The 69904-nt window shown below is 46.2% G+C and overlaps 6 protein-coding genes and 2 long non-coding RNA genes across 10 annotated transcripts in view; 4 read left to right on the top strand and 4 right to left on the bottom strand.

Annotated features, from left to right (window-relative positions):
• kctd2 (potassium channel tetramerization domain containing 2) overlaps positions 1-1977 on the top strand; it is an 8427-nt gene extending 6450 nt beyond the window's left edge. The window contains exon 6 of the mRNA XM_064323548.1: positions 440-1977. Coding sequence (XP_064179618.1) covers positions 440-469 — 30 coding nt within the window. The 3' untranslated portion in view covers positions 470-1977. The remainder of the gene's footprint in view (positions 1-439) is intronic.
• Positions 1978-10281: 8304 nt separating this feature from the next.
• slc16a5a (solute carrier family 16 member 5a) lies at positions 10282-22138 on the top strand. The gene is made up of 5 exons (XM_064323541.1): positions 10282-10621; positions 12868-13313; positions 16295-16438; positions 17361-18206; positions 19015-22138. Coding segments are annotated over exons 1-5 (1698 nt in total). The 5' UTR covers positions 10282-10619; the 3' UTR covers positions 19275-22138.
• Positions 22139-24915: 2777 nt separating this feature from the next.
• On the top strand, positions 24916-37013 carry tap2t (transporter associated with antigen processing, subunit type t, teleost specific). Of its 2 annotated transcripts, none has more exons than XM_064323540.1 (12): positions 24916-25190; positions 26013-26584; positions 27062-27176; positions 27404-27534; positions 28695-28900; positions 29350-29547; positions 31470-31598; positions 32151-32339; positions 33099-33272; positions 33704-33863; positions 34264-34400; positions 35818-37013. In XM_064323540.1, the coding sequence occupies exons 2-12, from the start codon at positions 26065-26067 to the stop codon at positions 36043-36045; spliced, it is 2187 nt and encodes a 728-aa protein (XP_064179610.1). In that variant the 5' UTR covers positions 24916-25190; positions 26013-26064; the 3' UTR covers positions 36046-37013. The 2 variants fall into 2 exon arrangements, with proteins under 2 accessions (XP_064179610.1, XP_064179609.1); XM_064323539.1 differs by having other exon boundaries at positions 24916-25212.
• A 3214-nt stretch (positions 37014-40227) lies between these two features.
• On the bottom strand, positions 40228-42310 carry LOC135248699 (uncharacterized). Its single transcript, XR_010328478.1, has 2 exons — positions 42180-42310; positions 40228-40668 (listed from the first exon to the last, which is right to left on the bottom strand). It is a non-coding gene; the product is annotated as an uncharacterized LOC135248699 (long non-coding RNA).
• A 176-nt stretch (positions 42311-42486) lies between these two features.
• Positions 42487-49842, bottom strand: chad (chondroadherin). Its single transcript, XM_064323547.1, has 2 exons — positions 48764-49842; positions 42487-42665 (listed from the first exon to the last, which is right to left on the bottom strand). Exons 1-2 carry the CDS (start codon positions 49544-49546, stop codon positions 42498-42500), a joined length of 951 nt encoding a protein of 316 aa, XP_064179617.1. The 5' UTR covers positions 49547-49842; the 3' UTR covers positions 42487-42497.
• A 7157-nt stretch (positions 49843-56999) lies between these two features.
• Positions 57000-59824, bottom strand: armc7 (armadillo repeat containing 7). Its single transcript, XM_064323551.1, has 3 exons — positions 59473-59824; positions 58460-58603; positions 57000-57856 (listed from the first exon to the last, which is right to left on the bottom strand). The coding sequence occupies exons 1-3, from the start codon at positions 59561-59563 to the stop codon at positions 57489-57491; spliced, it is 603 nt and encodes a 200-aa protein (XP_064179621.1). The 5' UTR covers positions 59564-59824; the 3' UTR covers positions 57000-57488.
• A 226-nt stretch (positions 59825-60050) lies between these two features.
• LOC135248698 (uncharacterized) lies at positions 60051-61884 on the top strand. The gene is made up of 2 exons (XR_010328477.1): positions 60051-60287; positions 61312-61884. It is a non-coding gene; the product is annotated as an uncharacterized LOC135248698 (long non-coding RNA).
• A 1981-nt stretch (positions 61885-63865) lies between these two features.
• The window catches only part of LOC135248691 (nuclear distribution protein nudE-like 1-B), a 28134-nt gene continuing 22095 nt past the window's right edge, over positions 63866-69904 (bottom strand). Inside the window, exons 9-10 of one of the 2 annotated variants that reach the window (XM_064323546.1) lie at positions 69810-69844; positions 63866-65684 (exon numbers count right to left, since the gene is read on the bottom strand). In XM_064323546.1, the coding sequence (XP_064179616.1) occupies positions 65677-65684; positions 69810-69844 (43 nt within the window). In that variant the 3' untranslated portion in view covers positions 63866-65676. The remainder of the gene's footprint in view (positions 65685-69809; positions 69845-69904) is intronic. The other variant, XM_064323545.1, reaches the window with a different exon arrangement.

The raw sequence follows: 69904 nt of genomic DNA, 5'->3' as shown, positions 1-69904 counted from the left end.
AAAGAGGTGCTTAAAAACCCTCCATTGTAGATACAGTTAGTCATCTATCTAGTTGTACCTGTACAGTGAGAAATATGACCTGCCATGTTTGTGTATCTTGAGCGGGATTGTAGAAACACGAGACTTCGTTACAAAGGGAGGGATTGTGCAGAGAGAAAGTCTATAATTAGAGCTCTTCAAAACATGTTCACATTACAAAAGAGTGCTGGCAGTTTTTTCTTTTTGTAGTGCTGCTTTTGATTTGTGCATTTATAAAAGTTTCAGCACTTTCATAACTTTGGGACATTGTGAAATTTGTGGCTGGGGCTAATCCACAAGTGTATTTCAGGGATTTGAAAATTGTGTCTGGTTTGGATGGCGTTGAAGATTGCGAAACGTGTGAAGCCAGGCTAAACCCGACTCTCTCACTCTGTGAAACTTTTTTGTTGGCCCCCCACAGATCCTTCAGGAGCGAGGATCGCGGATGTGAGGACGGCCCCCGAGGCCTGGACTTCCTGCCGCACATTCCTCCGCCCGTCTGCTTCCCCCGGAACCTTCTCTGCTCCTCCACCGTTCCGCTTCTCCCTGACACGCGGCCCCAAGCTGCATGGCTGGCCCCCCCCCTTACCCTCCCAGAGCCTCTCAGCGGGGGGGGGGGATCCCCCTCAGCCCAAACTCCCATCGATGTACCCCCGAGGCACCTCTGCCGTCGGCTCACTCTGTAACTGTTATGAGTAATGTCTCACTATACTACAGGTTGATACTCTTACCATGCTACTATTAATGTTGGCTTTGACGATGATGATGAGGATTACGATGACAGTGCAGGGGTGAACTGGAGACATATTAAAAAGAGGGGAGCAGCTAAACTTTATCCATCACCCCCCCCCCCCCAACTGTGACTTAGCAGTTGCATCATTATTTGTGGTCATGTTATATCCAGCGCTGCTGGCCTGTCGGTCCCTGGGGAATCAACACTGTCCATGCCTGGAGACAGACTGTGCCCCTCCACCGGACCCTCCACCCTCAGCGGAGACCCGCACATGTACTGCTTGGGACCAGAGCAGAACTAAAATTAAAGACCCCCCCCCACCCTCACCTCCGCCCCCGCCCCACACACACGACCCTCCCTCTCCCTGCACTACTCCTTCCACAGCTGCTGACCGGAGCGTCTCCTCCGCTCGGCGTCCCCGCGTACCCTTGTGCGTGCGCGAGGGGGCCCCCCCCCGAGACCTGCCTGCCGCCCGGTTGGCCCCGCCCCGCTTTCAGGAGGGACGCGAGGATTAAAGCACCACCTGGGTTCACGCGCCCCGGTGCCAGAGGAAAGGCAACGAGCTGGTCTGTCCTGTCCGGATTATCCTCACCCCCGCCCCCCCCCCAAGAAACTTAATGCATCTCTGCAACCAAACACCTATTTTAAGCTTTTCACTAGATGACATTTCTGTGTTTGGATTTTAAGGAGTGGGGATCAGGGGGTCAGGATGGACCAAACCCCTCCCCCCCCCTCCCCTCGCCTGCCTCAAGTCTCAGAAACCCGCCCTGCCTGATGGATGGCCCTCGCAGATCGTTCAGTGTTAATAGCTGCCTGACCCCTCGGCTTATAAGGTCCTCACAAAGCAGACATTTTTTGAAGGAGGTCCTGGTTTGTCTGCATTACAGACACAAAAAAACCCACCATCAGAAATGGAGTGTGTTCATTACAACCTTCACAGCATTCACCTGTACTGAAGTGTTAAGACTATGGGGGGGTGGGGGGGGGGGGGTGGTTGGGCATAGTGGGTAAAAACTGAGGTTGTGTTAAACCCTCTTTTGTTATCTGTAACCATGGTTGCCATAACTTGCCATAACCTGATGGAAAAGCTGAAGGTCAAATACTGCTAATAATTTCCCCTCTGGTAGAACACTGCAAGGTTCCTTCACCTAGAAAGTTCCTGCCCCTAGATCACAGCGTGAATCGGGCCAGCGTTCGACGAGGCATCCTTCCGCTAAAGAATTAAATGTATAAGAAGAAAAAAATATCTGAAAAAATGCTTATGAACGGTTTTGGTGTTGCACGGCTTCTGTGTACTTAAAAAAACAAAACAAAACAAAAAATTTGCCCCCTTCCTTTTAATATTTTTGTTTTTTGTATTTTCAAAAAAAAAGATATCGTGGTTGTCGGTGACATTTGAAAGAGACGGAGTTTGCATACGCTTCCTCTTCAGTGGCTGCCGAAAGAAGCGGTCTCTCCGCTATGCTGACCACTCAGCGTTCTCTTTAGCCCTGGTGTCGGATTTCAGACGCGGTCAGCTGTTCCCGTCAGTCACGTCTGCTAGCACCGAACCCCCGGTCTCCAGCGCGAACGCCTCTGACTGGAAGCAGAGATGGCTAAATTGGGATTTATTTGTTATCAACAGAACGACGCCATTTGTGATCGGTGTGACGTGTTCCGTTCGTACTTCTGCAATCATTCTGGAAATTTCCGAGAAACTGTCCAGCAGCTCTGCTGGTTTATTGTTTCGGTGCTTCTCTCTGCTTTTCCGTGAGTAAGGTGACGTCACGGCCGTGTTACCCAATTTTATCACCGCTGACCGAAACGAGGAAGCCGACCAATCCCGTGGTCTCTCAGTAGAAGCAAAAATGCGTGGCAGGTGGCTCTTTAGTAATTGTTCACATAGCATCAGTTCTAGGAAGTGAGGTAGTGGGGCGGGGGGGAGGGGGGAGGGGGGGCTCTCCGCTCTTGGTCTGCTGACGGAGCACGTTCCGATTTTGGCGTACCACCCGAGTAACTAATTAATTTTATGGGATCGAGTGGCGTGTTGGTCCGGGCCTTGTGTTGGCCGTATGTTCCATGCGAGGCGCTGAGAGACTGGCGGTGCCCGGTCCGAGACGGGCGAGGTTGTGGCGGAGCCTTGCCGGTTTCATGTCCCGCGAGCTGCATGCGCCCCAAAACTCAGTGGGGTCTCTCTCTATACCCCCCCCCCTCCCCCCACCTAGAGAATTAGGGTATGTATGGCAGCCAAATCATATTTTTTCCCCCTTTACTTTTTTTCTCACTAACAATGTGTATGTGGTGAAATTATATTTTATCAAAAAGCATGATTATAAATGGCACCTTTTTTTAAGAACGTAAAAAAAATGTATATATGGTGGGATGGTTATTATGGTTCTCCTTTAAAAAGGCCATGAAAGAGAGAGAGAGAGAGAGAACTGGTCTGGGTACATTTTTCCAGAGATTAGGTAATTGTGGAATTTGCCTGAAGGCCACCTTTAGAGTCTCCTGTGCTGTATGTAGCGCTTGGATAAACTGTGCGGTCGTCGTGCCCCTGGACTGTGTTGTCACGCAGAGCTCTGGCTTTGTTGTTGTGAAGTTATGCTTGCGCCGTTGGCTATCGGCCTTTGTCCTGTCCTCCCCGGTGTCCAGTGCTGTGCCTCCACCCGTGTTGTGCGCACAGTTTTGCTCCTTCGCCTGTGTGTTGCGGTTCGTTTTTAACCCCTTTGCCTGTGCCGTGTGCACGCTTTTCCTGAAATGACCTGTGCTCCATTTAAATTTTTACACCACGCGATTGAGAACAGGAGTGAGCTCTGGGCAGAATTTAATCTGTTCAGAAAATAAGGGAAAAGGGGAAGTGACTTGAATTGGAGCTGTCCCATTTCCCAAAAAAAAAAGGGGAACTTGCACCCTGTCCCTCCCTCCCTAGGCATCTGTTCGTCAGGGTGCCTGCATGTTGGTGGAAAATTCTGGCTCTGGAGATGAGCCATTGGCAGTGGATGCATTCCGTATCGAGCAACTTTAACGTCATGCTCGAGTTCCATTTGTATTGATGTTTGACCTCTGACCTTAGTGGTGCACTCTGCTCCTTGTACCATGCCCTTTCTTCCTGATTTCTCTTCCCTGGGGGGGATATCAGCAAGCCACTGTCCTCACACGTCTACAGCTGTGCCTGTCCCCTCTGGATTGCCCTGAATTTCCTAGCTGTGGGAGAAATTCGCTTATTTTTGGCGGTTTTTTTTTTTAAACCTTGCAACCCAAATAGCTGTTCCACTTGCGAAAAAGCCGTAGACCTGGAGCTGGAGTGCTGATCTAAGATCAACAGTTTTGTTTTTTAAGCTCATAACAGATACGGAGAAGGGAAAGCTGATTGCTGGATCAGTGCTGCTATTCTGAGATGTTTCGACCTGAGCGTTGTGACGGATTTTATGCATTGATCCGGCGGTTTTTCTTGTAGCTGATCTCAGCGCCATCTGCTTCTAAACTGCTGCTGACCTCAGCGCATTTTCTCAGGTAGCTTCACTACATGTTCCGCCTTTAAAACGAGCGTGGTTTCTCGCCAACTTTGAGAATTTGTTCATAGGCTTATCGTGCGGAATTAAGCCGTGATCTTGTGCTCGTTTTCGTCGCATTTTGGAGGACTGAGTTATAAAAAAAAATAAAAATAAAAAAACATTCATTAGCGCGAACTATAATTTGGTGTCATTAATGAGACGATGCTGCCTGCTCTTTTGCTACCTAACTATTACCAGTGTTTGTGGCACTTGCTGTCTATGGTATTTCACAGTATAAATCTACTTCTGATCAGCTTATCATTTTATCGTATCTGAGTACGGGCAGCATTGTGGGTCAGTTTCCGTGGAAACCTCCACAGCTCGCCCCAGGCACAGCCGATCCGAGAGGGTGGAAACAAGTGCTCCTGTGATCACTCCTTATCCACAACAACAAAAGCAGCCCCAGCCATGCGCGCGTCCCAGTTTTCTAATAATGCATGTTGGAAGAATCTCAAGTCTCGTTGTTCGATCTTCTGCCATTGATTTCCCTGTAATAGACATCGCAACATTGCATTTTGTTTTATCACTGCATTAGCCGAAGTGTCCTCTGTGTTTGGTGCCGAATGACTTCGATTTGCGTTAAGTTTGTAGTAGGCTAAGGAAAGTGTTGTATTCATGTCAGTGGTCGGTTAATGTTCACCCAACCATTTCCAAAATTCGAACCACCCACTATCTTATTAATGAGATGTTTTACATTTAGCTTTTGAGAGACTTAAAGGTTCTCAGCTATAAGAATATATATATATATATATATATATATATATATATATTCTGTAAGTACAGAGATTTGTATATTCCTAAAATATTCTGTCAAAAGTTATGGTATTTTACCTTTCTGCAAAAGAAGACAAAAAAGGACAGAACAAGTGATCTGTTGGGCAGGAATATGAGTGCATCCTGTGGAATTTGAGGAGTGTAAAATTCCCACATTCTGCATAGCCAAGATATTTGGCACCTTTACTTTTATTTTTTGTAAGCCCAGCTAGCGAAGTTGATGGGGACCGGGGATTCAGTAGAGACCATCTCCCCCCCCCCCCCCCCCCCCCCCCTTCCCCGCAGCACACAGAATACAGACCTGTACCAGTGTCCAGGTTTTTGTTTAATCCGAATCCCTAATTGCTTAACGGTAACAGTTAATCAGGTTTGATTACACTAGGTGACAGTGCGTTCAGCCGTTTGTTCGGTGATTGACAGGCCAAGATGACTGTACTCGGTGGGACATCAGGGCTTTCTGTGATTGGTAAATGGTAAATGGATGGTAAATGATGATTGGCTAAAAGGAGCTGGGGAGGCCTTCGAATCTCTGCTGTGGATGTCGCGAGGCATTGGACACAATGAACAGTTGGGAATCAATCGCACACACCTGCACTCCGACTAACATCTATTATGTTTAAGAAAGCATTGATTCAGTGCTGTGCTGAGGTGGAAGGTGAGGAAACCGTTTGATTTAAATTTAAATGGCGTGTGTGATATTCCTGGTTGTTGATTGTAACCTAACCTGCGTGTGTGTGCACCTTGTTAACACTGGGTGCGCATCCTCTGTTTCTTCACTATTATTTCACGCCCACACATACACTCTCACTCACTCACTCACTCACTCACCTGGAAACCCCTCTTTATTCTGCTGTGCTATGAAGTCAAGTAAACATTTGCATGCTTTTGTTCACGTACACATTTAAATGTGGACGACTGTAAAACGGAACTGTTTATAACGGTTGTTTGGAGTGTGATATGTATTTATTTATTGACAGTATTGATGTCAGAAGGTGAATTTAGTCTGTGGAGACTATGTTCTGGAATGTTCTCTGTGGAACTGAACTGTCTAAGGTCTGAATGTCCTTTTTTATTTACTTTTTTTGGAAGTTTGTCTACTGATGCATTTTCTTTTGTAAGATGTTTAATGTAATGTAAGGATTTAAACAAACAAAAAAAATAACGTCAATTTTTTATTATAAAATGTGTTTCTGTGTTTAAAAATGTGTGATTCATTTTTGTGTATTTATCAGAATATCAGACAGGCCTGTAATACTGTGGATAAATTTAAAAGAAAAAACAAACAAAAGAAATGTAGATTGATGGTGCAGCTTGCAAGAAAGAAATAATCAGTCTGAAAGATTTCTGTAAAAAGTGCTATAACCATTCGTAACAAACATGACAATGAACATGAACGTTTTTGCAAACTGAACTCTTCTCTCCTTGATTTGTCTTTTTTAAAATATTTATTTTAGCTTTAATCAGATGGGTCAACTGAGAACTGTTTTCGTTTGGACTGGTTACTTGGGAAAGCAGTTATTGGGCTGGGAATGGCTCGGCGGCCCATAGAGAGCCAGCTGTGGTGGGATCTGAACAGGACTCGAGGGGTTAATGCCGCTACTCTTTGGAAAAGGGCCGTGGGCCCTTGAAAGATCACATGACCTTGGTTAAGTTCTCATTCATAGGACAGCACCGTCTACTGCACAGTGTCCCCATCGCTGTGACATAAGCTTGTGTTCGGCCGACTGATGGGACCTGTTACAGCAGGGCCGCCCATCCCTGTTCCCGGAGCTGTACCATCCTGTAGGTTTCCATTTCAGCCCTAATTTGGCACAACTGACTCTACTAATTAGCAGCTCTGAGAGATCTCTAGCTAACGAACGAGGTGTAATTTGTTAGGGCTGGAGCGAAAGCTTACAGGAGGGTAGATCTCCAGGAACACAGTTGGGCAACCGTGCATTACAGCTTTTGAACAGCGAGCCCCCAGGCTGGACACTCGGACAGTCGGACGTCCTGGAAGAAATTAAAAGGGGAAGCAGTGTAGCTTGACGGTTACGGGGCTGGGGTTGTACTTCTGAGCTTGTCGGTTTGGTTCCCAGCTGTGGGATCTCCTGCTGTGTGCGCTGGAATAGAGCACTGGGGAATGCCTAATGCTGTATGTAGGATGCAAAAGTGCTTCCTCAAGGTTGCAATGAGCAAAGCCAGTCAATCACAATGTTTCAGGTTGTTGGCCTTCATTAAAAAAAAAAAACATGTCCAGTGGCATTTTTCTTTACTTGTCTTTGGCCTTGAAATGCTTCAGTGTCGATTCAATAAACCATTCAGAATGGGCCACAGGCCAAAATAATTTTCTTTCAATATTTTTATACTGTAGGGTGGTTTACAAAAGTGCATATTTGTCATTATTGAATATACTGTACAAGAAATTGCATTCAGTTTAACCTGCCGTTTCTCTGAATCTAAACCACTACACGCCTGGCGGTTTTAAGGTCCTAACATAACCATAGAACTTGGGGTGTTAGCTGCCCGTAGTCACTCGCCTGTACACTAGTGCTGTTGCAGGATACACGTTGTATCCTTGTAGGCTACACAAGCCAGAGGCACATCCGCATCTACCAATGAAGTTATCGATCCATATAGAGCCACACTAGCGGTGGAAAGAAGCCATGGTCCCTCATTTGCAGTCTCCTCCAATGTGTAACTGTCAGCACAGTGGAATGGTTAAAACATTATTTTGGAGTGAGGTAATCAAGTTAAACCAAGGTAGCGTTAACTGAATCCCGTTCCGGGAGCACCAGGTGAGACTACACGCCTTCCTGCGCCACTCAGATACCTCCGCTGTTTGGTGTGTCTGTGCGGATTGTTACACTACCAAGTATTTGTATTGCAAGGGTTTATAAATAAAACATATAAAGGAAAGAATGCATCAAAAGTTTAGAAAAGGAGGGGGGCCTTGCTTTGGGAGGTTATTGGGAGGTGTCCCGGGCTGATAATAGGATGTGGGAGTAGCTACGAGACTGAGCTTCAGCTCCCCAGGTGCGGTGTTGCCATGGCATCCTTTGGGTTCACCTCATCTGCTAAAGTAAATATACAGTAGTGCAAAAGGGAAGGCCGTAAAACTGAGCTATGTAGGTCAAACCAGAGGAGGGACATCGGCTAAGCTGAGCAAACGTCGATGTAGTCACACTGAGAACAAATCTGCAGGCAAGCAGACTTTTACAGCAGGGGACTCGAACTTGTTTTTGGAGGAAACCATACTTGTTAACAGTTACCGTGGAGTTACAGATTTCATGTTTTTTTGCCGTATCGTTTGTTTATTCAGTTCCCATAAGCCTGTAACAAAGGCTGTTTAGTGCTGATACCTGTGTGTCCAAAAATGTTAGATGTGCGTTTTTTTCTCTCCACAGGACATGTCTGAATATAATGCGGACCCTAGTGGACAGCTATTACAGCGTAAGCAACTTCTGCAAAAGCTGGTGTTTCGCTTGGCAGGGAAATCATGAACACCTTCGATTTGCACCACGAAGGACATGACCCCAAATTCGTTACAAATGTTTATATATGTTCTTTTTTTGCTTTGTTAAGCCGGACACCCACCGCACGCGTATCGACCGCGAGCGCACTACGCGCACGCGCGTAACTGAAGCGTAGTTGAAGTACTGTTATTACAACGGCAGCGGGCGACGTCGTCTCCACCAGATGCGAACGCGTCGCGAACCGGCTGCGAAGCTCGCGCGACACAAGCGAACTGAAGCGTAGTTTTTCGCTTCTGTTCTATTTTTTCGGCTTGTCGCGCGTCACGATGGCCTGTTTATACACAGAAATATGCTCTAAAATGCTAGGTATACATGCTCTGATTTATATTTCATCCTTATATTACTTGGGGTGTGTCCCTAGTTCCCTCTTGCAGTAGTGGAGAACAAGATAAAACCAGATAAACACCAGATATTTCATAAGCAGATAAAAAATACACGCCTTTTCGTTTTTCTATTGTCCTGGGAGAAAAAAAAATTAAAACTGGAACCTGGAAAAAAGGCAAACTTAGGTTCGCTATCTTATTTTGCGGAGGGGGTGGGGTAAATTTGAAAATACACCACAGAAAGACGTAGCCTATTGAATGATGTAGAAGTGAATGCACCGAGCAGCGGTTTGTTAGCTCGAGTGTTGGAAGGTAGTTTTTAACCAACCATTGCTCAGCCTATTTGACTTTTCCGATGTCTTCGTTCGCCGTGCTTTCAAAAAGGGCCTGTTAATAAAAATCAGATAATCCACAGTGCTTTAAAAAATCAGATTTAGTGGTCTTGCCGATGAAAATGCACCTCTTTTATAAATGAAGCAAGCCTTTATTGCACTTGTACTTCAAAGCTTCCGGTGTTCATGACGTTGTGGTGTTCATATCCCTTCAAGTTTAAACTGTTACGCTATCTTTTTGACGATTAACTGATTTTACTAAATCTGATCATATAAATGTTTTGACGTGAATAACAAGACGACACGGGAATCCCCAATGGTTGATAATGGATTATTTATTATTATTATTATTATTATTATTATTATTATTACATAATCTTCATAAAGTTGGCACGCTTGTTAACCAAGCAAATAAGTTAATACAGTTTGAGATTGATTATTATGCAGGCTACGTTGCGATTTAAGCTTATGGTAATTCTTGAAAGCGTTTACTTTCTCACGTATTTACAGGAGTTAACGAAATATTACCAAATTAACAAACTGAAAAAGGTATCTCACCAAGTATTCACTTACCCATAATCAACAGTCGTGAACAAACGTGAAATACACGATGTAATCCCACTGCAGACTGCGAGAACTACTAGGAATATAGAGCTTTAAGCAAGCCTTTGCGCGACACAAACGGAACCAGTGTAGACACGCTACGCGCCGCGCCCTCCTGCTTCACCGTGCTGAAGCAGGAGCGGTGGCGCGTGCGGTGGGTGCCCGGTGTTAGCCGGTCACGCTAACAAGCCCATTTCCTCTGGTTAATAGTTTAAGAAGCATATAAACTCGGATTTTGAACATACACACATACAAACTCGCACAGAGCTTTAAAGAGTTCGCAGGATATTACGAGCAAATTATCCTATTGATTGTTTCACAATTTCCAATCAGCTCAGGTAAAAAATAAATAAATAAATAAATAAATAAATAAATAAATAAATAAAATCCTCGATTACGCAAATACACCGCTTACAGCGTGCATAGCGTTCCTACTAGTGAATGTGTTGCAGATCTTAAGTTCGGTCACCCGCCCCCACCGTGCTGGCCCCCTCCTCGTTTGGACAGCCCTTTCACGTTTCTTCGTCCTGCGTTCACCTTTTCGTCACAATACATCTTTATTCTTCAGTAGGAGTACATCAGAAAAAAACTGCTTCACTGAACCTAGCGTTTTATAACCTACTTCTTTTACGACGAACTTGCAACTTGCGTCTGTCTAATTTGGAGATATCCTACCTCGTAGCTTCCTTCGAAGTGCTTTCTGTTTCCTCCCATAGGCTACGAACACGATACTGTTGCTGCGTATACTTGGATGAAATATGGACGAATTCAAGAGCTGAGCCTAACGAATGTAAGTAATTCAGTCTCTCTGCTTTGTTGTAAAAACGGCAATTTTATATTCTACGTGTATGTGATAGATGTATGTAGTCTTTGTATTATAACGTTGTATTAAAGGTTCTGGAGAACACGTATTTTGGGCTTTGGAGGCTCTATACATTTGATAATTTACAGGCTACTGATGTAGTCTAAGCTTGGTGTTTATGAGCGGCACAGCTGATGGACTTCAACTCGACATTATTATTGGAGTAAATAGCCAGTCTCATTTCAGACTTCAAACAAGAGCTTAGTAATGATGAACCTGTCCTTTTCATAATCGGAACATTTTGTTCGAATGTGTCACGACGGTAGCCTAGATCGTTTTTGCTGATATGTGTAATTTTAGGTTAGGCTAATTTACACAAGATACCATTTAGATTAATATGGTTCGTTGGCATTGACATTTGGGTGTCTGGCAATCTCGAACAACGAACTTCAAATTAACTCAAAGAGGTCCACGTGAGTTGGTTGTAAACTGTAGTTGTAGCCTAAATTAGTAAGAATCATTTTTCTGTTTCACCCGGAAATTGTTTACTACTTCTTTCATCATGCTGTTAAAAACATGACTAGCGACGATTGACCGGCTGTTTATTATTGTATAATTAAATGCGATAAATAAATATCAATACGATTTGAATATAGGATATAACGACAGTATTTTTATTTTTGATGAAAATGACGCCGGAAGCAGGGATAATTGTTACTCCTTGATTATTTCCTTTGCTCGTGTACATTAGCACGCGCACATAAACAACTTGCTAAACATGTTGCACAAAGCTTTGTGAATGAAACATCCATTCTTCTCCACGTTACACTTTCCAGAATGGTGAGAAAACGGTTAACAGTCGGAAATGTCAGGCCCTTTGTTGGCCCTATTGCACTTCAGACCAAAGCTTTGCATAGGCTCCCTCTCAATACTGGAAAGTCTCAAATTATTTCTTTACAGTATCATGAAATAGTGCATTAATGCAAGCAAGTGCATTTATTCTCATATTGTGAATTTTTTGTTAATATTTCTGTATTCGTAGTTATAGACATGCTTGTTGGAAAACATGGGAGCCACATTTTACCCTTCTGAGGTGTCTCACATTGTAGTGGGCCAGTTACAGATAGCATTGATTGTTTACCACCACACTCAGTTAAATTAACCTTTTAATCACACCCTTTGTGCTACATCCTCTACCCCCTTGCCCAGTCAAATTGTCTCACTTTGATATGCAGTACCATTGTGTGATATCCTCTACCCCCTACTTCAGTCCAGCTCCCCCGCACCTTGTTTCTTCCCCCCCAATTTCTGATTACCTCCCCCCCCCCCCTTTCCCTGTGATGTGTTTAAGATAACCATTTGGCCCTTTGTTTCCTTGAAGGAACAGGGTATAAGTATTCACTGTCTCCGTCATTTGTTGGTTCTGTGTTTATCTGTACTTGGGTAACAGACCCACTAGTTCCTTTGCTACATTAAACAACCTATTTTGAAACGAAGACGTGCCTGCATTTATTTTTCTACTTACAAAAGTACGGCGGAACAAATCGAACTCTTAAAAATTCCACAATGCTGTCTATGCAGTTTAATGTGGTGAAAAGTGTTCCTGATTATGTTTGAGAGTAAACTACTGCCAACTACAAACTACTGTTACGTACTGGTAGCCAAACTGGTAGCTGCTTTTTTAGTGGCCAAAAAAGTCGCGCGTTCTCTCGCGAAGGCCAGCTGGTCGAGAGGGCGCTAATTCTCTACATCTGGGCGGTTTGTTTGATATTTACGAAAGGTGCATCGTTACCGAGACGCTCAAGCCGGCAGCTGTTCGCGTTCACATGATGACTTTGATGAAAGGGGACATAATGTTTTGATGACACGGCATTAAAAGAAACCAAGTATTACGTTGTTGAATGCATAGAAAAATGAGTTGGCCCTGGTCACTACTACTGTACAATTTTAAAAATACTAAACAACATGATTTACCATTTAGGAGGCACATGTTGGGCCAAGGATTCATTTAGTTAGTTCTTATTTCCTCATTCTTTTGCCGTTAGGATACACAGCTTATTAGCAGGTAGCAAAACAAGTTTATTTGTTCCCCACACAGACATATTCTTAAACCATACCAACAGAGAAAATACTAGCTACATGAGATACTCATTTTACTAAAAAACAAAACAAAAAAAAATTATGTCATTAATCATATCTGTGCTGATAATTTCTATTTTCATCTTTACCACAAGGGGTGGCCAGGGAGAGGCACCGCATCTGAGGATGAGGCAGAGTGAGGGCCACACTGCCACCGACAGGCCGGGAGGTAAAAGCGCGGGCGTGATCATGGAGACGGGGGCCAGGTCCTCCCCTCAGTCAGCCGGCACGGGCACAGGGCCCCAGACGGTAGAACCCTCCGACAGCGACTCGGAGGAACGGGACGAAGGGGAGCGGCAGAGCGCGTTGCCCGTGGCCGCGAATAGCACCGTAGGGGGAGCTTCAATGGGCCAGCAGGAGGCGCCAGACGGTGGGTGGGGCTGGGTGGTGCTGGTGGCCAGCATCCTGGTCCTGGCCCTCACCCTGGCCTTCCCGTCCTGCATCGGCATCTTCTACACCGACCTGCAGGCGGCTTTCCAAGCCAGCAACAGCGAGACTTCCTGGGTACCCTCCATTATGACGGCGGCGCTGCACGCAGGAGGTACGGCTTTCATGGCAGCGGCGGTGGTGGGGGGTGTTTTGTTTTTTTCGTTTTTATTCAAGCATTTGAAAAGTCAGTGTTCTAGAACTCTACTTGCCGGTAGCGATTGTTACATCAGTGTTAGAGTGTTCAGTTAAGAAGGGTTAAAGTTGACTTTTTTCAGTGTGCTTCATTCATGAATGCCCTTTATGACACAGTACAATTCAGAGTGCTGTGGTGGTGTGTTGTTTTAAGGCGTTTTTCTATTGCGTGGATGGGCCAAGATCTGATATGAAATTGGGACCATTGCCGACTGGCCGGCAGCTCTGCAGGGTGGTGTATAATTGGCTGGAGTGTTGCCAATGGAGGAATTCTGCATTCCCATGCTATCAGATACTTCGGAAATACAACTTTCCAAAATGAATGTCAATGGAAGTTGTGTAATAAAGTTGTATTATGAAGCTGGAAAGTCTGGGCTAACACGAGTTTCCCAGTTCTGAAGTAATGTCAACGTTTAACCATTTCAATATGGCAGACGCTCCAAGTTTAGTGCTAGTCAGTGGTAAGAAAAATATAGAGACATAATGCACCTTTGTCACATGTTTGTAGTTAGCCTCCTCATTCTCGTGGAGAAACTGGTAACATTTTACCAAGTGCTTTTTAAAAGCAAAAAGCAGCCAGATCCACATCATGTCTGTCAAGACATCCGTTTGACCTCCGGGTTCGGTTCTCCGACAAAATGGCACCTGAATGCAGTGCTGTTTAGCGGCCGACATCCAAGCTTTCGAATCGAGGCCTTAAAAGCAGTGTGTTAAGGCAGCATAAGCTGGCTGGGGGGGGGGGCCCTGTCACATCACTCGCCAGTGACTCCTGCTGGTCAGTTTGGCACCCGCAGGTCTGCTCAACTCCTGCGGAATTTGTATGGGCCAGAGTGACCGGCTGTGCTCCATTATAAAAGAGTTAAAATAACTCTTACCATAATTGATTTTGCACTGAACACATTGTGCCAAGTACCGGTGTGTTTTACTGTAACAAGGCCATCTTTCAGTGACCACACACAGCCTGGCTGTAGGGTTGGTTTGGCAGTATTAAGCCTGGCAACAGGGCAAGGTTAGTACAGGACTGGAGCCCAGGTTATAAATCCTCAATCCCTCCGACCAATGATTAACTCCGCTCTCAGTGTGAGGTCTGTCATTCCTGCGGATTGGTACCTTAAAGGGTCCTAACTTGGTGGGTGGGAGATTCCTTTTGTTAAAGGGAGGGGAGGGTGGGGTTGGGTTGGGGAGATGGGGAGGCATGTCTCCTTGGACACGACCGTTATTTTTTTTTCAGTTGAGTTGAATCTGTAACTGCCATTTTGTGCTGCCACATGCTTCAGCACCTTTGGTTTGCTAAAGCATGAGAGAAAGTTGGCGCAGCCTGTCTCCAGTTGAAGGAGCCCGTCGTCCTCAGAACTCTGTGAACACAGAGTTTGCATAGTCACCGTGACGGCACACATGAGCTAGCTGTGCGAGGCTTTATTTGCTTTTTCAAGTTCAAGATCAGGTTTCCTTTACAGCCACGCAGCTAGGCTGGTGGGATTGATTTCCATGCAGTTGTTAGAAATCTCAAGGCAATTCACTTCCGCATACGTACAGATTACTTGGGTTGCAATTTTTTCTGTGGATAGATGTAGACTGTATGTGGATGTTATCTATGTTATGGCCATACACCAATACAAAGTACGCTCGTACAAACAGTGTGGATAGATGTAAACTGTGTGTGAATGTTGTTGTTTATAATACGGCTGTACAGTGTGGATAGATGTGAACTGTATGTGAATGCTGTTGTTTATGATACGGCTGTGCAGTGTGGATAGATGTGAACTGTGTGTGAATGTTGTTGTTTATGATACGGCTGTACAGTGTAGATAGATGTGAACGGAGTGTGAATATTGTTTGCTATGGCCATACACCCATACAAAGTACACTCGTACAAACTCATACAAAGTCACAGATAGACTTATACAAATAATCACACATCAATCATACACGCATTGCATTTTCATATTACAGGTGTCCAAAAAATGTATTTTCAAGGCTGAACTGCTTCTACAGGTCTTGGATCGTTAAGTTATTTTCTGTGAAGTATTTTCAGTTTCATCACCTTCAGCAGAACTTTTTCTGTGCTAGCATTTTGCCTGCGCTCATATACATACCACTTAATTCCTTAGCATTTAGCTAGTTTTGGAGATTAAGTGTTAGGACGTATTAGTGCACGGCATGTAGAACACAACTGCACAGATTAGTGGAGCGTACTGGTGTACCAAGGTGATAGGGATCTCTGGGTTGTGTGGCTCTGTGGAATGCACCCTGCGTACTTCTTGCTACTGCCTGTTAAGTCATGTTTCAGACAGGCACGCCTGGCTCCCAGAACTCAGGACAGAAATGTCCCAAACGCATTTTAGAATTACAAATGCAGGCAAAGTTGCACCACTTTGGCAAAAGTGCGTGAAGACAAAGATTGTCAGTGCCTCCTAGATATTCCTTGGCATGGTAATTTTGTAATATTTTCAAGGTAAATGTCCTGCATAGTACACCTAAAAAACTGTAAAATGAAAGGCCTCCCTCTGGCTGCACACCATGCAAGCTGAGATATAGTCTGCAACGTGAAAAGAAGAAGCTGGCAACCACGTGTTTCAGAGAACCACGGATGCCACCACTGTCCCGACCTGACAGCGGGGTTTGTGCATGACAGCGTGTTTTCAATTGAACAATTCAAATTATGGCGAGAACTGTGCTCAAGCACTATATTGGGTGCCAAATTTATATTTAAACAAATTATTTTTTCGAAGACTGTGGTGTGTAGTGGCTAAGAAGTAGTGGCTGATGTCACATGTTTTGGAGGAGAGGTGATTGAATTTATATCATGCTTTGTGAATACACATGGTTGAATTTGGGAGAAAAGACATTTGTGTGTGTGTTTTTTGACATTTTGTCACTATGTTCTTAATCACACCACAGGTCCGCTGTGCAGCGTGCTGGTCGAGCGGTATGGTTGCCGTGCAACAGTCATGCTGGGCGGGGTCCTGAGTGGGTTGGGTATGGCAGCCAGCTCCTTCACCAACAGCATCATGGAGCTTTACATCACTGCCGGGGTCATCACAGGTCAGTGGTCACTCACATGCAGTTCTGCCCTGTCAAACTGCACGGGCTTCCATTGGCTCTCTCTGATATGATGTCATTCAACATTCAAATGTGTCGGTCAGCGGGAGCTGAAGACCATTCTGCCATTTTATATTTATGATAAATGTACTGTGAACAGCGTGATCACAGACATTTGCAGAGCTTCAGAGCTTGGGTGCACGAGACTAAAATCATCAGGTATACTATCTTTAAAGAACTAAACACAGTATCCTTTATGACAGGGGTGTCAAGCTCCAGGCCTGCAGTGTCTGTGGATATTTGTGGTTTCCTTTCTGTCAGAAGCCAATTAAGGCCTCGAGAACAAAGAACGTAGAGTCTTTAGCCAGCCAATGACAGTCACTCGCGCTGACACTCACCAGACACCGACATGCACTGCAGCCCTCCAGGACTAGATTCTGACTCTCCTGCTTTATGGTAAAACAAGCTCTACAGACCATTGCTAATGTAATGATCTGGAATACTGGTAAGCAGTCTAACACTGTAATCAGGAAGCTCAGCTAGCAACACGGAGGTTGTTGGTTAGATTTCCAGGTGCCACAGCTGTAGTACCCTTGAGAAATCATTTATCCTTCCGTGTACACTTGGGTATTTGCTGAGTCGATTAAGGTGAAGTAACTTGTTATTCTACACGGCTGCAGTATATCTAGCTTTTATTATCTGCTAGTTCTTGTTTTTCCTGATAAGTGAAAGTAGGACTTAGAGGCCCTGACGCACCACTTAATTGTGTACAGCAGACAACGTTTCAATCCCTTATGATCTTCACCCTTCTCCAAGCTTTACTTCAGTTTGCTTCAGACTTGTCTGCTGTGTGCCTCGACTGATGAGGACATTTCCGTGTATTTATAAAATAATTTAGTGATTTTTATAATTTCATTGTTTTCAGGGCTGGGGTTCTGCTTTAGCTTCCAGGCGGCGGTGACCATCCTGGGCCAGTACTTCGTGCGGCGGCGCGCGTTCGCCAACGCCATGTCCTCCACGGGCACCGCCATCGGCCTGTCCACCCTGCCCTTCCTGGCCGAGTTCCTGCGCAGCCAGCTGGGCTGGAGGGGCAGCTTCCTGGTGCTGGGGGGCGTGCTGCTCAACTGCTGCGTGTGCGGGGCGGTCATGAGGCCCGTCAGCCCCAAGTACGGGGGCCCCGCGGCGGGCCGAGCGCCGGAGCGCCGCCCCCCGCCCTCCGCCCAGACCAAGGGGGCGGGGCCGGGGGAGCGGGCGCGGGCGTGGCTGAGAGCCACGGCGGCCTTGCTGTCGCGGAACATGGCCTTCGACCTGTTCTGCAGCAACCCGCGCTTCGCCGCCTTCTCCCTGGGCGTGACCTGGATGATGCTGGGCTTCGTGGTGCCGCTCATCTTCCTGGTGCCCTACGCCACGACGCACGGCATGGAGCAGGGCAGCGCCACGCTGCTGCTGGCCATCCTGGGCTTCGTCAACATCGTGGTGCGCCCGCCCGCCGGCCTGCTCTTCGGCCTGCCCTGGTTCCGCGGGCGCCACGTCTACGTCTTCTCAGCGGCGCTGCTGGTCAACGGGCTGAGCAACTCGCTGTGCTGCCTGGGGGCCAGCTTCCAGGTGCTGCTGGGATACGTGCTGACCTACGGCCTGTCCATGAGCGTGGTGGGCTCCCTGCTCTTCACCGTGCTCATGGACGTGGTGGAGATGAGGCGCTTCCCCGCCGCCCTCGGCCTTCTCGCCATCATGGAGAGCGTCACGCTGCTGGTGGGCCCGCCCCTCGCCGGTATGTTAAAAAAAAACCAGTAATTACTCCTCTCGTTCCTTGGGAACGGAAGTTGGTGTCTCTCTTAAAACGGTCAGAAATCTTGCAGCAATTTTAGTGGTGTTTAAAGGGTTAAAGTGTTGTAGATAATTAAACTGGGAATGATTGACAGCTAACGATTAAACGGTTGCTGTACAACATTTCACAGTACTTGAGCCAAAGGCTCAACATGTTGTTTTTGGGTTATATGCTTACTTTACACCCTGTTGCCTCTGACCAGCCAATAGAACTTCTAGTTGTGTATCCATGGTGACGCTCCAGTCATGTGCATTGACTCAAAACAGTCTGCCCCCCCCTCCCACGTATCTGTGTGTACACGTGTGTGTAATTGTCTGCTGGTGTGTGTATATGTGGGCATGTGTTTGTGTGTATGTGGGCTTGGGTTGCGTGTGTGTGTGTATGTGGGCTTGGGTTTGCGTGTGTGTGTGTATGTGAGCTTATGTGTGTGTGTGTGTGTGTGATATTGCGAGCAGTGGAGCTGTGAGAGGTAACCCTAACCCTAACCCTAACCCTCCCCGCCTTTTGATGTGGACGGACCATGATGACTCAAATGTCACAACTTTCGGTGGTTTCCCAATGTGGCATCGCAGCTGCGCTCGCTGAAACTGTGCCAGCTCAGTTTCACAGTGTCGGGTGTCAGCCTGTTCACGCCCTAAATTTCCCCCAGCTTGCACTTCTGTGGGTTTCCTACCAAGAGCCGGGAGCACAAACCAGGCCGAGTCCCCAGACTTTCCTAACGGGTTATCCCACTTTCGCCTCTCTGTTGCAGGCATGGTGGTGGACCGCACGGGGGACTACACTTACATGTTCTATACCTGCAGTGCCATCGTGGCCTCGTCTGCGCTCTTCATCATGCTGGCTTTTTACTGGCTGGACAGACGGGACAGGGAGCTGTCACGCCCCTCAAATGCTGAAGTGGGTCCACAGAAGCCAGGGGTCACCCTCACACCAAACTGCCAATATAACAGCGTGCCGACAGGGGGGGGCCCGGCCCCCACCACAAAGACTGCTGACGTCAGCAGTGTGTGAACACGCACTTGTCGGTGCACACACAGAAGCACACACACACACACTTGCACACAGATGCGCACAGATATACACGCATGCACACATACACACACTCACACAGACACGCAGACACGCAACGCTCACGCATGCTCACACACGCGCACAAAAACGCACATGTTTTTAGTGCACAAATGTGCACTTCTGTGCAGACGGGTAGTTCATTAGGAAATCATGCACTTTCACCTCCTCAGGCCACTGAAGATCCGAGTGTCACTCACTGCCTTCAGGACTAATTCTCACACTATCTGAAAATTGCACACCACCTGGAACCCTGCCCATCGCACTCCTGGCCAATCGCTGTGGGAAGTGGGCGTGGACTTCAGAGGTGGGACGCGGAAACACCCACCCCCCTCACTCCGACTGTCGGAAAGGAGCTTTCAGATGCTACCCGACATTCCGAACGGCAGTTCGCTTGAAGACCGCAGAAGCCTTGACCTCACGCGCAGGAACGTGGAAGTTGGTGCTCTGCTGTTACTCAAGCTGCGGTTGCACTGGTTCACAAGCAGATAAAAACATCCACGCTTGCACGCAGCATAGATTCTACAGCAGTGTAGAATGATATGTACTGAATTACTGTGTGTATTACCAAAGTAAGAACAGAGGGAAAGCCTGTTAAACAAGTGGCTAAGTTCAGCTTTGTTGTCATGGTGTTTACGATCACCCAAGCCAACCCGACTACCATCAGTTAAGGGGGAAAGAAAGGCATTTCAGGAGTAATTGTACTGCTTCCTCAAATGTGACTGATGTGACTTCCTCAAAAGAGAGCATTTTTAAGTGATTATTCCACAGCCAAGTAGCCTGTGTTATGTTAACAGGGGCCTATACATACATATATATATTTAATATATATATATATATATATATATATATATATATATATATATATATATCGTATTCATATATAGGCCAAAAGTATTAGGCCACCTGTGGTTAAAAATAATAACTTCAGGTAAAGAAGATTTCAGTGAATATATGTACATTTACTGAATAACGAATTAAAGTAAAAACTTTTTTTCAGTTTCTATGAACAATAACACAAATAGATTAGATTTTTAATATAATCCTAGACACAACTTTCCTTGAAATAGCCTTATTTGGCCTTAATTACAATGAAACTACTTACTGGAAATGTATCATTTTGCAAAGTGGGCAGTGGAGGGGTAATTAAATTGGCTCCACACATCTAAGCCTAACTCCTTCTTTGCCATATTTCTGTTTTACTTGCATTAAGTATTGTGCTACTTGTGGTTGTACATTTTTTTTAAGGTCGATAATATTTCAGTCAGTTTAACTAGCCCTCCCACCCCTCCACTTCTCACTTTGTAAAATAATTGGATAGACTTCAATAATTAATTTAATTGTAATTAAACCCGAAGGAGGCTATTTTGATGAAAGTCAAGTCTAAGATAGTTTAAGTCATCTTTTAGTGTTACTGTAGGTAGAAATTGGAAAAAAAGTTTGCACTTTGGTTTGTTATTCAATAAATACTCATATATTAACTGAATTTGTCTCTACCTAAATAAAAAAAATGTTTTTAAACCACATACTGAACAGCACTTCTGGCCTGTACTGTGTGTGTGTGTATGGGTGTGTGTACAGTATATTATATATATATATATATATATATATTTGTGAGAGTGGAGTCCCCACATTTTCAGTTAACGCGTGACTTACAGGTCTAACTGTTACTCTGGTGTTTCCTTTTGCTGGGATGGTTCACATATAACAGAGCAACGTGTATCTTGGTTTTAGCCTGTATTTTAATCAGTAGAGATTTACATTTGGAGTCAGAGGCATCATGAAGACCAGAGGACTAACTATGGCTGAAAAACAACTAATCTGTAAGCTGAGAGACCAGAGGAACTCATTACAAATGATAGCAGAAACTGGGTATATCAAGTATAGCGCTTTTGGAAAGTTTTGAAAAATGAAGCCGTCACTGGTGGTCTCAGAAGTAAACACCGTACAGGTCGGTCAAGGAAGACAACTGCTGTTGATGACAGATGAATCCTAAGAGCTGTGAAGGAAAAACCCTAAAACACCAGTCAGTGACATCACCAGTCTGTGGGGGGTGCTGTTGGATTCTGTTGTTATGAAATGTTCTATTGCCATTCCATTTAAAATCTGTACCGCTGGTTCTGCGATAGGGGATGAATAACGTAATTACAAAAGTAACGTTATTTACCTTAGATAAACATTGGATCGTGTGGCCCGCCCTCGTGGTCGTGTGCCCCCCCCCCCCCCCCCTAGTGGTTGTGGCCCTAAACAACCGCATAGACCGTTTATGCCACGGGCCGGCCCTGGAAATATGGAGCAGGTAGTGTTATGACTTGAGCATGTATGGCTGCTTCTGGAATGGGCTCACTCGTCTTCATTAATGATGGATGGTAACAGGATGGCAGCAGTAGGGTGAATTCTAAAGCGTACAGTCAGATTTTTGTCGTCCGGCTTATGTACAAATAAATTCCTCCAACCTCATTGGCTGGCGCTTCATCCTGCAGCAAGACAATGACCCCTAACATATGTATTTCACTTGCTGAAGTGTGAGGGTGAAGCTGAAAATCCACCAAAACACGGAGCAACTGAAAGCGGTGAAGGTCCATAAAAGCATTTCCTTGGAGGATAACGAACTTTATGTGATGTCATTGGGTTGTAGACGTGATGCAGCTATTGAATTTACGGGCCATTTGCCCAAATGCTTTGATTTACGTTCATCTGTTAGTTTTGCATAGCTGAAAATGGTGGGGACTCAACACAAAAACAGCTGGGTCTGTAAAATGGTAATACACGTGTACATACCATGGAATAAAAGCTGATTGTCTGTACTTTTGCTTCATAATCTATCTTCTGATTTTCAAATCCAAATGCCTTAAGTATATATCAAAAATAACTAATTTAATTGCACCGTTGCCATACTATGGGAGGGCACTGTATACATGAATGAAAATGTACATTATATTACCATTTTGTAATTCCACAACAATTATTTCCATCAGTTACTAATGGTTTTAGAACTGCATGATAATATTCTTCTGTAAATTTGACCACATATCTGTTCAAGCGTTCTTTGAATTGATGATTGATGAATTACCAAAAGACAGGCTCCAACTTTAGGCTTGCATGTTTTCTCCATCACATGTACATTTGAACCAGTTTGGGCTACTGGACCTAAAGCTAATTTGTTAGACCATTATCGTGACCTATCAAAATGATTGGATTCAAATGTTTTTGATTTACACATAATTAACCCTTTAGAATCTAACCAATTTGCATGCTTTAGTTTTGCCATGGTCACATTTTGAAAAGACATTTCTGTCATATTTTAGCTAGCTAAGCAGCAGCATTGCCCAACCTTTTTCAAAACCATCGTGCACTTAGCAAATAATACGATCTCACGTAACGCCAATTTTTCAGAAGCAAAAGAAAATATACTGAAATACATAAAAGAAAATAGTGCTGTTATAGTGAATGTTGGTTATTGCCGTTATAGGCAAACATGCTTTGTATGGTAAGCTTGTGGCTTCATTATTTAAGTGAGCAATTTGCCCCTTGACACAGCCAAAAATGCTAAAACGGGGGCACAAGTCTTTCAAGGCTGAATCCGGCCCATAGAGTGCAGTGTCAAAGTTATCCCTTGAGCCACAGGCCTGTCAGTCCAGCTCACTTTCCCTTCCAAGCTTAGCTATCTGCGGCTAACTGCCATTTCCAGCATTGATACGGTTGACTGTTCCACCAGAGATTGAAAATGGAAACTAACCCAGAGGTGGAATACCAGGTTCAGAAAAGTAAAAGACCTTCTCAGTATTTTGTTCCATTATTTTGCTGATTAGCACAATTCTTTGGATGGAAGAAACGTGCATGGCAGGACTTTTACTTTCTGATCCCTGGACTTTCCACCTTTGCTGTAAACATCTCTGGGAATCTGCAACTCTGGTGCAGGCTGTGTAGGCCAACCAGACAATCGGCTTCTAGAATGTTCTTACCATACGTCAGTATTCTTAAACATAGGAGGTTCTGGTTTGCTTAGCCAGATTATCTATATCAGTGGTCTCCAACCCTGGTTCTACAGGGTCTGCTGGTTTTCAAAGTGACTCTGCACTTCATTAATCAATTAGAGCAGTTGATTACACAGTTAACTCAACTCACCTGGTGTCTTGGGTCTCAATTGGGTGCTGATTTTAAGGTGAAAAAAAAAAACAGTAGACACTGTAGCTCTCCAGGACCAGGGTTGGAGACCACTGGTCTGTATCCAGTGCTGGATTACTGTGCAGGACATCTGTTTTGCCACAGTAATTGCATTTGGTCATCCTTCTCAAGGAATTTTCTAAAAGATGAATCACGTTTCGGGTGCAACACAAGGTGTGAAGGATGCGGAGCTGAACATCTGGTTGGGGTATGGAATCTGTGGCATGTCCCTTCAGTGCCTTCCCAACAAACCTAAAATATGACTCATCGTGTTACTATAATTTAAGCGGAAACATTTGTGGAAGCTTAATTAGTTGTGTTAATATGCGAATGTATGTGTGTGAAGTATGTAAAGGTTTTAATCATGGAGATGGTTGGTGTCTTGCCACATTGTATGTATGAATTGATTTTGTTTTATTTCTTTGTAAAGGTAGAAATGTCAGATTTTGTAATATGTTTAGTGGCGCATTTTGTTACACTAAGGGAACACGTATGGACAATTGTAATTAGAATTGTATATTTATTCAAAATTCTGTTTAAATTTTTATTAAAGTGAAGTGATTTGGGCATCAGTTCTATGTTTGCACTTTCTCTTCAATTCCTGAAAAAAGCGCAGTTATTGGATAATGTGTATATTGAAGCCAATGACAAACCTTGCACTTACAACCCAGTACAGTAGTTCCACAGTCCATTGATCCATTGTAATAACAGCTACCCACGCTGTGCTATTCAGTTAACATACATAATATTTACATCCTGCATAGAATATCAATAAAACGGTTACATTTACGCTTTAGAAATGTGCTGAAAGTGGGGATGAACGCCTCCTCTATGTCCGAGCTGCTCTCAAGATTTCTTCTCTCAGGGAAGTGTTTTTTTCTTCCTACTGGGAAGTTTAAAAAAAAATCTTTTTAAATATCTCATTTGCTTGAGTTTTTGGTGGCTCAGGCTCAGTCTTGCCTGACTCGCAACTAACATTTTTCAATATATTAAAATAAGCGTATAGTTTTAAAAAACAACATTAACAAGAATGTAAAGTTCATGAATAAACTTTAGTGTGTGGTTGTTTCAACAGGTGTTTAGCCGTTACCAGATTAAGAAGTTAGAGAGCTGTGGCATCGTGAAAATTTACCAGTGTAACGTAATGACCATTACAACCTAATTGGGTTTTGGTATTCACGTAGTGCTACCATGTCACCAAATTGAGCCTTTTTTACCGAATGTTCCGCACCAAACGAGGCAGGAGTGAAAGCACCCTAAAACAAAAACTAGTCTGCATACGAAACCACACTTACCGGTTCACGCGGACGGAAATGGATAAAGCCTATAACAAAGGAGGCAGTCGAAAGGTAGAATTGCGTTAAAAATCATACCGCTTATTTACAATTAACCAAGCAGACTACGACAACGCATTTCAACCAGGAATGGGATGGGCCCTCATATATTGGGAGAAAAACAGGCGTTTTAACCAATCGGTAGCTTCACACGAGCGCTACATCATCTCACGCAGAGCCGTCGGCCAGACCCCGCTTATTTCGCACCGGCAAATAGAAAAAGAGAACCGTCACGGCATGAACAAGCCTCACCGAAAGTGAAAGAAAAAGCAAAAGGGGACATTGCTGTTTCAAGTCAATGCACGGCAAGGATGAAATATTCTTGAATGTTCCAACTGTGAACCTGCGAATATTGTCGGTATGTTGAATATATAGCCAAGGTATGTTTTCCTATTTTCGAATGTTATTTGCTGATACTGAAACTGTGCGCTATGTGTCTGCATTGCATTAAACTCGTATGTTAGGCTATGGGCAAAACTTCACATTAGGCCTGTGTGTCTACGATATATAATAATTTTGGAATTTTTGATAGAGCTCTTTGGAACCGATACCGCAAGAGTAGTGAAGCTAATTCTGCTTCGAAAATCTCAGCCGCGAGCCAGTGCAAATTAACCGATGTTATGTTAAATTGATATTCGATATTCAGACATACGGTTCCTATTACTGTATGAAGGCACACAGTTTTACAGAGTTTGCAGTCATGACAGGAGAGTCGTATCTCTCTGTGAAGACAATTTGTGGCCACCTGGTCTGTCATAGGGAGGAGGACAGACGAAGGAACGAATGCAGAAATCCTAGCGTGTTTAAAGCCATTCTACCCAGCTATGGGACAATGGCATTGCCAACGCTGCAGACTTTACATTACATTACATTACATTATTACATTACAGGCATTTAACAAGACGCTCTTATCCAGAGCGACTTACACAACTTTTACATATCATTTTACATTGTATCCATTTATACAGCTGGATATATACTGAAGCAATTTCGGTTAAGTACCTTGCTCAAGGGTACAACGGCAGTGTCCAACCCGGGAATCGAACCTGCGACCTTTCGGTTACAAGCCCAGTTCCTCTGACTCTGACTAACATCACTGACATACTGATTTGTAGTACCCCCCCCCCCCCAAAAAAAAAAAGTTTACTCTCTTTTTCCTGATCTCTTTTTGCGATTCCAGGGCGGGACCCATTTGAGCGTGGCTGACTTTCACCTTTCAAGGGTTGGTCAAGATGGCGAGTGCTGGCATGAGAGCGTATGGGACGGTCCTGTCCTGTGACCTCATCCTCTGGGGTGTGCTGTGGGGAGGTCTGGTCCTGTTGGGGTGGCCCAGCGGGGAAGGGGTGGCCCTGGGGTGGCTGTGGGCGCTGGGGGCTGGCAGGTGGCTTCTGCTCCACGCAGTTTCCGTGGCGACGGTGAGTGGGCGGAGCCGGCCGGTGCTGAGGCGTTGGGTGGCGACGCTGTGTCTCCTGGGCCCGGCGTTTGAGAGCGGGAAGGCGGCCCTGCAGCGGCGGGGCAGCCCCGGCTGGAGCGTCCCGCTCCCCGATCCGGGCGTGGTGGCCCTGGCCGTGGTCGCCGCCTCCTCCGCCTGCCTGTTCTGGGAGCTCACCTTCCCCGAGGCGGAGAGCGGGACGGGAGGAGGGGAGAAGCGGCAGAAAGCCTGGGCTCTGTTCGTCAGGGTGGTCCGTTACTCCCAGCCTGATGCCCTGCACCTGGGAGCGGCCTTCCTCTTCCTCACTCTGGCTGTCTTAAGTGAGTATGGGGCTCCTGTGTAATCTGACAGTATGAAGAATTATCTGATGATAATAACAACCACACTCACCATGTTATAATAATTGTGCTGCATGGCTATGTGACAGAGCAGTGAATAAAATAATAATTATTATCATTATATACTGTCGACAGACAACTCACTTGGGATCTGGAGTCGATATAGGCTAATATTTAAAGCACCCCCATTAAAAAACAAGTTAGTAAAAGACATCAAAATAAATAAAAAGAAGATTAAAACAGGAATTGAGCAAATAAATAAAATGCCCTCAGAAAAAAAATCTGTTTTCGGTTTAAAACTGGAGCTGGAGGTGGAATCTGGACAAATTAATCAGAGCTTAATACCAGCAGCTCCTGTGCTGTAGAGCCCTGTAACAGTGTAATGAACCAAACTACACACACACTGCAATGCCCATGCTGTACTAACAGTTAGTCTTGTGTGTGTGTGTGTGTTTGCAGGTGAGATGTGCATCCCGTACTACACTGGCAGAGTGGTGGACTTGCTGGGATCGCGGTATCAGCACAGTAGCTTCCTGTCTGCCATCGGATTCATGGCGCTGTTCTCCTTCAGCAGGTAACTCTCACCTGTCCCTCTTGGGGGGTGGGGGGGGGTGATGGGGGCTGTGCTTGGATGTGCGGATGCAACCGCACCGTCATTCAAGTCATTGCAACAGGAACACTTTTGTTTGTATTTAATTAGATCCTGTTTGGATATCATGTGTGTGTGTGTGTGCCTGTGTGTGCATGTGCGTATGTGTGTACGTGTGTGTGTGTGTGTGTGTGTGTGTACGTGCGTGTCAGCTCTCTGTGCGCAGGTCTGCGAGGGGGCATGTTCATGTGCAGCTTGTCCAGACTCAACAGGAGGATGAGACACATGCTGTTCCACAGCCTGGTGCAGCAGGAGATCGGCTTCTTTGAGGAGACTAAGTCAGGTGGGGAGAGACACTGCTCTTACTGTTTTCATCTTTGGTGATACGGTTTAATGTATCACTAAATGATCACTCTGGATGACTATATATACAGTACAGGCCAAAAGAATTGGGGCCACTTGTGTTTAAAATTTTTTTTTTAAACAGTAGGTAGGAAAGAATTCTGTTAATATATGCACATTTATTGAATAACAAACCATAAACATTTTTTTTTCAATTTCTACCTGCAATAACACAAAAAGTTTTACTTCTGAGTTTTACTTAAAAATGATCTTAGACATGACTTTCCTCAAAATAGCCTTCTTTGACTTTAATTACAATTAAGCATACTGTTGGAAGTCTATTCAATCATTTTGCAAATAGGGGATAGGAGGGAGATGGAAGTGTAGTTAAATTGACTGAAATCTTATCTACCTTTCAAGCTACAGGTAGTCTAATACCATTGGCTTGTAGTATAAGTAAAATATGAGCTGCTAGAAATAAGGCGAAGAAGGTGTTGGGATTAGATGTGTGGGGCCAAGTAAACATATTGTAGCAAGGTTATTTCCTGTGAGAAATTGCATAGAAGCTTAATATTTTCAGGCACAGGTTTCAGTACGCACTCAGAAGGGTCCAGCAATGGGCAGCAATGTTAACAGGAGAAGACCAGGAAGATCAAGAGGCAGTATACAAATATCTCATCTTTTTAATTTTACTATTGTAAAATTGCACCACAACTACAGAGCTCAATGCAGCTAGAGAGAAACCAGTTCCCCTGACTACAGTGAAATGGCAACTACGATCTGCAGGTCTAAAAGGATGTGCATCTGCCTTTTCCCAATCTTTGTAGTCCAGCGTTGATAGTGCTTGGCCCACTCAAGTCTTTTCTTGTTAACAGCACATGGCAAGGTTTCTTTTGCAGAAACACATCCTGTTTGCAGTTGTTATTTCTGATTTGGTTTTGCACTGTACCATCATGCCAATGAAGTACCTCTAAATGTACCATTGAAATTGACAGACAGAAAGAGTCAGAGAAAGAGAGGGAGAGAACACGAGAAGGTCACTGTACTTCATGCTTCCTGGCACGCGCAGAACAAAGGACTAACCTGCCCTCCTCCTCCTCCTCCTCCTCCTCCTCCTCCTCCTCCTCCTCTTCCTCTTCCTCCTCCTCACCCTGAGAGCAGGCAGCCTAACGTCACGCCTGTCCTCCGACACCGACAGGATGGGCCGATCCGTGGCCATGAACATGAACGTGCTCGTGCGGAGCACGGTGAAGGTGCTCGGCCTCCTGGGATTGATGCTGGGCCTGTCGTGGCACCTGACCGTCCTCACCTGCGTGGAGATGCCCCTCCTGGCCCTGCTGCAGAACTTCTACAACGCTCGTGCTCAGGTGAGCTCCTGTTATACGCGGAGCCCCCACAGGGCTGTGCAGGCCTGTACCACATTCACAGGCCTATACCACATTCACAGGCCTATACCACATTCAGTATCACAAATCAAATAGAGACGGTCCCTTTCCGCAAAACATGTTTCCAGCCTTCTGTCACGAAATCAGGGATTCTCAAATCTGGCCCCCGAGGTCAGTAGTGCTGCTGGGTTTCTTTTCTACCTGATAGTTAATTGATTGATTAAGCACACTGATTGGCCAGAGGTTTAACTCACCTGGTGTCCCAGGTTTAAATCAGTCCCGATTAGAGGGGAGGAATGAAGACTAGATACTTACACTATATTTACAATGCATTGCAGTTTATTAAATGTCCATGAGGGTCGCCCTTGTTTGTGGTGAGCCGCTGTGCCTCTGAAGTGCCTCCCCCTTGTGTGTGTGGCGCCGCCCTGCAGGCGCTGGGGCAGCAGCTGCAGGACTGCGAGGCGGAGGCGCGGGCGGTGGCGGCGTCGGCCCTGGGGGCGGTGCGCACGGTGCGGAGCTTCGGCGCGGAGCAGGCCGAGGCGCGGCGGTACCAGGAGGCGGTGGGGAGGACGCGCGCCGTGCAGACGCGCAAGGACACACTGAAGGCCGTCTTACTCTTACTGCGCAGGGTAGGGGCGCGAGGCGTACACACCGGCACTGCGTCCTACACGCACTGCGTCCTACAGGCACACGTCAGCCGCATGCGTCCTACACGCACCCAGTATGAACGCACCGCACTGCGTCCTACAGGCACACCAGTACGGTACGCACCGGCACTGCGTCCTACAGGCACACCAGTACGGTACGCACCGGCACTGCGTCCTACACGCACACCAGTATGGTACGCACCGGCACTGCGTCCTACACGCACACCAGTACGGTACGCACTGGCACTGCGTCCTACGCGCACTGCGTCCTACACGCACACCAGTACGGTACGCACCGGCACTGCGTCCTACACGCACACCAGTAACGTACGCACCGGCACTGCGTCCTACACGCACTGCGTCCTACACGCACACCAGTATGGAATGTACCAGCACTGCGTCCTACACGCACACCAGTACGGTACGCACCGGCACTGCGTCCTACACGCACAGGAGTTATGCTGTGCACTTCTGATACACACTACTGTCTCACTTATCTCGCTACTGTCTCACATATCTCGGCTGATCATGCTACATCATTCAGCTCAGGGCAGGATGTCAGTTACTGCTTCTACACAGTTTTGCCAGCACTGACACTCATTGGCCATTGGCCACATTTCATGGTGTTACTCTGCCACTCGTCACAGTCACTGTTACTTTACATTACATTACATTAAATGCATGTAGCAGACGCTCTGTTATCCAGAGGTTTAAAGGGAAAATGAATTAGAGTCCACCTGTGGGATGTGGGCGATGGGTCCACAGTGAGCAAATTTGTCATTAAGTCAGATTTAGTGGAGGTGGGGGTCTGAACTGATACTCATTTGAGCATCCTGGGGAAATACAAAAGGACCCTCCTTGGGTTCTTTGTATTATTTTTTCCTCATGAGTCATTGTTGAGCTCGTTGAAAGTCAGCAGTCTAGTAATAGGAGTAGCTTGAGCAGCCAAGACAAACATTACATTACATTACATTTATTTGGCAGATGCTTTTATCCAAAGCGACTTACAATAAGTGCACACCGAAGGTCGCTGGAACAACTACAGAACACAGGTCTGATAAGGTACAATACTCATTAAGTCCAGTTCACACGGTAAGCATAGGCTAGGTCAGAAAGTTGTTGTAAGTCAAACTAGGAGGCATGACGGCAAGCTATAACATCAAGATAACAATATAAGTGTCATGTAAGTGCTGGATGAAGATACAAGTGTAACATGAAAAGTGCTACAGGAACAAATTAGAAGGATTCAAGTGATAGGAGTGATCCTAGATTGGGAGTGCCCTGCAGAGTTGTGATAGTTAGTCCAGATACAGTCTGAAGAGATGCGTCTTCAGACTACGGCAGCAGATGGGCAGTGACTGAGTGGTTCGTAGAGGAACAGGGAGTTTGTTCCATCACTGGGGAGCTAGGGTGGAGGACCTCCGTGGTCGGGACGAGTGAGAACCATTCACCCGGATGGCAGGGAGTAGAAGTTGCAACCGACCTAGTGATGTCACAACCTGGCTTGTTTCAAGATGGCTGCGACCTAGTCCTACTAGCTGCAAAAAAAGCCAATTTTAGTTTATCATTTCAGCAAATACGGGTCAATTTCAGGTCTGAGAGCCGGGCCTTATCTTATCTAAGGTAAAAAGCATATGAACCAGACTCATACTGCTTCACGTCCCCTTAAAATCTGAGGCATTCCGAAGCTTGTTTTCACTGGCTTTGGTTTAATCTGAACTTCAAACGGCCAAATCACATGACTCTGCACCTCAGTTCAGAGTTCAGAGGGAGAGCGTAGTTCAGAGAGAGAGTGTGTAGTTAATGTGAGAGAGCATTCGGGTGTGGAAGAGGCAGGCGTGTATTTTGGAACGCTCCCGATGTTATCTTGATGGCCTTCTCCCTTTCCCTGCTGTGCCCCCCAGCTGGTCACTGTGGGGGTGAAGGTGATGCTGCTGATCTACGGGCGTCGGCTCATCGCCTCAGGTCAGCTGACCAACGGTGGCCTCCTGGCCTTCGTCCTCTACCAGAAGGACATGGCGACCAGCACGCGGGTGAGCTCATCCTGCACCATAACAGAACACGGCATGATGACGAGATCAGGCCATTCAGCTTAACAATGCTCGCCACTTTCCTGTCTAAATTGTACCTAGTGCTTTGATCACCTACAAACTAGATAGTATCTAACACCATATCAAGCCTTGGGCTTTTACTTGAGGGTCAGATCCTTCTCCATCAGAACCATTTGTCTGCAGAAATTGGTGCCCCTGGTCCACAATGTGGTCGTCAAGTACTTAACAGTGATAATTTGTGGGAAAGCTCCAGTATTATTTCTGTAGGTACATTGTATAACTGTATTGCTCTTCAGTCTTCTAAGTGAATTAATGAGATCAGCTATAATCGTCGTGTCTGAGATCGTGGAAGCTGGCGATCGGGATAGGGGTAGGTCAGTGGATAAGTGGATAAGATCAGTGATAAGGAAACGAGTTGCTGGCATCAGATTAAGATCAGTGGATAAGTGGATAAGATCAGTGGATAAGTGGATAAGATCAGTGGATTTGTCGTAAATTCAGTCTGGTGGAACATGAGCGTTGCGTGTCCCTCAGCAACTGGTCTCCATCTGCGGGGAGATGCTGAACTGCACGGGCGCGGCGTCCAAGGTGTTCGAGTACCTGGACAGGAAACCCCGGGAGGAGAGGGCGGGGAACCTGGAGCCCTCGCGCCTGGAGGGACGCCTGACCCTCCGCGACGTCACCTTCTCCTACCCCTCCAAGCCTGACGCGCCCGCCCTGAAGGTGAGCCCCTCACACGGAACCCTGCGCGTGTGCGTTAGCGTACCTGCGCGAGGCTCAGTCTCTACCAGGACAGGGTGAAGGGGAGAGCATGTTGACCACTGTGTTCATTTTGAGCATGTGCTTGTGCAGTTTTGTGCATGAATGCACCAGCATGTTGTGTGAAGGGAGAAGGTTTACTGGGTGTATATCAGTGGAGTGATGTCACTGGAGAACAGTGGCAGTGTCTCAGTATGTATAGTGAAGTCACTTTGTGAGTGGCCGTACCACCACGAACCCTGCTCCTACCCAGCAATCTGAAGCTAAGCAGGTGTGGGCTTTGTCAGTACTTGGATTGAAGTACTTCTGGGACAACAAAGTTGCTACTGGAAGGGGTGTTGCTTGGCTTTTCCCTCTGCTGGTCAAATAAAGCCCAATGCCCCTGTGCGGTGATGGGGACACTGTGCTGTAGGAGACACACTATCTGTTGATGAGATGTTAAGCCACTGTCCCGATAGAACATGGCCTTTAAAGATCCTTTGACACTCAACGCAAAGAGTAGGGAGTTCACTGGTGTCCTGGCTTTGAGCATCCCGCAGCATCATGCCGTCATATTAGTACATGCGTAGTGTTAAAAACTGTGTTAAAAACTGTGCAACGGCCTGGGTTGAATTCATGGGTGTCATGCATAGCGTGAGATAGCACCATCACAGTGATCGCACCCAGTGTGATTCTGCGTTGTGACAGTGCTCACTGTTGTGATACCGCTCCCTGTCATGACAGGGCTTGTCCCTGGAGCTGTGTCCTGGGAAGATGACTGCCCTGGTGGGGCCCTCTGGGGGGGGGAAGAGCTCCTGCGTCGGCCTGCTGGAGAGGTTCTACGAGCCGCACGAGGGACAGGTGCTGCTGGATGGGCTTCCCCTGCACTGCTACCAACACCGTTACCTGCACAACAAGGTAAGCGCTACCAACACTGTTACCTGCACAGCAAGGTAAGCACTACCAACACCGTTACCTGCACAACAAGGTAAGCGCTACCAACACTGTTACCTGCACAGCAAGGTAAGCACGACCAACACCGTTACTACACCAGGTACGACAACACGTACCTGCCAGCAAAGTAAGGTCACACCGTACCTGCCAACAGGTAAGCACTACCAACACGTACTACAGCAAGGTAAGGCTACAACACTGTTACCTCACAGCAGTAAGCACCACGCCAGTGCTACAACACTTACTAGATGGCAAGGTACTGTAACTACTACCAACACCTTTACCTGGATGGCAAGGTAACCATTCTCAACTCAGGACACCTAGCAGCACTAATACCTGTAAACTAACTACTCTCTTTCTCTGTCACCCCTTTCTTTATCTCTCTCTGGGGTCAGATGGCGATGGTATCCCAGGATCCCGTGCTGTTCTCGGGCTCCGTCAAAGACAACATCGCGTACGGCCTGGAGGACTGCTCCATGGAGAGGATTGAGAGAGCAGCACGCAAGGCCAATGCTCACAAATTCATATGTGAGCTGGAGCAGGGCTATGATACAGGTACACCTATACTCTGAGTCAGGACTACAACACAGGGGCACCTCTACACTGAGTCAGGACTGCAATACAGGGGCACTTCTGTTCTGAGTCAGGACTGCAACACAGGTATTCTTCTACTTTGAGCCAGGACTACAACACACCTACATAACCAGGTACACGGGGGGTGGGGGTGGGGGGAGCAGGTGGGTTCACAGGCAGTAGTCTTATGTAAAGTGGTAATGATGGACACCATGTCCCTTGCCCCCCATCACCCACCCTGTGTGTTTGTGCATTTGTGTCCCTCTTCACATGTGGTGTGTATATGTGCATTGATGTGTGTGTGTGTGTGTGCATTGATGTGTGTGTGTGTGTGTGTGTATGTGCATTGATGTGTGTGTGTGTGTGTGTGTGTGTATCACAGACGTAGGCGAGTGTGGGGGCTGTCTGTCAGCGGGACAGAAGCAGTGCATAGCCATCGCCAGGGCCCTGGTCAGAGAGCCCCAGATCCTCATTCTGGACGAAGTCACCAGCTGCTTGGACCTGGACACACAGCTGGCGGTACGGACGCTCGCCTGGGCGGGGCATCGGTTAGGGACATGAATCGCAGTTCAGTTCAGTTCAGTTCAGTTCAGTTCAGTTCAGTTCAGTTTAATTCAGTTTAATTCAGTTCAGTTCAGTTCAGTTCAGTTCAGTTCAGTTCAGTTCAGTTCAGTTCAGTTCAGTTCAGTTCAATTCAGTACTCCTGAAAAGTGGCCATAATGTTGTCATGAGATTGTTTCAGTTTAACATGCAGTGAATTTCAGTTCGTATCCTGAAAAGGCTGAATTGAAGCTCTGATGCATGAGCATTTAGCCGTATGCTCACAGTCTAACGCTAACTTTCTCTAACGGTTGGTAATGAAAGCTCAATCACAGCCACGCCGTTGTGTAAGGATACTGTAATACGCAACAGTAAGAGAATAATCCTGTAGAGTATTTATGGCTTACACGCTTATAGATACGCACTGGTACTGTGTAATACTGTTACGTGCGTTAGTTATGTGAATGCTGTTAAGTCTCTGTGTACCTCACACTTACGCAGAGAAGTAAGTTCCTCTTCCTGTTTGTGAAAATGGCTGAAAGTATTCAAAGAGGATTTTGGACAGGTCGGTCCAGAGGGTCAGAGCCGTTTAAAGCCGTTTGGAATGTAAAGACAGGGCTCTGTGTCAGTGGGAACTGCCCACAGTCGCTATATGGAGAAATTCCTCACTAATTCAAGCAGGAGCATGGCTTTGTAGTGTTTACGAAACCTGAAGTCGAACAAACACGTCCTGGTGTTATTCATGAGCAAAAGCCTGTTTGTAATTCCTCTAGGGCACTGGTTCTTAAGCTTTTTAAAATTCGAGACCCAAGTTAGAATTACCTTTTAATATTAGGACCCAAATTAGACATTTTAGTTCAATTCAGAGACTGGTAAAGTACTCACACTAGCATAGCCTAGTGGGCTACACACTCTTTCCAGGCCCCAGCTCATACACTCGCTTGATCACATTTTGGGCCCTGACCCATAGTTTAAGAAACACTGCTCCAGGGTTAATTATCTTAGCCGCTCAAGTTCAGACCTTTGAAGTTTTTTTGAACCCTTTAGACACCATAATTCCTGCAGATTACTGGCGATTTCGAAAGAGCAATTTGCATTGCTGTGGTGGCATGTCAGATATGTGCATTAGAGTAGGTTTTTTGGACCCTAAATTCAAAGCCTGTTCTAGAACTCCGTGGCTTTCAATTACCTGTAGTGATTGCTACATCAGCATTATGATCACATATTTGTGATCTTACCTCTTAAAGAGTTAACCTTACCCAAAGGTCCTTTTTTGGTCCTAAATTTGATTCGCAGACACCCTTATATCCAGAGCCCTTATCCATTATTTTCTGAAGCAGTTCAGAAGCCCTGCTGAGCCCTCCCTAACCCTTATTCTCTGCTGCCGCCCGTTCAGATGCAGGACGTCCTGACTGGCTCGGTGGGACAGACGGTTCTGGTGGTGGCCCACCGGCTGAAGACCGTGGAGCAGGCCGACCGCATCGTCTTCCTGGAGGACGGGGCGGTGGTGGAGCAGGGCACGCACCAGCAGCTGATGGCCAGTAGAGGGCGCTACTACAGGCTGAGGGAAAAGCTCTTTTCTGACTTGGATAGCGCTGGGGACTCGCTGAGTGGGGCTGGCTGAAATCTCCAGCAGTAAGTCACGCAGACTGTCAGCCATTAACAGTTTCAGCTGCAGCACCTGCTACCTGATAGTGTGGCGTTTTAGCTATCGTTACGATGTTTGCTCCGGGGCTACTCCTTTAAGAACAACCAGCTCCACCATTCAGGTGTTTGTTATGTAATCAAATGAGCCATTATGTTCGTTCGTTTCAATAGTGCCTCATATCTGAAAAACACCTTCCGCTAACACAAGAGGCTCGGTCTAATCACCCTTCCTGCCCACACCCAGAACTGGGTCTGGCTATTTGGGGATACAGATGATCTGTTGAGTATGGCACACACCTATAATATAGACACACACACACACACACACACACGTTCACACTCGCGTGCAGGCACACGCACTGCTAAAACATACACGTGTGTTGTTGCAGAAGCACACAAGTAAGTACACATGCTCACACAACGCAGAATAACACACATTCAGTGGGAAGTAGACTTCTTCCACATCACAGTGTTCTAAGGGGACGCTCCCTTCCTCTTTTTGAAAAGCTATTTTATGAATGCGCTAATATAATATCACCAGGGCCAGCACAATGAGGCCATTCTGCTCTCTTCTCAAGTCCCTTAAACAGTGAAATCACATTAAATGGCATCCTGTTAAATTACGAGCCCATTGCTGAACATTAATCAGCGGAATTGTTCATGTAATGGCGGCAGGCGAAGCTTCTGAGCCTGGTAATCTGGATCTGTGGCCAGAGGGGAGGAGTACTGAGCTTTTACTTGATGGGCGGGATCATTGATAACACAGTTTGCCTTTTCAGTCTTAGTCTGAATACGGACGGGATATCTTGCCACTTTGTTCCACGCATACGCTGTGTTTTTCTTATTTATCTTATTTTTGTTAACAAGAGTGAGTGTATTGTACCAAGCACGTGAACCAAAGGCTGTCATGCTCTCAATCAAAGTCTGATTAAAACAGATGAAGTGTGCCGCTGATTTGTGGAGTGTGACCCTTTCTGCTTCTGAGGCCTGTGATTGTTTCATTTGTTTTTTGTGTGTGTGTGTGTACGTACATGTTTACTCCAGTCCGTAAAAAGTTTAATCTCCTGTTCCTATTGGCAGGACTCTCTCAGAAGTAGAAACGAGTCTCAACTATGACGATACCATATCAAGTTCACTTTTTGATCAGAAGCATTTTTGCAAACATTGTGAATCCACATATCTATGGGAAAAGTTAAATGCATGAACAGGCTTTGGCCGTGAAATTCCTTATGTCCGAAGCTGTTTCACATGGTTTGCAGTTCGCATGTCTGTCCACAAGAGGGACACAGAGCACAGTGATGCACGCTGCGTTTATATGCGCCTCAGCTGAAGAAGAAACACCAACGGTTATGAATGAGAAGCATTCAGAAGCGGGGACATTGCAGTGCAGCACGTCAGCATAAAAACACTTAAACATTATTGTAGAAAAGAGTTCAAATAGCGCTATATATAAATGACAATGATTCAAATGGTAATGAAGAAGTATGAAGATCATTTGGGAGGTGGGGGAGGTCAAAAACTATTGCATTGAAGTCGGAACACGTTGCCTCTTTGTGTGAATTGATGCTATGCCGAACTGGACTGGGCTGAGGCGAGCTGAATCGGGCCTGTGGGTGGGTGTGCAGGACATGGTCCTGCATCCTGTACAGCCTTGGAATTTGGGATAGCCCTGACCACAGCACCTCTTCTGCCCCTTCCACACACACACAAAAACACACACGCATCTGGGGATGTAGGTTTCAGGCATGGAGAAACAGACCCGTGGAACTGTATGGAGGCTGCATAAGCAAGCCCTGCAAAACTGCCACCCTGCACCTGTTCCCCTCAAACACTGACCGGTGTAAGGTGGGAGTTAATAAAATACAGAATGAAAAAAAAAACTACATTCACAAGTCAAGCTTATGTGGTATTTATTTATTTCTTTAGATGTTTATTGGAAGTGGGAAATAAAACACTTCCCTAGAACAGATTGTGAAATATAATGAAAATGTTCAATATGCATAAAATATGAATAGAAATGGACAGTCACGTAGCTCCCAGAGTTTGGCCATTCTAAACCACTGTGCGGTGACTTGGACTCCTGTTTCTCTGTCTTTTTTTTTCTTTTCAAAAATACATTTTTATTTTTTCTTGCACTGAATTTAATATTTTGAACAGGTTTTCTCATCACACAGTTGTAGGCATCTTTGTGAATTTTTCTCCAGCTGAATACCTATGTAGCAAAACAGGAGGATATTTGTGGTTCCAGTTGGAAAAACTACCATCCAGCTTTAGCTTTACAATTACTGGTGGCCTCACTTGTCAGATTATATATATTTTTTCTTTCTGACCCTGAAGCAATTTTCTCCTCAATGCACAGGGACAAACATACTATAATACACGCTTATTAAAACGTGTATGAGCGACTTCCAAAATACGTCTTGTTAATGACATCATTTGCTTTGCCTCTTTTCCTCTATTTTGCTCTTTCTAAATTGTTTATACAGTGAGATCTTTCTTTAATGAGTACAATTTATTACCCTTTTAGCAGCCAGACTGGCAGGTTTTGAAAGAGGCAGTCAGTATTACAGGAGACCAAACTATGGTTCTGTGTCCTACGATTAAAGATCCTGGATTGAATTCCAAGAGGTTGTGTGAGACTTTCTCCTATATCTTTAGAATTTTGTGTGTGCTATTTAAATGGGTTTTATAACTTTCTTGTACGGTTTACCAAATCTTTCTTGTAGAGTGAGATACATAAACCTGGCCAAAGGCATCATTTCTCATGGAGGTTTTTAATTCTGGATTTATGCCAGATTTTAATTTTTGCGGCCGTTGAGCTTGATGCATTCGCTAAGATGCTTTGGAGCAAGAATGTGATCCGTCATCATCATCATCATCATCTGTGTCATCAGAGTCTGCTGTTGATTTTTTTTTTCGTTTTCAGGAGCATGTCCTCTGCTGGATGTTTGTGGTCAAATGACTCCACCAGGAGGGAGGGAGAGAACAAGTCTCGTTTCAGTTATGTCCCAATAGTTGTTTTTTTTTGGGGGGGGGTTTAACAGTCTGAGCAGAAATTTCTCACAGGAAGTTTCATGCAAACAGCTTAGAATGACCCATAATGATAGAACAAAAGCAGAACTTTCTGAAGTACACCACTTGCAAGTTGCAAAGCAGACACACAGGCTGTTGCCATGACAACGAGTGTCAGGGTCCTGAGAGGTGAGGACGTGAGGCTTGCTGCAGGTCAAGCGAGAGAGAGAGAGTAACCATGGCTGCCTGGCAGAAGTGGAGGCTGGGAGACTCGTGACAAATTCCTCAGCAGTGAAAGGGAGGGTTAAAAGAGGTGTGTGTGTGTGCTGTGATGCAGAGGTTAACCACAATGCTGGAGATGCGGATAGAGTGAGGCTAGTCCTGTCAGGGCATTCATTGAGTTGATCGCCACCCGGAAGTGACATCACTGAGCTTGCCTCTACTTCCTGTCACCCAAAGCCAAGTACTGCGGCCTTCCAAGTTATGTGTGGTCTATTTAAAGGTACTCACTCATTAATGGAAAAATCATGATGCCACAGCTTTAAATTCTCTCCTCTGTTCTAGCCCGTCTGTTTTTGTCCTCACTTGACTAAGGAGTGACAGGCATTCTCCTCCCTACCTTTAGTTAGCTGCTGGTCAGGCTTGCTGTGCATGAACTCTTTTCTTCCTGTGTGAGGGGGGCTGTCCTTAAATTCAGAAGCCAAGGCAAAGTGTTATAATGTGATGTACATGCTAATTGCAAATGTGCAAGGAAGTTGTCTTTTGCAAATCAATCAGATGCCGTGTTTGAACTAATATCACCTCAAATTGAACATAAAAGCAAGAATCAGATGCAGTGGATCAAAGTAATCGATACAGCAATTACATTTGTTGTACCTCACTATATATGCCTGCCTATCAGAGTCAACAGTGAGTGGGGATCTCATTTTTCTCAAGGCTTGAAGCAGACAGGAGATGATTGGGTTATATAGAAAAATACAATTCCCAGAATGCTGCAGTAACTTGATACTGGCTTTCCCGTTTTAGAAAAATAGAACATGCATTTCTTTTTTGGTTTTGTTTAATTTTGGAGAGGTATAAAATGCCCCAAGTTGAATACTTTACAGTTATTCTTTTAACTGCTTTAGATTGCTTTAAATGAGCTTAATCTGTTTTGTTGAAAATTCCTTTACGGTTTTACATACTAACACAGACCATTTTGCTTTAAGAGCAATTTTTCAGGATTAATGCTAATTTCTGCATGACTGAATGAAATGATGTCACCAGCTCAACATAAAGGAAGTGGGAAGCCAGCTGGGGGGAATCTAGTTTGTATTTGTGTGTATGTATATTTCCCTATGCCTGGGCATATGCATGTGTGTGTTTGTGTGTGTGTTGTGTTGTGTGCATATGTTGCGTGTGTGCATGTGTGTGTGTGTGTGTGTGCACGCATGCGTATGTGTGTGTGTGCGTGTGCGCGCGCATGCGTGTGTGTGTGTGTGTAAGATACTGGTGAGATTGGGGTGGACAGTGTTTGAGTAGCAGTTAGCTTTGCTTCCTTTCTTTGCACACGGTGGCTGGTCACCAGGACCATCTTCTCCAGAGTCTCCTGTGGAAACAGACAAAGAGGGGAGCCATGTCAGTGTACAGGTGAGCCACCCCTGGGTCACACTGTACCCAACACCGGGGAGCCATGTTGGAGAAGAACAGGGAAACACTGTGGACTGGGGGGGGGGGGGGGATGGGGAATGGGAGAGGGAGAGTGGGAAGAAAAAGAAAGAAAGCAAAACAGACTGATGGAATGATAGGAATGGTTGGAGGGAGAGATTGGAATGAGCCTGCCGCCCTCTGGACTCCAACAAGTATTCCATGGTGCGGGTCCAACCAAAACTCCCCAGCGCCGGGTCCAAACACGATACTCTCCGCGAGCCCCAAATCTTACCGTCCAGACCTGAAAATGTACCGTCCTTTTCCCGAAATACCTAAAGCGTTTGCCAAAACTCATAATGTCCCTGCCCAAGGTTGGGCCATGTCATGTTCTGGCCAAGAGCTTTGCTTTTCCAGACAGGCCAAAGTTCAGTACATTATTCTGGTGTGCAAGATGGTGCAAGACAGACAGACAGACAGAAACGCAAGCCAGACCAGCGAGACAGCACACTCTCTGGGTTGCTTACATAATTTATTTTTTTCTTCTCAGCTCTGCATTTTAAACTGAAAATAAAATACACAGCCCTTTAGACCCGACAGGAATAGGCCGACTTTGTGTGTGCGCTGCAGGGGGCCTCCAAATCAAACAGGGCGCCTCTGGGAACGGCGTTGGCGGCGGCCGCGCCCCTGAAAGAGGCTCCTATGGAGACGGGCCGAAGCGTCCGGTCCGTACGACGCGTCGCTGGGGGGCAGAGGGATGGTTCCGGATTCCTGCATGGGCTTCCACAGACGCTAGTATCAGCACGGGATCAGATCCTTTCTCTGACTTTTTTTTTTTTGCCGAAAGTGTAAGCATATTTAAAAGCCCTTCCTGTATTTTTTTCCCTATTGTGCTTGATTTCTTTTTTGTTTGACAATTGTCAGTCAATATCAGTGCATTTTAATTAAATTTCCATTTGCCATTTGCTTAGACAGGTTGCGCTGAGAGTTTATATTTGTCCATCACTAGTTTGTGTTTGACCTTAGCCTGGCCTGGGATGGTCTGTGTTTGGCATCCCTTGGCCTGATTTGGCCTACTTTGGCCATTGATGTATGCTAGAAAATGATCTGCAGCGATTAGAGCGGAGGATCAATTCCTGAATTCAATCAACAGAATTGACTGGGTAACAGAAAAACAGAGATAATGAGAGAGAGAGAGGAGAGAGACAAGAGACAGAGCACAGCCCTGATTGGTTGGACTGCCGTTGCTGCAGCTTCCTCATTGGTTACCTGCTCATGGTTTGATCTGTATATACGGGCTCAACATGTGTCCCCAGTGCTTCCGACGGCGCTCAAAAGACGTTGGTTTCGTAAAGCTGGATTCGATGTGCTGAGAAGCCGTGCCGATTGGACCACCCGATCCTGCTTCAAACCCTTCGTGAGAAGAAGCCCACCCATTGGTTCGTAAAATTGATTTCTCAATGAATTGGTTACCTGCTTAATGACGCGCTCTCTTTCTGGTTCTATTGGGCTTGACCCGGCAGCTGTTGAAGGACGAGCTGTCCCGAACCTGCTTCCCTCTCTGCTGGGGCGGGGCGGCGCACCCGCTGTCTCGGTGGCGGAGGACAGGGTGGCCGTGCTGGAATCATCCATCTGTAGAGGGGAGTCGGGAGGAGCGGGAGGGGATGGCGGGACCATGGGACAGGGAAAGGTGTAGGCAGGATGCACTACCCCAGGTGCCAAACCTTGTGCTGTGTGTGCATTGTGTGTGTGTGTGCTGTGTGCATTGTGCATGTGTGTGTGTGTGTCTCCTCACCTGCGCAGTGGGGCCAGCACGCAGTTGCAGTTCCAGGGGTTGCCGGACATGGTGACGTTCTGCAGGGTGCTGAACTCCAGGCTGCGTGGGAGGCTCCTGAGCTTGTTGCTCTCGATGTGCAGGGACTTGAGAGCCGTCACCCCGGTGAAGGCGCCGTCTGAAAACTGCAAAGAGAAGCACGAGCAGAGAAAAATGTCTACTTGCAGTTCACCACACCCATGCAGCCATACGCGACACACTCAGTATAAATCACATGTACATTCAACTTATTTTTCTAAAATGCAAAGTCTTTTAACAAATTTGAAGGCCTATCTTTTGTTTAACGCATTTCTATGTCTGTCTCCTAATTCGGAATGCGAAATCATAGAGGTCAGAGGATCAGCACGTGCTCTCCTCCACGGCACTGCTTTTCACACCATGGTTTTAAAATATAACTCACAGACGTCAGCGGCAGGAAAAAACACTTGCCCATCTGACCAGCAGGGGTCCCTGATGCGCAATGAGACATCTCCCCGGCCAGCTTGAATCCCTCGCTCAACGGGCAACCCTACGATCAATTATGCATCGTCCACAGGGCTGCCCACCAAAGTTGGCACTGAACTCTGGATTTTATGTCAGACCGCAGGGCCCATCCATGCACTGGAGTAGCGCATTAACAGGACGAGCCACCCAGCAGCCCTGTTAAGGCCTTTCAGAATCAACCCTTTCCAGTCTTAGCCATGACCTGGAGTCATCTTTCCCTTCTTTGCCTATGGGAAAGACACAGTCCTGCACCCTATTTCTCACGGGGAGGAAGACTACGGAGGGCAAACAGAACTGCTGACACACCAGCAGGTGCAGAATGTCTCAATCAGCTGCAAGCGGAGATCCTTATGCACGTTTATCATAGGGGGCTGATGCTGAGGAGGGGGTCCAAGGCTTCAGTTTGGGAGTGACCCTCTCATGAAGCAGCCGTTGCATGCTCCACCCCTCCGGGGTCCTAGCGCTCTTTCTACCAACGTGGCGCCCATCTCCTCCTCCTCCTCCTCCTCCTCCTCTTCCGTTTTCAGAAGCCTCTGTGAAAATGCTGGAAAAAAGATCTCACAGGCATGCGAAAATGAACTGATCTTCAGGGCCCTCGAGTTTCCCCTCTCGCCAGAAGTAGGAGAAGCTGCGATCTGGGTTGGTGGGCGGGGGGCAGGGGCGGGACGGGACGGGTGGAAGGGCGGCGGGGTCTTATGTAAGTCCGTGAGACATGAGGTTTATTGAAGCGCACTGATTTTGGAAATTTCCACGGCGGGGAGAGACCGAGAGAGAGAGAGGAACGGAGAGAGGTGGAAGGTCTGATAATTTGAGGCAATAGAAGATGGATGACCTCCAGGTCTCAGGGCTGTTTTTCTCCTTCTAATCCTCCTCCTCCTCCGCCTCCTCCTCCTCCTCCGTCTCCCCTTTTTGATGTGCGCTTCTCTGCCAGGGTTGCAGCAAAAGAGCCCTCTTGTCCATTCACTTGGGCAACAGCAGCCTAAAAATACCCCCTCTTCATGGCTTTCAGAACACCTCTCCAGTGTTTACCCCTCTCTCCCCCCGGCTCCCAAACCCTTACTGACCTGTTTACTGGGCAATCTGTTTTGGCGGGGGCGGGGGGGGGGGGGGGGGGGGACACGATTCTGAAAATAACACTTGTGTAATAATTGCCCGAGACACGGTTGGAAACGGACCAGCAGACAAACATGTCTAAAAATACCTGCTTTTTCGGCTGGGTCCCCACTCCGCCTTCTCCATCCCCCAAACCCCTGCTGCTTCCCCGCTGCTCACGTGGGTGCCTGGGCCAGCGCGGCGTATTATTTTATTTTCACTGGTCGGCTCGCTCTACGGTGTCTCTACGGTACACACGAGGGTTGGAAAAACATACCCGAGGAGCTGGGAAAGGCTCACGAATGCAGAAAAACAGTCCTTCTCTCGGCCTGCGGAGGACTCGAGGACTTGGGCTGCATTCATGCTGACGCTGTCCTCGTCTTACCAGTGTCTCAGTGGGGTCTCAGTGGGGTCTCAGCGATGTCTTACCAGTGTCTCAGTAGTGTCTCAATGGGGTCTCAGTGATGTCTTACCAGTGTCTCAGTAGTGTCTCAGTGGGGTCTCAGTGATGTCTTACTAGTGTCTCAGTGGGGTCTCAGTGGGGTCTCAGCGATGTCTTACCAGTGTCTCAGTGGGGTCTCAATGGGGTCTCAGTGATGTCTTACCAGTGTCTCAGTAGTGTCTCAATGGGGTCTCAGTGATGTCTTACTAGTGTCTCAATGGGGTCTCAGCGATGTCTTACTAGTGTCTCAGTAGTGTCTCAATGGGTCTCAGTGATGTCTTACTAGTGTCTCAGTAGTGTCTCAATGGGGTCTCAGCGATGTCTTACTAGTGTCTCAGTAGTGTCTCAGTGATGTCTCAGTGATGTCTTACTAGTGTCTCAGTAGTGTCTCAGTGATGTCTCAGTGATGTCTTACTAGTGTCTCAGTAGTGTCTCAATGGGGTCTCAGCGATGTCTTACTAGTGTCTCAATGGGGTCTCAGCGATGTCTTACTAGTGTCTCAGTAGTGTCTCAATGGGGTCTCAGCTGATGTCTTACTAGTGTCTCAGTAGTGTCTCATGGATGTCTCAGCGATGTCTTACTAGTGTCTCAGTAGTGTCTCAATGGGGTCTCAGTGATGTCTTACTAGTGTCTCAGTAGTGTCTCAAGGAGTCTCAGTGATGTCTTACTAGTGTCTCAGTAGTGTCTCATGGGTCTCAGTGATGTCTTACTAGTGTCTCAGTAGTGTCTCAATGGGGTCTCAGCGATGTCTACTAGGTCTCAGTAGTGTCTCAATGGGGTCTCAGATGTCTCAGTGTCTCAGTAGTGTCTCAATGGGGTCTCAGCGATGTCTTACTAGTGTCTCAATGGGGTCTCAGTGATGTCTTACTAGGTCTCAGTATGTCTCAATGGGGTCTCAGTGATGTCTTACTAGTGTCTCAGTAGTGTCTCAATGGGGTCTCAGTGATGTCTTACTAGTGTCTCAGTAGTGTCTCAATGGGGTCTCAGTGATGTCTTACTAGTGTCTCAGTAGTGTCTCAATGGGGTCTCAGTGATGTCTTACTAGTGTCTCAGTAGTGTCTCAGTGGGGTCTCAGTGATGTCTTACTAGTGTCTCAGTAGTGTCTCAGTGGGGTCTCAGTGATGTCTTACTAGCATCTCAGTAGTGTCTCAGTGGGGTCTCAGTGATGTCTTACTAGTGTCTCAGTAGTGTCTCAATGGGGTCTCAGTGATGTCTTACTAGTGTCTCAGTAGTGTCTCAATGGGGTCTCAGTGATGTCTTACTAGTGTCTCAGTAGTGTCTCAATGGGGTCTCAGCGATGTCTTACTAGTGTCTCAGTAGTGTCTCAATGGGGTCTCAGTGATGTCTTACTAGCATCTCAGTAGTGTCTCAATGGGGTCTCAGCGATGTCTTACTAGTGTCTCAATGGGGTCTCAGCGATGTCTTACTAGTGTCTCAATGGGGTCTCAGCGATGTCTTACTAGTGTCTCAATGGGGTCTCAGCGATGTCTTACTAGTGTCTCAGTACTGTCTCAGTGGCGTCTCGGGGATGGCTAACTAGTGTCTCGGGAAGTGTCTTGGAAGTGACTTGGTAATGTCTCAATGGCATCTTGGTAATGTCTTGCAAGTGTCTCAGTATGGTCTGGTTAATGTCTCAGTAGTGCCTTGGTAATATCTCAGTTGTGTCTTGCTAGTGTCTCGGTAGTGTCTTGGCAACGTGTCAGTAGTGCCTTCGTAGTGTCTCAGGCTTGCGATTAATCTGTCCCAGCAATGTTTTGGTTCTGGCCTGTTCTAATCGTGTCTCAGGCCTGTTTTGGGTCTGTATCTGCATTATCTCGTGTCTGCAACTTGATTGTGCCTGAATCTTGAGAAAGCACTATTTGTTATGGTTTGTATTGTGACGAGTCTTCTTCTGAACGGACACAGAAAGCCTACTTGAAGTCTAGCACACTAGCCCCATTAGTAGCACCTCATTCACTGGGGTTCTCTAAGCTCCCAGGGACCAGACGAGAGGAGTGACTGATGACTGTTCAGGGAAAGGTACCCGTCGTACTGTAGTCAAACTCAGCCAGCCACAGGAAGCCTCACATCCAGGTCATTTCCCAGATGAATCACAAGAGCTTTCCACCCAAACCTTGGCTCAGAGCACACCCATGCCAGCTCTGGCAACGGCCTTTAAGGTCCCCACAATGTCTGAGTCCTCACAAGCCCTCTCAAGCTCTTTAAATCAATAGGCCCCCTTCCAAAACAAGCTGCGCAACACAACATTTTTCTTCTCCTGGAAGAGCACCAGCTCCACCTCACACAGAGCATGGAGCGTGCCCAGGTCGGGGGACCTCCGGGGGAGGGAGATATATATTGTTTCTGTCTGGTCCCATGGTTGCCAACCGTGGAACCGAGATCAAAGAGCACAGACTCGGGGCCTGGGACCCAGCGGCCAAGAGCGGAGGCTGAGTCCTCCCCAGCTCAGCACACGTGTGCCCAGAGCACTGAGGAGAAACACACGCAAGCCCCTGCTTTCATCTCCCGGCCAATCACGGAAGGCTTCCTCACAAACTACTTGGACCACTCATCATCTTTTAACCCTTTAAATGTGCGAGGTCACAAATGTGTGTGATTAGAACGTTCCTATCTGAGCATTCTAATGCTGATGGAACAATCAATGGCAAACATGAGTGTTGATCACACGCAGGCAACAACTTCGACTTTTGTGTCTCTGGGCCTACTTTCGTGCGCATGACATCTCCCACCCTTGGGATACTCCAGTAACATTGCGCAGACGGGTGACTATCTTCCGTCCCCAACTGTTCCAGAGCAGTTCACTGACAAATAGTCCCATAATTAGGGCAATACTGTAACAATACAGGGTCACAGGTCCAGTCTTAGTGGAGGAAGTTTCATAGAATACTTCTGGCTGAACCGAAAACTGACTATGTAGCTTAACAGTTAGCAAGTTTAACAAGTAACTGACCTGCTAGAGGCTGTAGGTTCAAATTGCAGGTGAGATGATGTTGTTTTACCCTTGAGCAAGGTACTTAAGCTGAACTGCTTGAGTTAAAAAAATTCAGCTGTGTAAACAGACGCCTTTTAAAAATATAAGCCAAGTGAGTCTCTGGATAAGGGTATCTGGTATGCAAATGTGTTTTTAGAAATGTAAAACATGGCTATTTGTGTGCATGACAGGCAAGTTTTCAGATGAATCCAGACACGCCACAGCCGTGCTGAATGGCATGTGTGTGTGGGCAGATAGGGTCGGCGGGAGTCCCCCTTGGCTTGGACTGATCAAAAGCTGGAAAACTAAATATTTACATTCCAATTACTTTTCACACACTTGAAATCAAATTATTGGACTCACAATTGCTTACCCATGATTTCTGATTTCTTACGAGTTAAAATGAATCTAGAAAATTGAGAGAAATTGGGTGTATAAAATAATGAAAAAAATAAAAAATAAACAAATGACCTGTAAGTAACTGTGAGTAACTGAAGCCATTGAACAGATTTATATGAAACATGTACCTATAGCTCAAGCTCTCCACGGATAGTAATGTCAGGTTAAACCAAAAATTATTTCACATATAATTTCCATTTAGGCATTTTGCAGACATTCTTACCCAGAGCAACTTAGAGAGCAATAGAGCTGAGACAATTTCATCAGGTTAACAGCTGATAGAAGCTGTCCGTAAAAATACATAAACCTAAAACATACTGTAAAATTAAAAGAGGGGATTGAGGAAACGCTGAAAAAGCCCAATTTGAGGTTCTGTCCAGCACAACACAATACAACACAATGCAACAGACACTATGCAACACTACACTCAATGTGAGCCCAGCCCCCTCCTTCTACAGCCTGTCCACAGTCCCCACAGATCACCACACACACACACACACACACACATACATGCACAAACACATCTATACACACACACTCACACACACACACACACACACACACACACACACACACACACATCATGCACAACACACACACACACATGCACAACACATCTATACACACACACACACAAACACATCTATACACACACTCACACACACACACAAACACATCTATGCACACACATGCCATGCACACGCACACACACACACACATGCACAAACACATCTATACACACACACGCACACACACACACACATGCACAAACACATCTATACACACACACACACACACACAGCCCTCTTGCGTGACCTCTCCAGACTGGCACCCACCTTCTCCAAGCCCATGTTGTCCAGGCGCAGCTTCTCCATGTAGCGTCCGAAGCTCTGGAAGGCCAGGTCGGGGATGGTCTTCATGGGGTTCCTGGAGAGCACCAGCTCCTCCACCACCCTCAGCTTGCTCATGGCGGCCGCGGGGTAGGCGGGCAGCCGGTTGCGGTCCAGGTGCAGCCCGGCCAGGTTCTCCACCTCGTCCAGGGAGCCGGGCTGCAGCGCGCTCATCTCGTTCCCGCTCAGGTGCAGCCAGCGCAGGTCCTTGGCCCCGGCGAAGGCGCCCGGCCGCAGCTCGCGGATCCTGTTGTCGCTGAGCTGCAGGATGAAGAGGTTGATCATGGGCGCGAAGAGGCCCTTGGCCAGGTCGCCGATGCGGTTGTGGTCCAGGTAGAGGTAGGTGAGCTCGGTCAGGTCCTCGAAGGCCCCCGGCTTGATGGTGACGATCTCGTTGTTGGACAGGTAGAGGTAAATGAGCTTCTTCAGGCCCTTGAAGGCCTGGCCGGAGATCTCGCGCAGCTGGCAGTGCTGCAGGTGGAGCGAGACCAGGCCCTTCATGTCGCTGAAGGAGCCGGCGGGCAGGCCGCCCAGGCTGTTGCGCTGCATGTTGAGCAGGCGGGTGCTCTCCGACACGCGCGGCACCTTCTTCAGGCCCACGCTGTCGCAGATGACGTGCTGCAGGTCGCCGTGGCAATGGCAGGGGCTCGGGCACTGGCCGGGGGCGCCCCGCGCCGAGGTGGCCAGTCCCAAAAGCAGCGCCGTCACCAGGAGCCTCGCGCACCGCATTGCTCGCAGTCCGTCCCACTGTCTGTCAGGCGTCAGTCAGTCTGTCTCTTCGGCTGGGCTGCCTTTTTTAGTTATTTATCTTTTTGGGGCAGGTATGTGGCAGGCCAGTGCTCAGAAGTGAGGGACTGAGAGAGAAAGTGAAAAAGAGGAGACCTTTGAGAGGGAAGGAGAGAGAGAGAGTTTACGTGCGAGAGAGTGTGACAGAGAGGTTATGTGTGAGAGAGGCAGAGGTAGAGAGAGCGAGAGAGAAAGGAGGGCAGTGTAAAAAAAAAAAAGATTCACTTGGGCTTTTTGAAAGAGAGACTGCAGTCAACAGAACACAGCACTATTTATAACATTTATTTGAGGAAAAAAAAGCAGAGGGCAGCCAAACACGTTACGTGGATATGGCTGTGGGAGGAAGCAAAGTGTCTGAGAGAGTTAACCCTGTGCAGGCTGGGGCACACGGGGGGGTAGAGGGGATATCCCACTGCCTTAAACTCCAGGGAGTTCACTCTGCAAACTAGGATTCAGCCCATGCTTTACATAACAGATACCCAGCATAGAAAACAGTTTTTATACATATTCAAATAGGTTAAAGAAAACTACTGCAAAAAGGAATCCACATACACACACACACACACACACACACATGCATACACACATGCACACCCCAAAAGAGATGGATTCTGATTCAATATTTATTTCCAGAGAGCAGATAAATTTCCCGCCAATGCGTGCTTGGAAACAGATTCCCACTCACACTGAAGGGGGTTAAATGTGTAGCAGCGGATAAGTGAGTCAGTGTATTGGCTTAATGATGACTTTACTTTTCCGGGTGTCGCTTTGAATTACCTCAGGTAAGCGTCCTTGGCACCCCTGAGAGATGCGTCTATTGTTTTTTGCCTGTGGCTGGAGGGAAAGATTCTATTAAAAGCCACCTCTGTGTGGCGGGTCTGTAAGAGATGATGATAGCCAGATGGTTGGCACATTGAAGTGACTTTTGTTTCTTCTCCCCTTTTCTGCAAAGGAACTTTGAGGATTCAGGAGGTGCAGTCCAGAGTGTGTAGGTGTATGTGTGTGTGTGCATGTGCATGCATGCTTGTGTGTACATTTGTGTGCGTGTGTGTGTGTGATGATTGGTGTTGTTGTGTGTGTGTGTCAGTGTGTGTGTTGTGATGTGTGTGTGCTGTATGTGCTGCATGTGTGTGATTGTGACTGTGTGCGTGTGTGTGTGTGTGAATGTATATGCGTGTATGTGTGTGTGTGTGTGTGACAGTGTGTGTGTGTGCATGTGTTTGTGTGTGAATGTATATGCGTGTATGTGTGTGTGTGTGTGTGTGTCAGTGTGTGTGTGTGTGCATGTGCATGTGTGTGTAAGCGTGCATGTGTGTGTATATGTGTGTGCGTGTATGTGTGTAAGCGTACATATGCATGTGTTTGTGTGTGAATGTATATGCGTGTATGTGTGTGTGTGTGTGTGTCAGTGTGTGAATGTATTTGCGTGTATGTGTGTGTGTGTGTGTCAGTGTGTGAATGTATATGCGTGTATGTGTGTGTGTGTGTGTGTGTCAGTGTGTGAATGTATATGCGTGTATGTGTGTGTGTGTCAGTGTGTGTGTGTATTTAAAATCCTGAATGCTGCCATATGTGTCATATTTTTAAATTGGCTGACTACAGTCCATTGTCAGGACTGATTTTCCCCCAGCTGTGGAGAGATGGAATGAGAACGGAAGGATTTAGTGGGTTTAAGGAATGCCAAGCCAGACTGGGAGGTGTGCGGTGCATTCTATGCAAATCTGTGTGGTCTTAGCTTTGTGGTCATGTTCCCTGGGATGGACACAACCTCCAAGGCAAGCAAAAGAGATTTTGCAGGAGTGGACAAAACAGGAAAGAGGAAAGAGAGAAGACATGTGAGTGAGTGAGAGAGTGAAAGAGAGTCAGAGAGAGAGATTCCAATAAAAGGTAAAACCATGGTCCCAATTGACCATGTTGACCACACAATTCACCAGAGAAATATCACAGAAGCACTCCTCACCCCCTAAGCTTAAGTGTTTTATGCTTTTTAGGGAGAGTTGGTCCTGTCGTTTGGATCCAATATGAATCTTCCTGTGCCGGCTAGAGACCAGCAACCATGCTGGGCGCCTCATGTTTGGTGTTTTCCGTTACCCAGGGTGAGACGAGGGAGGGAGAGAGGGATTCACTCTGCCAGAATGATCGTGTGTCATTGCTTACACCTCTGGTCAACAGTGAACCTGCAGTCTGCTGGCTCAAGCCGTACATGAAAAGTCCTCCTCTGACTCACGTCTGTGTGAGTTGGCCTTGCGGTTTGAAAGAAGCAGTGGCTTTGACACAACATGTTTTCGGAGGAGAGCATGTGCTCGTTTGCGCTCTGCTGAGTTGATAGAGGCGGTTACAGCAAGGAGTGAAAACAACTGGGTTATTCAAAACTGGGAGAATATAGGGGAAATGCATGAAGTTCAGGAGAGCAACATATCTCACAGCCACACAAACTGTGCCCCTCAGTGCACTACAAAACATTTCAACAGTGGAAAATAAGAAAAATAACTCAAATAAGAAACCTTATACCTGTAGTGGAAGAACCTATGCCTCCCCCCCCCCCCCACCTGGTGTCCCTGGCATTGCCGTTGGGACATCTTGGCCCCAGGTGCGCTTGTTCATGAGGCTAATGGCCCCCGCTGGGTGGGCAGAATCTGGTGTTTACTCAACAAATGTAACGTTTTAATGGGAACACGTTTGGGCAAACCCTCCAGGTGAGGACATGCACTGTCTCACCCGCCTCCAGCCCACAGGCCCCTTTTATTCTGCTCCCCTTCACTCCCCCTTTGCCCCCCACCTTGATTCCACCTGGCTCCGCCCTCTTTTGCTCTGTCAAATTCACACTCTGATACAAAAACAAAAATTCTCCCATAATGATGCTGATGTGGGTGGGGGGTGCCACCTGGGATACATGCAGGCTGGCATCCAGCTCCAACCACACCCCCCCTTCCCCCACACAGACACACACAGACACACACATGGACAAGTAAGGATGCAAAGCCTCCTGGTGCACAGGTGCTTTGTCCATGCACTACCTTTGTGACAAAGCGCATTACCACTGGTCCCTCAGTTTCATTTGCTGAGTAACCCCTGTTAGGCTGAACCGGCAGCTGGAGGCATTAATTAAAAATGGCGGAGATGCAGATTCAGGAACACCAGTGTTTTATTTACAGCAGGTGAAATTCCCAGTGTACCAGACTCCAGAATGCAGAATGTTTACAAGTCCTCTATGAGTATGAAAACACACCATTCAGATACACTCCATTATCATTCTTATCATCATCATCATCATCAGAGAGAAAATTTCACTAGGTTGCTTAGTAGCACCTTACCAGAAAATAAAAAGCAATCTGAAGCAAGGGTACCATAGAAAGGGTGTGGGGAAGACGGTCGGCGAGGAGGGGAAAAGGGCGTGGCCCGCGCGCGTCCCAGCAGCCGTGCCAGTTCTCAGGTGAGCACCACATGTCTCACCGCTCTTCCAGTCCCATGGCCGCCCGCTGACTCGGCTCGCTGCCGCCGGCGAAGTCTCGGCGGGAACGGGACGGTGCCGGACCCTGACCCCCCTCCGGGTACGGGGCCCTCCGGGTGCTGACGTCCGCACGTGAGAGAGAGAGAGAGAGAGAGAGAGAGAGAGAGAGAGAGAGAGAGAGAGAGAGAGAGAGAGAGAGAGAGAGAGAGAGAGAGAGAGAGAGAGAGAGAGAGAGAGAGAGAGAATCTGTTTACCCGGGCGGGGATGCGAGTGGCGATGTTGAAAGGCGGGGCTGTTGAGTGCGGAGTCTGGCCGAGCTCTGACGGACCTGGCAAGCTTACCGAGCGTGGAGTGAGTGACGATGACTATGGGATGGAGAGCCAGAGTTTGATTCTGACGGACATCGATCTGTGGAGTGAAGCAGTTTTGATGATGACAAACATCAGTCTGAGAGGAAAGTCTGTATTGCTAATGATGGTAATGTGTCTGTTTATTTTTTTGCAGATTTGGTGATAAGTATAGTTAAATCTGAGAGAAAAGAAAAGTCTCTTATAACGACAGTGATATACACAGTTAAATTGCATTATTAATTAGTTCGCAATCATAGTAAATCTTCCTGCACAGCAACCAGTGTTTTCCCTTGGTGCCTATCCCTATGCACAAACAAATACACATTCATGTTCTGGTAGATAGACAAGTATCTGGCTGTAATATACTGCATGCATTTCATCACCAAAATACCTACTGTCTTGGATCAAAAGCTGAGTGGGCCTATCACCTTTAATCTGGTAAATACATTAGTGCCCAGAGTGAATGAGCACATTCTTACACATCCATTAGATCTTCACTGAATTATGTTGAAGCATCACAGGATTGTTTTTCTCCTTTTTTTAATTTATTTTACATCTTCTCTAGATGTATAGTGCATGCCATCATACTGCAATTCAGCAGGAAGGTGGCCATGTGCCATGGTTTCTCTTTCTAGAATGTTCTGCACCTGGCTCAAAGAAACTTCATACCTCTAACTGCGAGCATGTTTAAATCATTTAAAAATAATAAAGCACAAAATACCAAAGAAATGTATTCATGGAGACAAACCAAGGCTGTCTGTAAAATCATTTAAATGCAAAATAGAATAAAATATAACATTGCTGTCCATATCCAGTGGAAATTTTCATTCATCAGATGGCAAAAACATTTTGAGATTCTGAAGTAAAAACAAACAGCTTAATTTCCTATTTACAACTGGGCACTTAATAAACACATTTATGTAACTTAATTTTTCATTGTATCCAGAATGGAACTTGCAACCTTCGGGTTACAGGTCTAGACCCCAAACCATTATGCTACACTGACTGCTAGCTGCTCCTTGTCTGTATTGTACTGGATGAAATGAGCCAGGGCTGCTCTTAATTGTAAAACAGCAGCGCTACAGAAAGCCCTGTTTAACCCCACGGGGAGGTGGAGAGGTTGGGATACGGGATGCAAAGCGTTGTTTTTGTTTGTCATGGCTGACTTTGAAAGCAGTGGTGATGAGGTAACCCTGGCTCAGGACAGGAGGAAAAAGTGCTTCAGAAAAGGGAAACGTGCTCACGTCAACCCAAAATGAGCGTCCCCAGAAGTGAGGGAAGAGCAAAATTTACCAGCTGCACACGGTGTCCCCAGATGTGAGGAAAATTAAACGTTTACCGCATGTGCACAGAGTCTGTTTAGATTGACTTCATTAGCCCAGTCTAGAGTCAGACACTGCCACTGCTGTTCAAGGGCTTAGCTGTTTATTAGCAGATTTGTCAACATGGTGCGGCCATTTTACAGTTCATTTAACATCACACAGGGAACAGGTTTCACCCCACAGGTTGCTCCCCACTCCCACTCTTCTCACCCTCACCCCCACCCCCACCGATTGTCCAAAAACACTGAGTCCCGGGAGGCAGTGAGAACAGGCCAGGACAGTGGAGCTTTCACAGGAAAGTGTGTGTGTATGTGATCATGTGTTCAGAGTCCTCCTGTGTGGTTGGGCGTTTGATCCTCTGCTATGGCCCCTTCTTATCTGTGATCCCCTCTCTATCTGTTAGCCTATCTGATGTCTGTTAGCCTCTCTGCTGTCTGTTAGCCTTTCGGCTGTCCGTTAGCCTCTCTGCTGTCTGTTAGCCTTTCTACTGTTCACAAGCCTCTCTGCTGTCTGGCAAACACAGAACACTTTATTTTATTTCTTTTTCTAAAGACCGAGTTTTCAGAACCAGTTAGAACCAAGTTCATGTTTCTCTTCTGCTCACGGTCTCAAAATAACTGTGGTAAAATGTGAGAGATCTGCACACAGTTAAATAAAAATAGATACAATCCAGAGGCTTTTAACAAAAATATTAGTTTCTGCAAGCTTCATGTTTGTCTTTCACTTTGAGCACCTTGCACTTTTTGCATTATGCATTTCATAATAAACCAATATTATTGTTAAAAGCCTCTCCAGATTGGATCCACTTTAATATAACAGTTTCCCACAGTTTTTATTATTCATATTGAAGCGAAGCACCGTCCTCACACTCGGAGACAAAGGCGCAGACTTTTCTCACAGTTTCTCAAAATAAATGCCCCAGGTTTCCACTCTAACCCCCAAACCAAAGCAGTGGGGCAGGAATGTAACCTTTTCACACTAAAAGCTGCAGCACAAGGTTACCCAAATAAGAAATCGTACCCTGGAGTGTTGACATCACGTGCTATGGTTCGGATGATTTATCATAACCCAGTACTACACCATCAAAGGCAGCAGTGGGTGATGTTTCTTTACTGGAAAGCCCCTACAGTGCCACACGTCTCTACAGCTCGTTGAAGGGTCTATTAATCTTGGTATTGTTGAGATGAACAGGTCGTTTAAGGACGGTGCAGCCTTTTTGCTTTCTGATCACAACAGGGACATAACTTTTCCTTATTTTCCTGATTAATTGGAAAACACTGAACATAAAGGTCTTAACTAGAGGCAGAGGACTTGTGTATTACAAGCATGCACGCACGCACACACACACACACACACACACACACACACACAGAGCTTCCATACTCTTTGACAGCAGAAAGCAGGAGACAGTGTTCCACAATAAAGCCGAATTACCTGTGTCCCCTGAGACATTAGCGAGTCTGCAAACGAAGATTTCGGGAGATATGGCGTGCTCAACGCGAGGCTGTCGGGCGGTTCATCCAGGAGAGGCCGCATGTGCCGTCCACCTGCCGGCTCATCCGGGCCGGGCGCCGGTTGGATCCAGTCCTGGCACTGGAAGAATCGGCGCGGACTCGGTCCAGGAAAACTACAACAGCATCCATAACGATCACAGACAGACTGCAGTTGTGGAATGTCCAGCATGGAGGCCAGATGAGAGCAGGCGCTGTGCCTCTGTCTGCATTTTATACAGCCGGTCACTTACACGGAGATGAGCACAGCGACAAACCCAGAAAACACTAAATGTTCTCACAACGTTACCGGAATGTTTCATCAACGTAATAACATTGCCATTACATGGTAGCAACATGGTGAGAATGTTTTTGGGTTATCAGGGTAAAGTACCCATCTAAAATGTTCAAATAAATACACAAATCAACGTCTTCTGAGGACTTTGATTTAAACCCAGGAACCTGTGCTGCCATCAAATGCAGATAGAGAACTCCCCTAGTGGATGTGAACAGAGCCAAACGACCCTTAGCGGCCTCCCAGTTTCTGTTAAATTAAGGAGACTGTCTCCCTCCAGTGGCGGTTAAAGGTAGTGTTCACATATTGCTCAGTGCACCAACATTTCCAGGCGCTCAATGAATTCCTTTACTGTAATGCCTGCCACATTTACAAAAAGCACAACATTCTGGTTTTAACGAAGCCCAAAACCAGGAATTTAGTTTTGATTGAAATGCACTAAATTGTTGAGGTATTCAATGTTCGCTGCAAAGAACAGAAAGACAAAACAACAGTACACATTTATTAAACCTTTAGAAAATTCAAAAGGACAAAATTCACACACACACACCTGTGTTTATTCTGTTGAGAGATGAAAGGCTATGACACAGAATCAATCACAAATCCCGCATGTTGTCTTGTTAAAAAGTTAAAGCAGTGGAGGTAATGATTCTTTTTCCTTTTGAAATCCATTATAAAAGCATCTCTGGGTCAGAGGGGATGACAGAGTGCTGTCAACAGGAAGCCAGAATCCAGTAATAAGTGTACAGGGGGCATCCACAAATCACATCCTGTTCCAGCAAGTAATCAGATCCTGTTCCAGCAAGTAATCAGATCCACTGCGGACCCAGAGCCTACGTGTGCAGCGTGTGCATAACCGTGGGCTGGGCTGTCTCTTCCTGTGGAGCAGAACCCAGGTTGCCAGCTGACCAGAGCCCGGACTGACCCGCAGCAGCGTCGCTTTGCCCGGCCCTGGTCGCTAAGTAACCGTTTCCGAGCTAGTCCTGTGGCAGGGGGATCCCCAGGGCGGTCTGGGTGCAGTCCTGCAGCTGGCGCTGGGCCCGCTCCACCTGGGCGGGGGTGCAGCAGTCCTGCAGGAAGACGCAGGCCAGGTTGCGCAGGCGGGTGCTGTGGGAGAGCGAGAAGCGCAGCATGCACTGCAGCACGGCGGGGTCGGTGAGGCGCTCGCGGGCGGAGGACCCCGCCCGCGGCCCCGCCCCCGTCGCCAGGTTCATCAGGGTGCCGATGGCCGACAGCACCGTCTCCTCCCGACGGCTGGACAGGCAGCCCGTTACCAGGGCGATGCCGTCGCTCTCCAGGATCTGGTCCCGGCAGGCGGGGTCCACGCTCAGGTTACAGAGGCCCCCTGAGGAGGGAGGGAGAGGGAGAGAGAGAGAGAGAGAGAGAGAGAAAGAAGGAGAGTGACAGAGGAGGGGAGAGAGAGAGGGGGAAAGAAAAGGGGGGAGATGGAAAGAGAGAGTGGGAGAGAGAGAGAGGGAGAGAGATGGAGAGAGAGAGAGAGAGAGAGAGGCATCACTGTACACGACTCCTCTGCTTCAAATATCTCTACTTCTGCCTTTAAGAGGGCTTGACATATATCCCACAGGCCCCGTACACAGACTAGCCTGATCAAGTGTGACAATCAGCGTGCAGGCCCAATTAATGTCAAAAAAGAAATGTATAATGGAATTTGATTGATATCCAGAGTTAACTTTCCTTTTATAACTTCAATTCATTTGCATGTTTCCCACTTTTTATTATAAAATGAAAAGCTAACCTGGTCCTTTTTCAAAAAGAGTGATGTTAATTAAGTTTAAATTTACCGTGACAAGTTTAAATCCTGGTCAATGAAACACAGTGTACCGCACACATTAAATGGAGGTAGGACCAGCAGATCACAGGAATCCCCTGATGTAGAACACAGTAACTAAGAGCAGGAGTGTGAACCTGTGGTGCTCCAGCCACTCACCAATTCCAAACTCCACCAGGTTCTCACTCTCCTCAGTGAGCATGTCCAGGAAGAGCTCCGTCACCTGCAGGGTCCGCAGGTCCTCCATGTTCCCGGGGTCGTACGAGAAATTGGCCAGATTCGCCAAGACCTGCTCTTTGGCATCTGGAAGTCATCGACATAGATAATATTTTATTTTTTTATTAATTAAGCAAATATAATTAAATCCTCCCACAATCAATAAGACAAATGACGGAAAGGCATCTTTAAAGGGATCTTTTCTACCATGCACACAGAATGTTGTAAAACTGTGACAAAGGTTTGAGGTTAAGAAATATTTTTGAAAAAGTAGAAATGAGGGAAAATATACCATCCTTGTTTTTGTTCTCATTAAGTTCTCAAAGCATGGACACAGCACTAAATCAAATTATTCTGAAATAAACATGGCATTCTCCAGTTATCAGAAATTAACTGTCCAGAACTCTGAAATCCTGTTGTCAGTTATAGTACAAACATTGACATTAACATGAATGCAGCTAACTCATAAAGCAGACTGAAATTGTATACACACTCCTGTACAACATGCCGTTTCTCCACAGTACAGTACACCTTCCAATGAGAATAAAAGTAACTGGGCAAATTGTGTGTTTTATCTGCTACTACAATATAACGTGTAAAGTATAACTTGCATCTTATATCATTGGAAAACCAACATCTCCTACAGCACGGTAACCTCCCTCCGCAGTGATTTTCTGCTTGGTCAAGAAGAGTACCCCCTACTGGGCTGGTACATAAACAACACATCCAGCGGCCAGTTTTATGGGGTTACCACGTTTAGCTTCACTCCACCTGTTTAGCTTCAGCTGTCAGCAGTGAGAAATTCATAGGACCGAGTAGGTGATGGGCAAAAGTATGCACTACATTTAATGGGTGCCACAATATATAAGAGTTAAACTGGCCCCATATCGCAGAGGAATACAGATCTTAGATATGTCGCGCACAGCTACCTAAACCAGTCAGCAGTGGACCAGTACCTGTACTGTCGGTGTCCTGGAACTCGGTAACCAATGCTTGGAGGTATTCGAACCGATCCGGTCCAGGAAACCTACTCCTTCCTGACGACATTAGGGATTCACCCAGTTACGTTGGCTAATGTTAGCTAGATGGACACAAGACAGGTTAGCTGACCACAATACAGTGGTTTTGTATTAATTGCATGCAAATGGGAGTATTTATCCATGTGTCTAACTAGCTAGTTATAATAAGATGCTGTTAAACTACACCACACAACGTACCGAAAGCAACCTGTCTCTAGTCTCAAAATAAAGCGCCTCCAATTTTTTTTCGCGTTCCGGTCCTTCAATATTATTCCCATCAGCTCCACCGCTACTATCAATTTGAGTTCCGGTTTAGGGGGCTTTTTGGCAACGGCGTAATATGAATTGTTTTTTTAAAAGTAGTCTGAAATAAATGTTAGTGCTCCATGTGAGCCATTTCAGTTACTTTTTGATAACTCAATTTAACCGCACAAAGAAAAAAGAACGATTTATTTTTCATGACAAGCTGACAGGAAGTGATACTACGTGTGTTTCGTGCACGGTTGTGCACGCAACTTTGTGGAGGTCAGCGGAACAAACTGAGGTTTTCGGTCAGCGAATAATATGCTTTATGATAGGGTAAAATTTGCAGGAGTATAAAGTCTCGATGATTCGATCGGTTGCAGTCAACTGCATTGCTTGTAATACGTCGAGGTCATGAAGCAGCATCGACTATCCACTCGCAAGCGCCTTACAAAGCCAATATTATTTGGAACCTTACTCGTGAGTCTTGCTACTGCCTTTTATAACAGGTGAGAGACCAGTATCGGTGCGTTCTGTCGTAATCAGCTGGGTGGGTAGAGAACGCGATGACCAGCAGTTTTGCAGCAAGCTGGCTGGCGCTCCTGCTATCATGTCAGTTTATCTAACTTCTTAATCATATTACCGAAATTATAATTCAAAGGCAACTATTTTCAGTATAGCTATGGCTAAGTAGATTTTACAAGGGAAATAAATGGTTAAAGATAAGAACAGTAGGCAATGGATAATGTTCTTTCACTGACACCAAAGAAGTTGCACATACCAATAGAGTTTATCCTTAAACTGATTACATTGCAGACACTTAACAGACGCTCTTATCCAGAGCGACTCACACAACTTTTTACATACCATTTACATTGCATCCATTTATACAGCTGGATATATACTGAAGAAATGCAGGTTAAGTACCTTGGCTTGCTCAAGGGTACAACGGCAGTGCCCCATCCGGGCATCGAACCTGTGACATTTATAAACGTGGCATGTGAAGTTGTAATTGAGCCTTTTCCTTTTATGCCAGAGATGGACTTTGACTGTCCTGATGCGTTATTTATTTGTTTAGCAGAACCATTTTTTTCAGGGCAAGTCCGATGCTGTAACATGCACATAATGCATTGTCAATTACAACATTACTGCTACTGCTAGCATGGTAGGCTCCCTCCCAATTTCAAATTTTGTTTGGACAAGATTCAAACCTGCACACTTCTGGTTGCGCGTACTTACCGCTCACAAAACGGAGAATCCGTGCTGCAGTTGTGCTGTATGTAGGCTACTATGTAATATCACTTCAATTTAATTTGTGGTCGCTCGGGTTGCATACCGAGCGATTGTAAGTGCTACCCAAGAGAGGTAGCTGGCTGTAGTTTTATAGCGTATACATAAAGGGTAATGGCGCCATAATATTTATCTTGTAAGTAGGTTAGAATGCTAATATGTTTTGGACAGTGTCACAGTTGTACAGGTGGATAAATGAAGAACCTGCAGCTGTTTCAGGGAGCTTGTTTCACTCTCCTGCAGGCACGTGTTCTTTGAAGACATCGCAGACCTGCGGGCCCGGGAGCGAGCGCGGAACGACGCCAAGCTACTGGAGATCCTGGAACGAAGGCAGCGACAGATGGAGGAGCTGGCTGATAAAAAGGGCGGGCCAGACAAGTGAGGGCGTGGCTCCCGGCCCTCTGGGTTTCAACGGACACTGGCGGGGGGCAGACCTTGTTTTGACGGGGATTTGGGGGTGTAGAGGAATATGCCATTCTACATCGGTAGATGTGGACAGATGAACAGAAGGAAGTCATAAGATTCTGGGAAGCAGACGTGTGTACCTTGAATGTATGGTCAGCACTACCGTGTGTGTGGTGTGTGTTTAAGAATAACTCTATAAGGGACCAGGGTACAGTGGAACCTGTGAGTGCCAAATATATTAAACAAAATAAACTCTATGCGTATGATAACCCAGCTGTACCTGAAAAGAAGAAAAATGTGAAAAATTGTAAATCTACATTTAAGAGACTCAATATGTATTTTTTTGGAAACAAAAATCTTTTACAGAGTGGAATTGGTTTGTGTTGTCCCAAATAAAAGCAGGTGACATTTTGTATGAGCAGTTTTTAGTGGATAGGTGATGGTTGCCTCGTCAGACAGCAGTACATGTGTTTTTTGGAAGGGTGTGCGCACAAGCCCCTTGTCCTTTACAGATGTTATTTACTCAGCAGGAAGAGAGGCCCTTTCTTGTATTCATATAATTTCCCATTCACATACACCATTCACTCACACACTCATACCTATGGCCTACCTACCCCAATTAGCCTACCTGTATGTCTTTGGACTATGGGAGGAAACCCACGCAGACTCGGTGAGAACATGCTAACTCCACACAGAAAGGCCCAGGCCAGGATTCAAACCCAGTACCTTCTTGCTGTGACCAACGGTACAACCCTCTGTACTGCCACCTCCAAAAGAAAACCAATCAGGTGTAAATACGGAGAACGAAGCCGGGAATGCGGTTTTCTGTTTTCTTTAACTTATGGATTGGCCATCTCAGCATGGACACTGCAAATTCAAGCCTAGTCTGTTTTAGTGCTGACTGATTGGGACAGTTTTCACTGGGTGGGTTTACACAACCTGTCTCCAGTGTTCCTTGGGTTTGTGCAGCATTAGCGCCCAGCGATGCTCTGGGTATCCAAGGGATACCAGTTTTTGTTGGTGAGAGTGGACCTCTCTAATTGGCAGCAGTTCTCCCATAATAGGCCTATATTGTGTAAAATTGTCATTGGCTGGCAGATGAGTTTATCTGTACATGGGACTTGTTTGTGGCATAATAGAGACTCAAAAGCCAGACTTAGTGATTCTAAACTAGGGGGAAAAAGATTGAAATTGACAGCTTGTTATTTCCATTATTCATAGTTATCTGTCCAGACAAATGGATTTTGCAGGTAAGATTTCGTGCACAATTTTTTAAATCTTAAAAATTTGATACAAATTAACTCTGATTTAGACTGCACTGTTACAAGCTTCCACAGGGTAGCACTGTGGAGTACTCAGGGAATTGGGCCAGACCCTGCAGTTGTACGCTGGGTGGAGAGCTTCTATTTAAATGACTTCTGGGAAGATTCAGCTACATTCCAATATGCGATGTCAAATAATGTCATCCTGGATAAGGACATCCGATAAGCAATTAATACATAATAGTAATAATAGTAATAATACAAGTCCTGGGCTACATGCAGTGACTTAACCACCCCCATACCTGTAAAACTGATTGTGCAAAATGCATCTGATACCATTAGTGATTTAAAACAAGACAATTACAACAGTATTTTTTAATGTATTGCTTTGGGTTTTATATAATTAAAATCACCCCAAAATTTGAGTTATTTTAATCCCTTGTTGTCCTCAGGGTCAAAAATGACCCTGTCCCAAATAACTCACCAGCAGGGGGCAGCAGTGCATAAAAGTGAAATCAGCTGTTGTGCATTGAAGATGCCGGTTTACAGTGGACAGGCAGACCCACTGTGCCATGTTCAGTGTTAATCCTTAGGGGGGGACTACATCTGGTTTCTTTAAAAACAAACAAAAAAAAAAAATCTAATATCTAATATGCATGATTGGGTAATGGGAAACATTTCCACCGAAGTATACACATTCTGAAAATGATTTTAATGATCATATAATGTTTTGTTTGCTCAGAAATGACATGCACATTTCTGGCACACACCTAACAATTTTCAGTCTGTCAGAGGCTCACACTTTTACAGCCAGTGTTCAAGTAGTTTCTTCATACACCAAAAAACCCTGCGTTTTTGCCAATGGTATAGATTTTAGTCATCGGTCTCGTATTTTTAAAAATGGTGCATAGCTCTTATTTTTATGTTCTTGCTTTTTACCGTTCTTAGTGAGTAAATAGTGTTGTTTCTCAAAAGATGCGATTCAGATAAAATTTTATTTTTGTATTTTATATGCTCGATAATACTCCAGCCCAACAGTGACCCTACAGTAAATCTACAGTAAATCTAGTGCTTTTGGTCAGACAGGAGGTCTCATTGATAATCCAGAGTGTGGAAAAACCCAGAGACAGTTTGGTTTGTAAATACCTTTTATTATCTTGAGAATTAAACAACCAACTCCACATCATGATATATGACCTTTCGTAGATGTATTATAATATACACTTCCTCATTTGAGTACATGCCCAAAACAATCTGAAATAAATAATGCCACAATGCCCAAAACTGGTATTTATATATATGTATTGAAATATATACAAATATCTCGGGCAAAGTTGCAATGCTCGCACACCTATGTACACTGGAGCATATGGACAGGCGGAATCGTGTTTGATGAGAAGAGGCAAAGCCGTGTGGACTGTACAGATAAAGGATTTCTTTCAGAATAAAGCTGATATCAGACTCCAAATGCTCCAAATATCTCCTTCCTCAGGATTCAAACTGGTGCCAAAATGGTGGATACTACAGTATTTAAAATAGAGCAGAGAACCCAGATCAACTTCACAAACTTTGTTGAAAAAAAAAAAAACTAAATGAACTGAAGTTAACAAAACAAAAAAAAACAAAAGCAAAAATGAAGAGGCACAGTGAACACGTGTACAAAGTGAGTTCATCGACACAAAATAGGGTTCAAGTGGCGAATTGGTCGCTACACATCTACGCACTGTATACTATTCATATTCAATCCAAACTTTAGTGTGTGTGAAACCATCAGCATGACCAAAACGGTTTTAGCTTTTGAAAGCTGAGCTGGCGGGTGAGCGGGGGGAGGGTTAAATCTCCGTCAGAGTGCTGAACGAGCGGAACCGTGTGTTAAGACTACGAGGACTCAGGAAAATGCGAATCAACTAATTAATAAATAAATAAATTATAACAAAAACAAAACTGTCCGTTTCGTAAGGTTGCTGGCAGAGAAACATAGCCTCTAGGTGGGACTGTGTCGTTGCGGGGTGGAGGAGGGAGACTTTCGATCGGAAAGAAAGCGGTTTGGAGTGACAGCCACAGGTCCAGGCTATCTAACTCTGAGGGCTGTTCGTACAAACCTGCTGCACCGTGTACTCCCATTTGCATGAGAATCTGAGGTGGGGGGGAAAAGAAAAAAGTAAAGTGCAACGTGTCTTTTTCCCCCGATAAAGTCACTAGGGCCATCTGTGCGGCTTACTCTTCATCCTCCTCACCTCAGCTGCCGCAAGGAGATAATTAATTACAACATGAACAAGAATATATGCTATAGGCTACATAACTCAACCGATTAATGAAATCCCTTTATATGTCTTTTTAGTGTATAATTTAGTGTATAATTCTGAAATTTTGTTGTTTTCAGTTGTGCAACTGGGAAGCAAAACTCGGACGAGGACCGTTGTCAGTTTTTTTTTTTGGTGAAGTGAGATATTATTAGAAATAAGCCGCTCGAAACTACTCAGCTGGAAGCTGCAGTGTTTCTGCGGAGAAGACTTCAAAACGAAAATGTGCGTGTTTTGAGTGTGCATATTTACATACATACGAGTATACAGACACAGACTGTACACACATGTACACACGTACGTGAAAGCAGATATACACTGACCCGCGTGTACCGACACACCAGGGCGGGTGGAGGCAGGGCAAGGGGGGCGCGGCCAGTGATGAGAGGGGCGGGGCTTATAAAAGCTGGTCCAGTCTGTCCTGCAGCCCAGTCCTGTCCTGTGACCGCATACTGCTGTCCATCAAGCCTCAGGCCTGTTCCTTTGTGAAGCGGTGGTGTAGTGTGGGGTGGCATGGTTTGGGAGGCGGGGCTTAGGGCAGGGTGGGGGGCGGGGTCACACGCTGAGTGGCAGCAGGCTGGGCGGGGACGCAGAGCGGGGAGCGGCGATGGCCGTGAGGGCGCCGGGATCCAGTCCGTTCACTGCCCTGCTCCACATAAACAGCACAGGAGAGCCAGGTTAGCACCCCCCAGAACAACAACACCCACAAGCCACTTCTCATTACCCACAAAGCCCCGGTTTCTAATAGCAGGTTTCAGCTTATTGGATGCAGTGTGTCTTTGGGTGTGGTGAACGGTGGACTCAGTGTTAGCGTCTCTTTGATAGCCTGTCCTGGCCAGTCCAGCGGCACTCACTCCTGATCCACCTCTCTCTCTCTCTCCATCTCCCTGTCTTTTCCCACTCTCTCTCTCTTTCCACCGAGACAAAGGAGCTGTTTGAGAGCTCTCGTTATCGCTCAGAGAGACAGTTTCCAGCGATCGATGCCAGAGGGGGCAGGTGACTAGAGCTATGCCAGCTCATCTTTCACTTTCCTTCTCCCTGTCCATCTCTCTCTCTCCCTCTCCCTGTCCATCTCTCTCTCCCCCTCCCTCCCTCCCTCTCCCTTCCCTCCCTCTCCCTCTCCCTCCCCCTCCCTCCCTCCCTCCCTCCCTCCCTCCCTCAGACACACATCTCAAATGTAAATGTGCCCATTAGGTAACCTGCACATGCCACTGAGGGGTCTGATAACATCTGCTAACCCTGCTGGATATAAACCACTCCACTTCCAGAAGCAAAGCCTTCTGGCACTTAATAAAACATTCTCTACACACAAATATTAATGTCTTTGCAGATAAAACTGCTGGGTGAAAACAAGACTGCATCTGTAATCACATTTAGTTAATGAAGCCTCAAGACTTGAAGACACAAAGTTTTCTGTTTATCTTTTTTTTTTTTCTTTTTTTAAAGGGAGAGCTCTTTAACATGCCTGCAAAATAACCTTTATTACCATGTTAAATATTTTTAGTTAATGTCAGACAGTTAGCATCCTGTGGCCACTTACATTAATATTTATGTTGTCATTATGGTGTTAATGTGACAATATGTTCATTAAATGATTTGTTTTTATGGTGCTTTGAGTAATTTGATGGCATCTGCAGTGTTGGTGTAATCTCACTGCACTGTGAGAGTTTCTGGATAAGAAAAGAAGGAACACCAGATTTAAGCCCCCGTGAGATGTACAGACACACACACACACGCACACACGCACACACACACACACACACACACACACACACACACACGCACACACAGCACTCTGTGAAGCCATGCATGTGTCCCGTGCAGCGACCTGCGTGCCGTTTCATGCGATACTGCGGAGATCGGTCATCTTTGCTGAAGGCCAGTCTGGGCCTGAGGCTGAAGAGCAGAGGCAACAGACCCCTGTGAGAGCCGCTGGCCCCGGCGCAAAGTCCGCGGGGTTTTTTTTTTTTGTTTTTTTTTGTGATGGCTCTGCAGAGGACGAACCTGAGTGCTTTCCTGTGCCGTCTATTTATACTCAACGTCTCCCTCTCTCCCTCCCTCCGCAACCCCTCCCTCCCTCCCTCTTTCTGCACACTCATCCGAACTCTGTCCGTCGATACGTCCTCCCGCACACCGCAGAAATACAAGCCGTCGTTCGACCCGCACCGCACCCACACACCACCCCGCTAAGATAAGAGCAAGAGGAAAAAAAACAGCCTAAATCCAAACACTTCACATAAAAGCCAAACACTTCCTCATTCATGTGATATTTATGACTCACCTTAAACATTTTAATATTTCATACAAGAAGCCTGGTATTATGCATTAAAAAAAAAAAACTAAAACCAAACTGAAAACACATTTAGTTCTGCAGCAGCATGTTGGGTAGCTGCATGTGTGTGTAGGGTAGCTGCACACAGCTCAATGATGTGCAGGAGCCCCCTGCATTGATCCCCATCACATCTGCCCAGCCCTGTTCCTGGAGATCTACTACCCTGTATGTTTTCATTCCAACCCTAATTTGGCACACCTGACTCTACTAATTAGCAGTTCAATGCAGACCTCTAGCTTCTGAATGAGGTGTGCTTTGTCAGGGTTGGAGTGAAAACCTACAGGATGGTAGATCTCTAGCTGCTGTATGAGGTGTGCTTTGTTAGGGTTGGAGTGAAAACCTACAGGACGGTAGATCTCTAGCTGCTGAATGAGGTGAGCTTTGTCAGGGTTGGAGTGAAAACCTACAGGATGGTAGATCTCTAGCTGCTGTATGAGGTGTGCTTTGTTAGGGTTGGAGTGAAAACATACAGGATGGTAGATCTCTAGCTGCTGAATGAGGTGAGCTTTGTTAGGGTTGGAGTGAAAACCTACAGGATGGTAGATCTCTAGCTGCTGAATGAGGTGTGCTTTGTCAGGGTTGGAGTGAAAACCTACAGGATGGTAGATCTCCAGGATCAGGGTTGGGCAGCCCTGCTCTACACACAGTGATGGTGTGTGTGTGTGTGGCCAAAACAGGTTCACCGTTCTGCAGAACCCCTCAGGGGAGCTTCACTAAACATCCCATAATCCATCTGTAACCAAGGCAACCCAGGTACCCGCAGCACACTCAGGACTGCCCTCTGCTGGCCCTGTCGGTCCAGCTGTGAAACTTTGTCTTTTTTCTCCCATAGCCTGTGTCCAGCTGAGCTCTGAGGAACTGTGCGTGTGTATTTCAGTATATCCACGAAAAACACTCATGGGTTCATGTTTGGCGTTTGGTTCAGTTTGATTCACTCTGACTCCAGTATGATTCACTCTGACTCCAGTATGATTCACTCTGACTCCAGTATGATTCACTCTGACTCCACTTTGATTCACTCTGACTCCAGTATGATTCACTCTGACTCCAGTATGATTTACTCTGACTCCACTTTGATTCACTCTGACTCCAGTATGATTTACTCTGACTCCAGTATGATTCGCTCTGACTCCAGTATGATTCACTCTGACTCCAGTATGATTCACTCTGACTCCAGTATGATTCACTTTGACTCCAGTATGATTTACTCTGACTCCACTTTGATTCACTCTGACTCCAGTATGATTCACTCTGACTCCACTTTGATTCACTCTGACTCCAGTATGATTCACTCTGACTCCACTTTGACACTCAGACTCCACTTTGATTCACTCTGACTCCAGTATGATTCACTCTGACTCCAGTATGATTTACTCTGACTCCACTTTGATTCACTTTGATTCACTCTGACTCCACTTTGATTCACTCTGACTCCAGTATGATTCACTCTGACTCCACTTCGACACTCGGACTCAAGGACCACCATTCTCAACAAACATAATTCTCTGTGAATGTGACCCTTGTAGAAGGCAGCGCAGGCCTTCTCGCAGTTGCCCAAGGGGGCACTATTGAGCAACAAGCAGCTGAATATCCTGCAACGCTATGAGAAATGATATGCCACCGTGCAGACTCTGATCCAGGATGGTACAGATCTTTGAGATGTTGCCTTTGAGAGAAGATACTTATCAGATCACAGCCAATTCATGATTTAATTATCAGAGCGATCCAATCTAATGAGCAAATTCAGCTGGAGGGAAAGCCGGATTGTACAGGGTATCAACAGGAGTCTCATAAACTTCTGAAACAGGATTATAATCATCGCCAGTGTTTATCATTCAGCTGAAACCCCCAATCAAGAGGGACTCGCGGTAGGCTAATCACAAGAGCGCTGCTGGAGCTTCATGAAACACAGCAGATTCCGTGCATCCTGATTGGCTCCTGACCGGGTCATAGGACCGTAAGGCAGCAGCCACACCCACTAACCAGGCAAACGCACACCAGCGCAAGGTTAAGAAGCCGGGGGAGGGGGGGGGGGGGAGAAAAATACCACCACCCAGCGCTGTTAGTCCAGATGACAGTCTACTCTATGGGTCACCTGGTCTAGCGTATGAAGGTGGGGGTTAAAGGTCAGGAATGATAAAGTAGGGATAAGACAGCTGTGACATCACAATGCTGGTAGAAAACAGAGAGGGGCTCCTCCAATTACAGAGTACGAGGGAAATAACAAACAGAACAACAGAGATGGTGACTGTGAATGGTGAATACTGACTCGCAATACTTCTGGGATTCCTGCGGCCAATATCAGCAAGCAGTAACCACCAATCACCAGAAGTGTTGTTTCACCGTTCTCTGATTTTGTACCAGTGTGGTCTTATCCGCACTTCACTGCGCCTGTTAATGCTGCATGCGTGCCCCGCGTAGAGGGGTTCGGATCTTTACCCATAACAAACGCAGGGAAAACGACCCTCTCTCTCCTGCTGGGGGGAAAAACAGAGGGTCTCAAAACACAGGCCTGCCCATCGTCTCTCTCACAC

This window comes from Anguilla rostrata, chromosome 2, assembly GCF_018555375.3.
Source record: "Anguilla rostrata isolate EN2019 chromosome 2, ASM1855537v3, whole genome shotgun sequence".
In the NCBI taxonomy this organism is placed as follows: Eukaryota; Metazoa; Chordata; class Actinopteri; order Anguilliformes; family Anguillidae; genus Anguilla; species Anguilla rostrata.
This window is presented reverse-complemented; position numbering and strand designations above follow the sequence as displayed.

Bases quoted from the DNA above. Each gene is read 5' to 3' on its own strand.
- armc7 (XM_064323551.1), bottom strand. From the start codon at position 59,563: ATGTCGTCAGGAAGGAGTAGGTTTCCTGGACCGGATCGGTTCGAATAC. The intron at 58,604-59,472 runs GTACTGGTCCAC...GATGACTTCCAG, and splicing joins CCAGGACACCGACAGTACAG to ATGCCAAAGAGCAGGTCTTG. The intron at 57,857-58,459 runs GTGAGTGGCTGG...CTCCCTCCTCAG, and splicing joins CCTGGTGGAGTTTGGAATTG to GGGGCCTCTGTAACCTGAGC.
- chad (XM_064323547.1), bottom strand. From the start codon at position 49,546: ATGCGGTGCGCGAGGCTCCTGGTGACGGCGCTGCTTTTGGGACTGGCC. The intron at 42,666-48,763 runs GTGGGTGCCAGT...TTCTCTTTGCAG, and splicing joins ACAACATGGGCTTGGAGAAG to TTTTCAGACGGCGCCTTCAC.
- tap2t (XM_064323540.1), top strand. From the start codon at position 26,065: ATGGCGAGTGCTGGCATGAGAGCGTATGGGACGGTCCTGTCCTGTGAC. The intron at 27,535-28,694 runs GTGGGGAGAGAC...CCCTGAGAGCAG, and splicing joins CTTTGAGGAGACTAAGTCAG to GCAGCCTAACGTCACGCCTG. The intron at 31,599-32,150 runs GTGAGCTCATCC...CGTGTCCCTCAG, and splicing joins ACATGGCGACCAGCACGCGG to CAACTGGTCTCCATCTGCGG.
- slc16a5a (XM_064323541.1), top strand. The intron at 13,314-16,294 runs GTACGGCTTTCA...ATCACACCACAG, and splicing joins GGCGGCGCTGCACGCAGGAG to GTCCGCTGTGCAGCGTGCTG. The intron at 16,439-17,360 runs GTCAGTGGTCAC...CATTGTTTTCAG, and splicing joins CACTGCCGGGGTCATCACAG to GGCTGGGGTTCTGCTTTAGC.